General features: G+C 36.9%; 3 protein-coding genes, 2 long non-coding RNA genes and 1 pseudogene across 7 annotated transcripts in view; 3 read left to right on the top strand and 3 right to left on the bottom strand.

The window, feature by feature from the left end:
- The window catches only part of LOC147492503 (putative NADH dehydrogenase [ubiquinone] 1 alpha subcomplex subunit 5, mitochondrial pseudogene), a 7,152-nt pseudogene extending 870 nt beyond the window's left edge, over window positions 1–6,282 (top strand). Inside the window, exons 2-3 of the transcript XR_015199467.1 lie at window positions 4,425–4,692; window positions 5,807–6,282. The product of XR_015199467.1 is annotated as a putative NADH dehydrogenase [ubiquinone] 1 alpha subcomplex subunit 5, mitochondrial pseudogene (transcript). The remainder of the gene's footprint in view (window positions 1–4,424; window positions 4,693–5,806) is intronic.
- Window positions 6,283–7,765: 1,483 nt separating this feature from the next.
- On the top strand, window positions 7,766–9,031 carry LOC147492502 (uncharacterized). The gene is made up of 2 exons (XR_015199082.1): window positions 7,766–8,178; window positions 8,280–9,031. It is a non-coding gene; the product is annotated as an uncharacterized LOC147492502 (long non-coding RNA).
- A 952-nt stretch (window positions 9,032–9,983) lies between these two features.
- Window positions 9,984–10,835, bottom strand: LOC147492501 (trigger factor). The gene has a single exon (XM_086566562.1). It carries the CDS (start codon window positions 10,778–10,780, stop codon window positions 10,049–10,051), a length of 732 nt encoding a protein of 243 aa, XP_086422688.1. The 5' UTR covers window positions 10,781–10,835; the 3' UTR covers window positions 9,984–10,048.
- Window positions 10,836–16,489: 5,654 nt separating this feature from the next.
- Window positions 16,490–19,056, top strand: LOC147492500 (uncharacterized). Its single transcript, XR_015199931.1, has 2 exons — window positions 16,490–16,618; window positions 18,871–19,056. It is a non-coding gene; the product is annotated as an uncharacterized LOC147492500 (long non-coding RNA).
- A 6,163-nt stretch (window positions 19,057–25,219) lies between these two features.
- Window positions 25,220–28,523, bottom strand: LOC147492499 (transport inhibitor response 1-like protein). Its single transcript, XM_086568862.1, has 3 exons — window positions 27,494–28,523; window positions 26,745–27,249; window positions 25,220–26,661 (listed from the first exon to the last, which is right to left on the bottom strand). Exons 1-3 carry the CDS (start codon window positions 28,075–28,077, stop codon window positions 25,873–25,875), a joined length of 1,878 nt encoding a protein of 625 aa, XP_086424988.1. The 5' UTR covers window positions 28,078–28,523; the 3' UTR covers window positions 25,220–25,872.
- Window positions 28,524–34,056: 5,533 nt separating this feature from the next.
- LOC147492498 (uncharacterized) lies at window positions 34,057–43,528 on the bottom strand. 2 transcript variants are annotated; one of them, XM_086568900.1, is made up of 6 exons: window positions 43,467–43,528; window positions 36,306–36,512; window positions 36,138–36,230; window positions 35,939–36,043; window positions 35,494–35,849; window positions 34,057–34,193 (listed from the first exon to the last, which is right to left on the bottom strand). In XM_086568900.1, exons 3-6 carry the CDS (start codon window positions 36,150–36,152, stop codon window positions 34,172–34,174), a joined length of 498 nt encoding a protein of 165 aa, XP_086425026.1. In that variant the 5' UTR covers window positions 36,153–36,230; window positions 36,306–36,512; window positions 43,467–43,528; the 3' UTR covers window positions 34,057–34,171. The 2 variants fall into 2 exon arrangements, with proteins under 2 accessions (XP_086425026.1, XP_086425025.1); XM_086568899.1 differs by lacking the exon at window positions 43,467–43,528 and adding an exon at window positions 36,755–36,984.
- Between the last annotated feature and the right edge of the window lie 28,561 nt (window positions 43,529–72,089).

Below are 72,089 nucleotides of genomic sequence, written 5' to 3'. Positions count from 1 at the left end.
AACTCAAGTCGACTGGTTTGTGCTCGGGATAGTCAGCTTGTGAGGTGATAAAGGAATGAGCTTTGGGAAGAAGACAACTGAGCATAATCTTATTTGAGGTAACTAAACTGGTTAGTGTGTTTCTTCTCATCACGTTATCTTTTACAGTTGAGTCTGGTTAGTTTTTGAGCCCAGATTGATGGCGGTGCCTGCCTAAGGTGGTAGTTTATCCCAATGTTACGACCAGTCCAGAGTGATTTCGGCGAGATCTAGGTCAACTCCGACCATCTTCAGTAGAACATATCCTCCTCAATGTATTACTCTACCTGCTACAGTGAACTTTTGGTTACAGAAGCCTCCCCTCTCCAGTGATATTTTGGTTCCAATTCAGATTGCTAGTCAAATTCAGGTGGCCGAAATTCTATCAGTTGGGGATTCAAGTATTGAAGTTTGAAATAGTTTGTGCGTGTTCTCTGTGGGCGATTAAAGTGGTGCTTCTGTGGGAGTTTTTAGGTAAAGATCAGCTTTGACCAGATAAAATTCCATATCACTTCTTTGTAGTCGGTACAGGTACAGATCATCCTCTTTTTAAGCTGATCTTGGTCCTTGTTTTGTTGGAGACAACTTGGGTTTTGGATTACAGAATTTGCATTTCCAGGATTCTAGATTAGAGTTGGTGGCTGCTGTTTCTCTAAAATTTTCAGTTGTCGGTGGTAATATTGTGGTGAGGTCTGTGTGGTTGCTTTAATAGACGGATTGGTGGGGTTATTAATTTCTTCTGTTGGATAGTTTTGTATTTGGAATTTAGTATTTGTTTCTTTTTTCAAAGATTGGAGGTGTATAGTGTGAGTTTTTTTTGCTTGAAAATCTTTGTGAGTTTGTTGGGTTATATAAGTTTTTCAGAGGAAACCTTTACACTTGTAATGTTGATGTGGAATTGTCGGGGACTGGGTATCTCGACAGTGGTTCAGAATCTGAAGGACCTGGTTAGAGAACATAATCCAGACGTTATTTTTTTAGTAGAAACTAAAGCTAGCAATATTAGAATTAAGAGTTTACAGAAATCCCTGCGATATCCGAATGCTTTTGTGGTAGATGCTGAAGGTTGCAGTGGTGGGTTGGATACTTGGATGTACTGTACAAGGATAAAATTGAGCTGGAAATCTTGGGAGCTAGTAAGCATGCAGTTACAGGTAAATTTACTAACTACTTTTCTGAAGGTGATTGGTTTATTATTTTGGTTTATGGTCATCCAGTATCACATAAACGTAGTATTGTATGGGATCATTTGCGTACTGTTGCTTCTAGTTGTATGGGCCCTTGGTTGTTATGGGGTGATTTTAATGCCATTCTCAGCATGGATGAGAAAATGGGTGGTAATAAGGTTAATCTTAAAGCTCTCCAAGAGTTTCAAGACGTGGCATCTGACCTGAGTCTTGTTGACCTAGGATTTACTGGTCCTAAATTCACATGGTGTAATTATCGGAAAGGTCAAGCTAATATCAAGGAAAGATTGGATCGTGCTCTTGCTAACATTGATTGGTTCAATCTTTTTCCCCAAAAATTCACCATCTGCCTAATACAACTTCAGACCACCTCATTTTACTTCTTAACCTTTTTTTAAAAAAAAAAAAAAAAAAAACCTTTTAGATTTAAAGAGATGTGGATTAGAGAATCTTCTTGTGCTCAGGTCATTAAAGAATCCTGGAATCTCCATGTTACAGGCTCTCCCTCTTTCATACTCAATTCTAAAATATCAAACCTTCAGAAATCCCTTTCTCACTGGAACAGAGAAACATTTGGTAACATTTTTCACCAAATAAGAATAGGTGAGACTAAGCTGACTTCTCTTAATGATCTAAACCCTTTTGAGGCTAATACTTTAGCCATCATCAGTGAGTTCTATTCTACTTTGTTCACCTCTTCTGAGCCTATCGTCAATCAAAATATTCTCTCTCTCTTCAATCTTTGCATCTCAGAATCTCAAAATCAATCCATTTCTGCTATCCCTTCCGCAACTGAGATCTTTAAAGTTCTTAGAAAGATGAGCAACCTCAAGGCCCCCGGGGCCTGATGGATTTCAGCCTATCTTTTACAAAAAGTTTTGGAATGCTGTTAAAGAAGATATCATTCAAGTAGTTCAAACTTTCTTTAGAGATGACCATTTTGGCACCATCCTTAATAGAATTTTCATTTCCCTAATCCCAAAAGTATCCAATCCCATCAAACTAACAAACTTCAGACCTATCAGTTTGTGTAATGTGATCTATAAAATCATTGCTAAGATCCTTGCAAATAGGCGCACTATCTTTGTTCATATCTCCACATCAAGGCGCTTTTGCACCTAAAAGTGACATTGGTGATAATGTAGGAGTAGTTCATGAAGTCTTACACAAGATTAAATCCATGAAGAGACAAAAGAAGGGTTGGTGTGTTATCAAGCTGGATATGGCTAAGACCTATGACATGGTAGAATGGACTTTTATTGCTCAGATTTTTCATAGTTTAGGCTTCTCTCCTAAATGGATCAAGCTCGCCAGTTTCTATCTTTCCACTGTGCAATATAACATTCTTGTTAATGGTATTCCTCTAAAAACTATCATCCCCTCTAGAGGAATAAAACAGGGTGACCCTCTCTCACCCTATTTGTTTATCCTTGTGTCTGAAGCTTTGTCAAGGCTTTTTTTCAAAGCTGAACAATCAGATCTCTTAACTAGCTTAAAGATCGCTAGAGGTGCTCATGGTATTTCCCACATGTTGTACGCAGATGACCTCATAGTTTTTTGCAAGACTTGTATTAAGGATGTAGAGGTTGTCAATGATATTTTGGATGAATACTGTGAGGCTTCTGGGCAACTCATTAACTATGACAAGTTTAATGTTTCTTTTAGCCCAAATACCCACATTTATCAACAAAGACTCATCAAATCCATTCTTTGTATCAATTCTGTGAGCCTCAAAGACTTTTACTTGGGCTCTCCAATCTCTTTCTCCAAGTCTAAAGTGCAAGATTTTTATTTCCTTGCGGAAAAGTTATAAAAGCCATAAATGGTTGGCAAGCTAGTCTCTTGTCCCAGGTAGGTAGAAGTACTCTTACAAAGACAGTTGCCCAAACAATCCTAATCTATAGCATGTCATCTTTCTCAATCCCTTTTTCCATCACTGAGAGGTTAGACAAGCTGTGTAGAGATTTTTGGTGGAAAGGCTCCCCTAATTCAAAAGCTATTCACACATGCAAATGGGAAAAAATATGTCAGAAGAAAAAGGATGGTGGTCTTGGTTTACGGTTCTTTAAAGAGATTAACTTAACCATGCTAGCGAAATTGTATTGGAAAGTTTTAATTGGAGAAGAATGTTTATGGACACAACTAATGAGAGCCAAATATGGCAAGTTTCTTAACCCTGTGTCAGAAGATCCTAAAAGCCCTTCAAATCCTTTTTTCATGTTCAGAAGCATCATGAAGGCCAAGACAGTAGTGGCTCGTGGGATGGTTTGGCAAGTTGGTGATGGAAGTAAGATAAATTTTTGGAATGACCCATGGGTGTACTTCTTAGGGGTTTACAAGCCTTTGAGACATTGGGTGGAGGCACAAGACATTCCCATAGTGACGGTTCAGGATGCCCTTTTAGCTGGAGGATTCTGGAACGAACCTCTTTTACGATCTCTGCCTATGCCTATTAAGAGTGTTATTACATTTACCATTATCAGAGCTAACATCCCTGACAAGCTTGTGTGGCAATTCACTAAAAAGGTAACTTCTCTGCCAAATCAGCATCATGTTGCTGCATCTTTTAAAGCCTCCCCAAGCCTCCACCAGTTCTTTTAATCCTAAACTGTATTTGCAAATCTGGCAACTTAAAATTCCTTACAGAGTCCAAAACTTCATTTGGAAGACTTCTCACAATATTCTTCGTACTTGTGAGGTTCTTATCAAACATCACCTAAATATTGACTCCATGTGTTGTCAATGTTGTGACAACACTTTAGAGGATCTTTATCATCTTTTTTTTTCTGTGTCTGTGGTCAAGAGGAGTATGGTTCAACTCCACGTTATGCCGTAGAACAGATGAGGCCAATTTTGATGTGGCTAACTGGCTCTTTTTGCCTAAACATCCAGAAACCTATTGATATCAATGATCTGTGCTCTCCTGCTCTTTTTTGGTGCTATTATGGATGCAATATGGTAAGTTCGGAATAATAAAAAATTTCAAGGCTCTAAATCTAACAAGCAGTCAACTCTTCAACATGCATATACTATATTGTAGGATTGGAATAGAGCTTTTACTAATGATGTAGAGGTTACGGATGAACAGCTGGAGAATGATAGCACCTCAACCCCACCGGAATCCAGTTGGATTAATCCTCCTCCTGGTTGGGTAAAACTGAATTTTGATGCCAGTTTTCATCAGGGTTGTTATTATGCAAATATAGCTGTGATTGGCAGGGATAGTCGAGGAGAATTCTTGGGAGGAAAAGTTAGCAGAGTCAAAGCCACTTCACCTGGAGAAGCAGAAGCATTAGCAGCGGAACTGGCAGTAAATTATGCAGTCCAGCAACATTGGAGAGAGGTCATTGTAGAAGGAGATGCTAAATCAGTCGTCTTAGCATGTGCATACATGATTTCAGCATCTTCATGGACTTGGAACCAAGCTCTGTGCAATATTTCTATGAGATCTAGTAGTTTTAATTCCATGTTATTCAGATTCACTCTTTGAACATGCAACACGTCAGCTCACAAACTGGCAAAATGGGCAAGGTCGAGGGAGTCTTTATCTGTGCTATGTCTGTAATAATTTCTTAAACCAGTTTTTAAGTAGGAATAAATAAGGTGCGCATGATTTGTTCATGGGTCTTCACTATCAAAAAAAAAAAGTTGTCTGTGACAATTACTTTGGTTGATCATGTTTGGGAGGCTATTATAGCTAGAATTATTAGAGAGATGGTATTTAAGTCTCCATAAGTTTCAGAAGGAAGAGTGGGGGAGGGGGGATACACAGAAGTATCCCTATAAATTGCACTGTTCGAATAGATGTTTTTAAGTTGTTCTTTGGTTTGCATAGTGTCATGACCTTATTGTCTTGATCCAAAGGGAAACCTCTCTCAGTGGCGATTCACGATTTATAGAGATCTAGAGAGTGGTGGGAGGTTGACCTTAGGCGCAATACAGCTAGTATCGCGATTTTGGATATATGCAGTATCTTGATCCATGCCTCATTTTTGGAAATTTTGATCTATTGTTTTGGCCTCACTCCAGTTGCAGTGTTGTCTGAATGATCAAGATATATAAAAAGGCAGGTTTATGTTTGGGTGGGTGAAGAATCTGTGTGCATTTTGGCGTTCTCAAGAGGGCATTCTCATTTATTTATTACTTTATTTTTAGTTGTGTGGAGCATGAACCATTAGGGATTGTGTCTTGGGAGGATTAACTTCCATTAAGGTAGTAATTTTCAATCAATAGTAGGAGTTCTCTGTTTGGGTGAAGGTGGAAAAGAACTTGTTTCGACTGCTTTCAATCAATCTGTCCTCTGGCAAGAGTCAATTGTGTTTTCTAAGTGGGGGTAATTTTGTATTTTCTTGCGTACTGTGGTTAGGATGAGTTGTTGTTAGTGTTATATATGCTTTCTTTTACTATGTGTGATTGAGTGTGTGTATCTATTGTAGGGAGCTTTGACCTACCATCTTTATTTGTTTAATCTTTTTGCCTTTAGACGATCACATATCATTCTCAATGCTTTTCTTTCGTCCTCTCAATGCTTTCATGTTTAAATTTTCATCTCTATCCTATTGAAAGATGTCAAATGCCTTTACCTCTGCTTTTTTCAATAATTTGGTGCAGAGTGGGCACCTTGGGGGGTTCCCGAAGGCTATGAATGTGAAGTGATTGAGAATGATGCTCCAATTCCTAAGCATGTCCCTCAGCATCGACCAGGTCCACTGCCAGAGGAATTTTACGAGACCATGGCGGCTTTCACATCTAGCCCAGAGCCAAAAGTCACATCTGGAGAGCCTCAAATAAAGGATTAATTAAAGTCTTCCGTTTTCCTATGTTGAAAGTCATCTTGTCTTGCTTTTTATTTTTTTGAGACTTCATGGATGATTTGCATAAGAGACCTTTGTTTATGGCCAGAGCTTGAACAATTTACCTAAAGCAGCCTTGTTTCTTTGTTTTTAAGATTTGTTCAGTTGAAAGTTTTTCGCTCATGTAATTGTAGGAAGTTGTTCTGAAATGATGGTTTACGTCTTTAAGTTTGCACATGGGTTTCATAGTTGAAATTTGAAGTAAACATTGGGTGATTTTCTTAGTTAGTTTCGACATCCTCCCACCTATCTCACTATTCTTACAAGAACTCTGACATCGATCAAAAAGAGAAAATCTGAACACCATCTCAGATTACAGAATTTTAGCCTTTCCTTGTGTGGAACTAGTGAAGGCAGTATATAGTAGTTTATGCAATTTCCCATTAAGATTCTCAAAAGTCAAAACTAGTTGATATCCTCTACAATAGGACAATGTAATGGATGTGGTGCACCCAATGTGATAAGAATTCATAAATAAATCGGTGATGACATTTGCAATCCAAAGGTGCTTACACGGAAAATAGTTGTCCTTCAGAGTGCTATCACACATGACAGAATTTAAGCACCTTGCAAGTTACTCTATCAATCGAGGGCACACGTTCTGCAATTTAGGCTGCTGCTTATTGTGAAAATCCAAAACTCAAGCTAATTGATAATTTTTAGTTGTTGAAGTAGAGTCAAAGTTGTGCTCAAAAGTATTTCTGAATGTACCCGATATTGATACCTTCCGTTGGGTAGACCAAAAAAAAAAAATTATTACAAATTTGTCATTGACCTAAAAAATATATTTTGTGTTGGGCACCTCCCAAACTAAATAAAGTTAACCTGCAGGGGCTCGGCCGAGTGACGCGCTAGGCCCCCAACTTGTTGGTTAAATTTTGGGCCCCAAGTATAATTTTATACCCCACTAGACCACATGTAAATGACTCCAAGGTTATTCAATCCAAATTCAAAAAAGGCCCTAGTCGTTTAAAAATCGGTGGACCGACTAAAGCCGGGTCTAGAGACGGACCGATTAGGCCGGGTTAGGTGAGTCAATTTTTTTTTTTTTTGAATGATTAAATGTCGAAAAATAAAGGCGTGTGTAGGCTTAAGATTTGAATGAGTTTAAAAGACTTTAAATCTAATGTAAATTATATGCCACTATAACAAAGAGTATGTTTTATATGAAGTCAATATTTACCAACTATTATGCATTTTTGTAATAAGTATATTTGTATGTGTTTATTTTTTGAGTTATGGTAAATATTTTTTTTCAAAGTATATATGTATTATACTATATATATATTAACCTGTTAAGCCTTCTCCTTGCAACTTACCTTTAGCGTTTTTAACTTTTGTATAGAAGACTTTTTTTTTCTCAATAATATAGGCCCATTTTAGAAAACTCGCCTTGGGCCCCTCAAAGTTCAGGGCCGGCCCTGTTAACCTGTTGCCAACCTTTTTCTCTTTTTTAATAAAAACTTGTTTGGAGAATTAGTTTATTTCTCCGGTTATCTCCCCATTTTTGGTATACTTGGGTGAAATCAATAAGAATTGGAGGCCTTTCAAATTTCAAGTAAACGTCACGTGAAATGCAATTGGTTCAAATGAATTTTACTGAGTTGTGCACAATGTACATCGTTGGCACGTTCCACTAGTTCATCATAAACTTTCCATTACACCTGAACTTTACGTTTCGAAGAAGTTTTGAAGCAAGTAAATTGATTTGAAAATGACTATGAGCTGTTATTAAATTCGCGTGCGATCTTGAACAATTACACGACTGCCTATCAAGAGCAGTTCTCAATGCACCCAAGAACCCAATTGAAGCTTCTCTATGTTTATCGCAAAAAAAAAAAAAAAATAAGAAAAAATAACCCAAGCTTCTCTATGTTTCTCACCCACACTGGAAAAAGACTTCAGCATTTATTAAGGTCACTTCCATGAGACTGTACCGTATCTGGTGATGACCCTTGCCATAGTAGTGCCTAGCCATTCTTGTTGTCATCACAACTCGTCAATGACACCACCAAAGGTTACAGAATGCGATCAGTATCTGTCGACTTTCCTAGTTGGAGTTTTGATCTTTGGATACTCTCCAACCGAAGCCAAAAGAAATGTATATCTTGTAAAGAGAGGTATCCACTTAATTTTTCTCGAGCTATTGCTGCTATTATGTTACTAACTATTACATCAGGTTTCCCCTTACCAACTTAAACTCCAATTTGCATCTTGCCAGAGCTGTTCTTCCCTCCAAGTCGCAAAGAGATAAGCCACACTACCCCAAATAAAAACCATACTGATTGCATCTGTAAAGGAAACTGTCCCAGGAGGATCCAAAACAACCATCAGTGGCTCATCTACAAAGTTCCAAACGGGGCTTAACGTACTTCACCACCACCGAACTAAGTAACCATGGGTGGTGTACGTATTGAATACCATGGTAAAGTGTTTGATAATAGATTAAAAACTTCTACTTCAGTGTTGCTCCACGTATTAGAAGATGAAATCGGGAGTAGTATGGGAGTACAGTAGTATAAAGCGAGCGGCATCACCAAATCGTCTGGGAGTACAGTAGTATAAAGCGAGCAGCATCACCAAGTCGTCTGGGAGTAGTATAAAGCGACATCACCAAGTCGTTCAAATACGCACTTCTGGAAATTTGGCCTTGGGGTGGCACTGACGGGTCGTCTGGAAATACAGAATACGACTTCACTGAGTCGCTCAAAATAATTGAATGCTGCCCCGTACAGTCGTTTGTGATTTGAAGAATTGATCAAGCTGAGCCGTTTGGACTAAGTAATAGTATAAGCACCAACAACACTTACAACAATAATCAGTACTCTTGATTGGTTTCAATTCTTCCATGGAGATAACACTTACATGCTAAAACTAGTTCTCAGATGCACTAAATTGTAGTATCAATCATTTTTCAATGAAACTAAACCATATATATCCAAACATTTTCAATAGACTCTCTTCTATGCCCCATTTAGCGTCGCTTAATTTTTCAGTTCCATATCTATAAGCATGTGGATTTATTGTTAGACCAGCTTCCTCCTTTTACAGATTATATTCATTGTACAGTTACTCCACCAGAAGACATGCTTCGTTTATGATTTCTAAGTCAAAATAGAATCTATACAGTATATGTGCACATAGTTCTCTCGAGACGTAAAACTATGACGCACCTTGCTCAGATTGCTTGGAAATAAAAGTTATGAACTAGTTGGGGAAAGTGACAAGAAGAATGAATGAACTGGAGGTAACCGGTATTTTTTTGGTTCATTTGGTTTGGACTTTTTTGGTGGGGGTGTAATGGACCTCGTGTAGTGCCAAAATCAATTGGCAGAGTGACAGACCCCAAATTGGGCCGGGGTCTGCCCAACACAATATGGGTGGTGTCAATAGTAGGACTCTTTCTGAATAACAGATTTTATTTGGGCCTTCTAAGGTTTAGGAAGTGGAAACGACAAGAAGTGTCGTCGAAAGTCGAAACTAGCCAAATAGTTTCTACTTAACCTGGTCCCAATCTATAAAATCCCACGCCCACACTTAATTTGTTTCGGTCTTCAGTAATTTGTGTGTTCTTGTTTACATAAGATTTCAGAGTTGAGCATCCCAGCTATCTACTGTACTTGGGTAAACAGCAGCCTAAGAAGCAATCAGATACCCGAAATGTGGCATAAAAACCTGGCTTAGGCCCAAAAAATGCACCGACCTTTCATCAGGCCAAAGTCTAGAGTCAAAACTCTAAAGTGGTGCATCCTAGTTCCTACTACCTGAATTGATACTGGTCTCTAAATGTAGGCCTCCGCCGCCAATGATAATCACCATTAGAGCAAGCACTTGGGTAAAATTCAGCTCTTGTGCTTCTTCGTCGTATCCAATGAAACTATATAAATACGAAGTTGAATAAGCTTGGCAGTAATTTTCACCAAAATTTGTTCAAGAGCAAAACAAGCTGCATTCATATCATAAACTAACACACATTACATTACAACTTCACTAAGCATACAACTCATAATAATCCCTAGAATCCCTAATAATCCTCACACCCCCTTCATCCCCAAACTCCAACTCGCCCAACAAACCTTCAATCAAACCCTTAACCTTCAAAACAATCCCACGACTCGAATCCGGCCACGTAACAAACAAGCTCCCTCTAATCTTCCTAACCTGACATTGCCCCAAAACCGCCGCACCCAATCCATCAATCAAACTCCCAGACGGAAAATAATCCACACCCTTAACCATCAAATCACCCCCACTCTTCTTTTCTTCCAATGTCTCCAACTTAAACATCATTTCCTCATCAGGGGCAAGTTTTCCACGATAATTACGGCTTTGTACTGAACCCAATATCAATGCCTTCTCAGGGTTAATTTCGTCTAATATAAATTTCGCAACGGCACGTGACATTTCGGATGGGATGGTGGAGGACTGAATGGTAATTAACACAGTATTGGGGTTGTTAGGAATAGTGTAGACTGAGGATGGGGAGTTTTTTTTAGTGTCGGGGAGGGTTAAAGTGGCTAGTAAGGATTTTTGTGTGAGGGAATTGATGACGTGGATTGAAGGGGTGGAAATAGCGATTATGAGAAGAGAGGGTGAGAGTGGGGTGGGTGTGGTGAAATGGAGAGAGGGTGGTGGGAGGAGTGGTGAAGGTGGTGTGAAGTTGTTTAGATCTTCATCGAAGAAACGAGAGGGTGGTGGGTCTTCTGTTAGTGGGTCTTCCATTTTTTTTTTTTTTTTTTTTTTTCTCTTGTGTGATGAGATATTGAGAATGAAGGCTTTTTTTTTAAGGTTTTCTAGTAGTAGTTGGACTGGACTTGTAGGTAAATGTGGGTTGGGCCTGTAATAACATATTAATGGGCACTGCTGTTACAAACTTACAAAAGTGATTCTCACGTTTGAGTAGGTGGTAATGGATGTCATTTGATATTTGGAAAACAAAACTTTGAGGTATGCTAAGAGGAGGCAAGTTGCATTTCTTAATTTTGTTTGCATTTTTCAGAATGTGGATGTACGAGCTAACCAAAATACAGATTTTAGTGGTGCGCCTAACAAACGGATTACCTCTTTGGAGAGAGAATATATGATTGGTAGGCAGTAGTGGGCAAATAAATGACTCAACGTCATCTCATGAGAGCTTTAATTAATTAGGAACAATTTCGTATCCTGTCAAGACAGATTATTGTGCAAAGGTTGATATTCGACTTAAAAACTGATTGATGTAGATCCAGATTGACATCATCAAAGAATATTAGGACTAATGCGTATATCAGTATATGTCCATTACCAAATCCAATTTAGTGAGTAGGACATCAGATTACGCCTTTGAAATTTACATCCAAATCTTTGACATTCTACATTCTACCTTGCAATTTGACGCACCAAATGCACAGGTTCAAAGTTTAGTTTTATGGGTAAAGCTCATATGATAAGGATCGGTGATAGCCGTTGACCTTTATACGGAAATGGCTAATAATTCTTCTAAGAAATTGCGAGATGCGTGTGATCGTGGTATACGTTTAGTTTAACAAGATTTAACTAGGTCGTACTAGGAGTATAGTATCCAATACTTAATTCTCCATTATTATTGTGATTCTTTGTACTTGGTGTTTAACTAAGATAATAGTAATTATATGTGCACGTTAAGTGTACTTTATAATGGTTTTTTTTGCTGGATATACTTTTATAATGGTGATCAACTTTATAATGGTTGATCTGGTTGGCTTAGTTCAGCCATGAATCTGTGTTTGTTGTTAAGGACAAAAGTTGTATGCGTGCTCATCACGTGAAGCCCACCAAATTTACACCTGACTGGCTGACTGTGCTTCATAAACAAACATAAAAACCAGACAATTGCAGTTGGGGTTTTGTACTTTGTATACGTAATCAGGCCCACTTAAGCCTCTCCAATTCCTAACCGTTGTATCATTTAATCGGATTGATTTTTCAATTTTTAATATTTAGGACCACAAAGTTGCGGGGGCATGGAACCAATCCAAAGATATGAAGCATAAGGTGAGATACTCCCGAGTCCCGAGTCACCAGCTAATGCATTAGAGCATTTCCAATGCAAGCCACTCTTATTCACCTCCACGTCTATAACACCCCGTGTTTTTATACGTATTTTTCTATTTAATTAATTAAATAAATTGTTTATTTTAAAAATTCCGGATTGGACTCGGGATACGTGGAACTTGGTTTGGAAATGCCGTCGTGTTGGGGCGGGTTTTCGCACCAAATATATAAACACATTGTTACAGAAAATAGGGTTGAGAGAATAATAAAATAATGAAAATGGAAGCAGAGATGAAAATTTGGATTTACGGAGGGTGGAGCTTGACGGCTCGGACTTCGGAGAAATCGTAGAGAGTTGTTCATACCGGTGAGTAGATTTTATCTCTCACCACTACTAGAACTATGATTTTGGTGTGTTTAGAACTTATGAAATTCTTGCCCATATAAACCGTTATTGTGAGTAGATTAGTTTCTATTTCACGCATTATAAACTTTTTGTTAAAGATTTACGCTCATGTTTTCAATTCATTATTCGGTTATTATTAATCGTCTTGTCTTTTGGGTTGTTTGAACCCTTGTTGAACAGGCTTTGTATCGAGTTGTTGGACGTCGGTTGCCGAAGCTTGGAGGCGTCAATGGCGTCTCAAGCCAAGATAAAGAAAAACGTTTTTACGTTTTGTATCGAACCGTTGGACCGGTTTGGAGTTTTGGTAATGGAGACAGCGTGCGTGCCCATGGATCATCTTGCCTTATTTTTGATCTTTGTATTGGTGGGTGTTGGTGTGTTAGAGAGTTATGGGCCGTACATTTGAAGCTTGGTAAAAGCTTGAGCGACTATTAATGGAGGCTGTGGCTATCATCTTGCTTTTTTTGTGTGATTTATCTTGGATTGTTGTTTTGTTTGGATGTTGGTTATTGGGTTGTTGTTGAGAAGTGGGATAGTGTAGAATGTATGAGGCTGTCGATTGGGTGTTGGAATTGGACAATTTAAGCTTGAAGGATTAGTAATGGCCGTAGATCGCGATTTTTCCAGTATAAGGAAATCGTGATTTGTTAGTATAGATAGGTAGGGGTTTGAAAATGGAACAAAACCGCTGGGTTCTTTTTGATTATAGGTGGCCGGTGGTGGCCAGGGTGGTGTGATGGTATTTGGTGGAGTGAGGAAAGAAGATGATAGCGAAATTCATGTTTGATGTTGGGCTTGGCGACCAAATTCTAGTGTGGGTTGGAAATAACCAACTCATCTTGAGTGATGGTGGCCGGTGGTGGCTAGAGCTTTGGTGGAGGTTTTGGTGAGGAAGGAAGATGAACAAGAACCCACGATTTGGGCTTGGGCCCAATCGTGGATGGCTTTATATAGATTTTCAAATTTGGTTTTGTATTAGACTTTGGGCTTTAGTCGTGGGCTTTTGGGGTTAGATAAGTTTGGACTGGTTGACTGCTGTTGACCCTTGGCAGGTCGACTTTGACTGTTGACCAGAGTTGACTTTGACTTTGACTTTGACTTTGACCAGGGTTGACTTTGACCAGTTGACCCGAAAATTTGACTTTTTCCTAAAAATATGATTCGGTCTATTAGGATAAGTCTAGGACTATTAGCATGCTTGGCTTTAGGCTAAGACCGTTATATATACGTGTGTATGTGTATTGACTATATGTGATTTTGCAGTATTTTATGATATGCAACGTTATGACACTAAGACATCCCTGAAATTAATAACGCGTAAATAAAAAATACAGGAATCAAGATACTCATTCGTTCTTTGAAATGATACATAAAATAAAGTTCAATAATGCGTAAATAAAGTTACCGCAACCTTTTTAGATCCCTCAACGCCTCAAGTTTTGGAATTGAGTTTATGACTGATGAAGTCATATGTTAGGTGGGCATTTATTGAATGTGCCATAAATGGCCCGTTTAGCGTTATATAAGGGTATTCATTGAATGTGCCATGAATGACCAGGTATTATTCATTGAATGTGCCATGAATGACCGGATAGTTTGGATCCTGCTAAAGAGGAACTAAGGTATTAAGCCTTGGAGGGTTAGTTGTATTCCTCGAGTGTCTGAGGAATGTAAGGTTGGGTATTCCTTGAATGTGGCGGGGAAGGACCTAAGGTACATAGGTTGTGAAATGGGTGTATAAGAAAAGTAATTGATTAATTGATAAGAGAAATGGATTTGTTTATCTGAGTGTGCTTGGGCTTACCTTTGAATACATATAGAATATCTACATATGTTATATATACAAGTTCTAACTTTCTTTTGCGGGGAGGGTAGGACTTAATAACATTTTGTCTTGAGGGGGTCCTACCCTTATCTGTGGGCGGATATCGGTAAGTGTAATTCAATTATCTAGATATTAAAAAGGAGTTATTAGAATGAGTTAATAAGATGGAAGTTAATAAAATGGAAGTTTTGCTTGGGAAGAAATTATGCGGTTAAAATGGCGGAACTACACATCTTCCAATTTGTGAATGATTAAGTTATGGGATAATATAAAGTGATTGTTTGAATAATTAAAGTATGATAATGGTTTTATGTGTTTAGTCTACTCATACCAAGCAAATTCAATTTCAATGACCCATGTTTGCTTTGTTTTGTAGCGTGGGTGTGTTCTTAGGAACATAGGTGGAAGGCGATGGAACCATGGCGTGTGATTGGGATTCTTGGCCCCGAGGTCAGGAGTTTATTCTATTAGGTCCGTTCTTTTGGAAGTATGTAATAGCGAAATTTCATAATCATATGGAATGAGAATACGATGTTGAGGACCTGTTATTCTAGAGAGTTTTATATTGATGATTTTTTGAATGGAAGAGACATTTTGGAGATTTTTTTGTTGTTAAGATTATTTATGATGTGGGTTTTAGGTTTTGATATGTGTAGTATCCACCCGTCATAGCTTTGGGTTTTAGACAATTGAATATAGTGATGTTTGAGATATTTATATTTCAAATATTCATTATTTTTAATTGTTTAGAAATCGGTTTGTGACATTTAATATCGAGCTTAGGTTAGCCTAGATAGTGAAGGTCTAGGTGATCCCGGATTGTGGTGAATGGGTAGTAGGAGTGTTTCTTTGTGGTATTTGGTTTGGCTTGTTGTTTTGTGTGTACTTTTATAGTGGAATTTTGGGATATGATTAGGAAAAATAAAATCTTTGGTTGTTTTAACGGTTAATTTCTTATGAAATTTATAATCAATTTTTGCATGTTATAGTGTTGTTTTCCTAACGGAGTTTTCTATTTTAAGTAAGTATTGACTAAAGAAGAAATGGTTATTTTAAAATTTCATAGTTGAGTAAATTGGAATTATCCAAGGAATAAAGAAACCCTTTTGATAAAGGTTGGATTTGAAATATTTGATATTGTCCAAGTTATGTATATCGTTGGTGTGTGATCAATATACATAACATCTCTCTGTATGCATCGTTGGAGTTTGATCCGGTGTGTATGTACATCGTTGGAGTGTGATCCGTGTGCATACCACACATCGTTGGTGTTTGATCCAATGTGATGGTAGAGAGTAAGTATGCATCGTTGGTGTGTGAACCAGTGTATACTTGCATATCGTTGGTGTGTGAGCCAGTATGCATGCCTCACATTGTAGGTGTTTGATCCTATGTGATGGTGGACATAGTATAGGCCGTTGATAATATGAATCGGTCTATCGTTTTTTATATTTTATTTTTTGAACATGTGGTGTTTGTGAGACAACGAGAGAAATGTTGATATATGTGTAAACACCAAGATGGTGGAGGGAATTTGTGAGTTTTTTTTAGTGAAAAGATTTGACTGGGAAGATTGTTGGGAAATGAAATTATTAAATGTATATTAAATGTGGAACGCTTGGACTAGTTGGGAAATACTAAGAGAGGAACTGATTGCCTCGGTGTGAGAGGAACTACATTGCCTTCTTAGTATGACTTAACTTGAAGAATATGGGTTTTGCTAAATTGAGAAATAATGGTTTTAATTAAGTGTTGACAATTGAAGAAACTAATTACATTTATTCTTTTGAGTTGTGTATGCTAGAGGATATACGTATTTCTTGGGTTCAATACGTATATAGATACATTTTTGAAGTATGTGATTTGCATATTAGTATGTCTATCTATATGATATTATATATGTGTATTCCTTTTAAGGTGTGTATACTTGCGTATACACGTATGTCTCATTTTTATTGTTTGACGTACTGTTTGTTTGGTTAATCTACACTCTACCTTGAATCTCGGGACGAGATCCTTTTAAGGTGTGTATATTATAACACCCCGTGTTTTTATACGTATTTTTCTATTTAATTAATTAAATAAATTGTTTATTTTAAAATTCGCCGGATAAGTTTCGGGATACGTGGGCTTGGTTTTGGGCGAAGTCGTGTTGGGCTTGGGTTTCAGACCCAAGTATATAAACACATTGTTCTAGAAAATAGGGTTCAGAGAATAATAAAATAATGAAAATGGAGGCAGAGATGAAAGCTGGATTTCTGGAGGGTGGAGCGCGACGGCTCGGACTCGGAGAAATTCGTAGGAGCTGTTCATACCGGTGAGTAGATTTTATCTCTCACCACTACTAGAACTATGATTTTGGTGTGTTTAGAACTTATGAAATTACTGTCCATATAAACTGTTATTGTGAGTAGATTAGTTTCTATTTCACGTATAAACTTTACTGTTAAAGATTTCTGCTCATGTTTTCAATTCATTATTCGGTTATTATTAATCGTCTTGTCTTTTGGGTTGTTTGAACCCTTGTTGTTTTGGCTTTGTATCGAGTTGTTGACGTCGGACTGTCGAAGCTTGGAGGCGTCAATGGCGTCTCAAGCCAAGATAAAGAAAACGTTTTTTTCTGTTTTGTATCGAACTGTTGGACGGTTTGGAGTTTTGGTAATGGAGACGCTGAGCGTGCCCCATGGATCATCTTGCCTTATTTTTGATCTTTGTATTGGTGGGTGTTGGTGTGTTTAGAGAGTTATTGGTCATTTGAAGCTTGGTAAAAGCTTGAAGCGGCTATTATTAAACGGAGGCGCTCATCTTTTTTTTGTGTGATTTATCTTGGATTGTTGTTTTGTTTGGATGTTGGTTATTGGGTTGTTGTTGAGAAGTGGGATAGTGTAGAATGTATGAGGTGTCGATTGGGTGTTGGAATTGGACAATTTAAGCTTGAAGGATTAGTAATGGCCGTAGATCGCGATTTTTCCAGTATAAGGAAATCGTGATTTGTTAGTATAGATAGGTAGGGGTTTGAAAATGGAACAAACCATTTGGGTTCTTTTGATTATAGGTGGCGGTGGTGGTGGCATTGTTGTGGTGGTGATGCTTACCGGTGGAGTGAGGAAGAAGATGATAAATTCATGTTTGATGTTGGGCTTGGGCGACCAAATTCTAGTGTGGGTTGGAAATAACCAACTCATCTTGAGTGATGGCTGGCCGGTGGTGGCTAGAGCTGGTGGAGGTTTTGGTGAGGAAGGAAGATGAACAGTAACCCACGATTTGGGCTTGGGCCCAATCGTGGGTGGGCTTATGTAGATTTTCAAATTTGGTTTTTGTATTAGACTTTGGGCTTTAGGCTGTGGGCTTTTGGGGTTAGATAAGTTTGGACTGGTTGACTGCTGTTGACCCTTGGCAGGTCGACTTTGACTGTTGACCAGAGTTGACTTTGACTTTGACTTTGACTTTGACCAGGGTTGACTTTGACCAGTTGACCCGAAAATTTGACTTTTTCCTAAAAATATGATTCGGTCTATTAGGATAAGTCTAGGACTATTAGCATGCTTGGCTTTAGGCTAAGACCGTTATATATACGTGTGTATGTGTATTGACTATATGTGATTTTGCAGTATTTTATGATATGCAACGTTATGACACTAAGACATCCCTGAAATTAATAACGCGTAAATAAAAAATACAGGAATCAAGATACTCATTCGTTCTTTGAAATGATACATAAAATAAAGTTCAATAATGCGTAAATAAAGTTACCGCAACCTTTTTAGATCCCTCAACGCCTCAAGTTTTGGAATTGAGTTTATGACTGATGAAGTCATATGTTAGGTGGGCATTTATTGAATGTGCCATAAATGGCCCGTTAGCGTTATATAAGGGTATTCATTGAATGTGCCATGAATGACCCAGGTATTCATTGAATGTGCCATGAATGACCAGATAGTTTGGACTGCCCTAAAGAGGAACTAAGGTATTCGCCTTGCGGGTTAGTTGTATTCCTTGAGTGTACAGGAATGTAAGGTTGGGTATTCCTTGAATGTGGCGGGAAGGACCTAAGGTACATAGGTTGTGAAATGGGTGTATAAGAAAAGTAATTGATTAATTGATAAGAGAAATGGATTTGTTTATACGAGTGTGCTTGGGCTTACCTTTGAATACATATAGAATATCTACATATGTTATATATACAAGTTCTAACTTTCTTTTGCAGGAGGGTAGGACTTAATAACATTTTGTGCAGGGACGCGGTCCTACCCTTATACAGCGGCGGATATCGGTAAGTGTAATTCAATTATCTAGATATTAAAAGGAGTTATTAGAATGAGTTAATAAGATGGAAGTTAATAAAATGGAAGTTTTGCTTGGGAAGAAATTATGCCGGTTAAAATGACGGAACTACCTGTCTTCCAAGCTGTGAATGATTAAGTTATGGGATAATATAAAGTGATTGTTTGAATAATTAAAGTATGATAATGGTTTTATGTGTTTAGTCTACTCATACCAAAGAAATTCAATTTGTCAACCCATGTTTGCTTTGTTTTGCTTAACGTGGGTGTGTTCTTGGGAACATAGGTGGAAGGCAGTGGAACCGCGGCGTGTGATTGGGATTCGTGCCTGGAGCAGTCCGGGAGTTTATTCTATTAGGTCTGTTCTTTTGGAAGTATGTAATAGCGAAATTTCATAATCATATGGAATGAGAATACGATGTTGAGGACCTGTTATTCTTAGAGTTTTTATATTGATGATTTTTGAATGGAAGAGAGACATTTTGGAGATTTTTTTGTTGTTAAGATTATTTATGATGTGGGTTTTAGGTTTTGATATGTGTAGTATCCACCCCGTCATAGCCTGGGTTTTTAGACAATTGAATATAGTGATGTTTGAGATATTTATATTTCAAATATTCATTATTTTTAATTGTTTAGAAAATCGGGCTGTGACAACGTCGGTTCTATTTTTTTTTCTTTTCCATCATTTTGGTAAAAAGCAAGGTGAGATTGTCCAATGCAAAAGTGACTATTATTCTCAGACGGGATGTTTAATTTTATCTGAATGTAAAAACCGAAAAAACAAACGAGACGGAATGAAACATTCCTTTTGAAAAAACCCGAAAAAAATTAAAAAAATACACGAGACGGAATAAAACATCCCGTCCGAAGTTTCAAACTCAGTTACTATCTCGGTTGAAAGTTTCACTCTCGTTTTGACTTGAAAAAATAATCACCTTGATATTTACCTTTGCATTGGGCAAAGGTTTTTGACTATTTGGAAGTGAATATTGTCACATCCCCTTGATATTCATTTGCATTGGGAATGCTCTTAATGTCGATCTCGAGTTCATCTTCTATCAAAATGGACAATTTGATCCCAAGAACTAATGTAGGGGGAGATACCTACTATCACCCTAGGGGTTGTTACTTGTTGGTCCTAGAGGTGATTGGCTGAAGTTTGAGTCCAACAAACAAAGGTTTACTATGCTCACGCTCGGCTAGGCTCGTGTTTCAAGCAAACTTTATGTTCACGTTCTACTTATATAGTTACATACAATGATACAAACACCTAGCTTGAGCAAGCTAGCCGCCAATCAGGGACGGAGCTAGAATTCTAAGCTAGGGGGTGCGAGATTATGTGCACACCTCACCCAAAAAATATATATATGCATTTTTTTTTGTCAAAAAATCTAAACAGTAAAGATCAACAAAATTATGCATTTATTTCAATTAACAAAACTAGAGTGCGTTAACTACTAAGAATTTAATATAGACGGATGAAGTTAACTACTTAAGTACTTAAGTCATTAATTGATACTACTATATATATATAGCCTAGTTTTAGGTGTTTGATTTATTAAATCTTATTAATGTTTATCTATTGTTGAAACTTCCACCAATAAGATACATCATAGATATAACTCAAAAACCATCGATAGAATAGAATGGAAGCTGAACCTTGAAAAGTCAATTAGAACAGAACGAACCGAGAAACAAATAAAATAAATCAAAAATTTAACCTCGAATAGAAACGACTCCACCAATCTCTACGTTGTATCTCCATCCTTCTTGATTGAAAATGTGAATATTGCGATTGCAGTCGGGAAAAAGTGTGGCATCCATGTATACGTGTAAAATTTTATAAAATTCCTGTGGAATACACACACATTAATAATATTACATATTATACATTTTTTTTTAAAAAAAAAAGAAAAAGAAAAAGCAATATTGTATACCTTTGTATAACGGGTTGCAAATAGATAGAGTGTCATGTCGGATATTGTGATTGCATTTAGATAGGTTGGTCTTGTGCATTTCTCAACCTCTTGCATAACATCTGTAACTTTAAAGTTTCTCGACCCACAAAAAACAGAATATTCCAGAACATGGGCAATTCCATTGCTACTCTTCTTGCATTTGGAAGAATAAAATGGAATTACAAATAGTTGAGGCAAAACATAATAAATTGCTGACATGAAATACAATTCAAATTACTGACGGGGGAGTTCTGAAACCCAAAGCAAAGTTTTTTTTCCTCCTCACCACTGTTAAACACATAAATAACCTCAACTCCAGTTTTGATATGACGATAATATGATATAATCAAATTGTTCTCTATGACCTCTGACAATTTCTCAAATCCATTGACATTTTGAGAAGAAGATAATCTTCTCAAAATGCCAACTATTTTATCTAGAATCCGAGTCATCTACAAGAAAAATTACCAAATACAAACAGTAAAACTTTAACTCCAAGCTTGAAATCTTCTTTGGTGGAAAGTTTGTTCTATTCCGACCAGGGACGGAGTTAGGATTCTAAGCTAGGGGGTGCGAGATTATGTACACCACCCAAAAAAAAAATATGCAGTTTTTTTTTTTTTTTTTTTGTTAGAAGGTCTAAACAATAAAGATCAACAAAATTATGCATTTATTTCAATTCACAAAACTAGAGTGCGTTGACTACTAATTAAGAATTTAATATGGATTGATGAAGTTAACTACTTAAGCACTTAAGTCATTAATTGATATTACTATGTCTATATATATCTACATAATCTAATCCACAAGTCTACAACAATTCAACAAATTGTTAACTTTCTATAATGTTATAAGTATATATAACCCTACTATCATGTGAAGAAAACTATAAAAGATTAACATTGAATGTAAAAAATTATTTTTGTTTTGTTTTGTTTTTTTTAAGCAGAAATGTTATTGATAATGATAATGAGTTTTACAAATAATTAGGACAAGCGTGCAACAAGCTGCGCCGTAAATCCTTTCTAAATTTGTTTTTCGTTGTTAGTTTTTTTTTTATTGAGGTCTGACGTTTGAGAGACCATAACACATCCAAATCAACTGAGTTTGACCGTGATGTTTTTGGTCAAGACAAATGAAAAGACTCTAATGCCCTTTTCTAGGTATAATTACATAAATATCCTGTGACTTTGGCAAATACAAAATTGGAATTCAAATCATCTAGGACACATGTCATGATCTTGTGAACTCTATTCGATGGCTACCACCAATCCTTATCAAATGACATCCACACCCTTAACATTATGAAATTACATAATTAACCTCACGGTTGTTAAAAGCTATATGTATGCTAGGACAAAACCAACCGTGAAAGGGCAATGAAGTCTTTTTATGTGGTAGTGGTGTATGACTTGAAGAATATAATGCTACAGTGATGGTAGTGATGGTGTATGGCCGTCGAATAAAGTTCACATGATCATGACATGTGTCCTAGATGATTTGAATTCCAATTTTGTATTTACTAAAGTCACAGGATATTTATGTAATTATACCTAGAAAAGGGCATTAAAGTTTTTTCATTTGTCTTGACCAAAAACATTACGGTCAAACTCAGTTGATTTGGATGTGTTGTGGTCTTCGGGGGGGAGGGGGGTAAACCTCTAGATGAAAGAACTAGGGGGGTATAGTTAATTGGCCTAAGTTCTGGAGGGGGGGGGGGGTAAATCTCTAGATGAAAGAACTGGGGGGATAAAACTGATTGGCCTAAGTTCAAAGGGTAAAACTAGAAAATTATTAAAAAGGCAAAGGGCAATGAAGTCTTTTTACATATATTAGCCATTTTATACTATTTTTTTTGTTGATTATATTTTTACTATAATTGTGAAATTTATTTTTGGGGTGCGGTAGTGAAAGTTTGGTAAAATAATTGGGAGTGCGAGTCATTATAGTTGAAGATTTTTCTAAGCAATTAGTTATGAAGCTTTTCTAATATCAGAGATTGCGACTGCCCCATACGCACTCCCTATTTCCATCTATGCCGTCAATATCAGTCCATCCCCATTCCGAGACAATCAGCTCTTGTAGGAGATGGAAGCATAACAAGCTTCAATAATTGGAGGCTCTACTTGTTTGATAACCGAGCTATAAAATTTACTCGGGTCAACGTTTGATAATTGATATAATCGCACAAACAATTTTGAGCAAGCGAAACCAGCGGACCAGCCTGCAAGCCTAACCGTGCTTGATGAGTAAGTCCAAATATTACAAATAAAGGAAAAGAAAAAAACATGAAACAGAGTGGTGTAAAAAGAAGGTTTATATAGCGCAACCTTGTGCTTTTATCTAAAGACAGGTAAATCAGTATGTACGGTGTACCCAAGTCCTAACTCCTAAGTAAGATATTCAAAAGGTATATCCAAAATTCCAAAGTACAAACTGGAGAAGTGGGTACCTATTCCACATTTCCACGCCATAATAAACGTTATCCTCATGATGTATAGAAATATTTTTGGATACCAATCTGTTTAGTTTGTCTACCCCGAGGATATCTTCATAGGGACGACATCTGATACCGGTCTGAAAATCAAAAACAAATTCATATTCTCTCTCTTTGTTTTTGTTTTTGATTTTCGGACCGTTGGATTTCGGATCCAACAGTATCTGCACACTCATCCCTATAGAGATATTCTCGGGGTAGCCCAAATTATCTGTTTATAGTGTTATGAGCAGATAACACTCATAAAAGTAAACAAGAAGAGAGGGATATATATGAGACTGTAAAAGCAAGTACTGTACAAGTATAGGTAAAAATGTACAGTATGTGAGTATGTCTGTCATAAAGAGAAAGAAAATGTCTTCATCGATTTCACCTACAAGGATAAATACATCTCCGAAGTCCGAACCAATACTGGTGACATTCAAATAGGTAAAGTTCAACTAAATGAGTTGTCTACAGTAAGCCTTCTACTACTGGAATCATTTTTATTAGGGTGAACTAGTATTACCCCCCACTAGATGAGCCAATTAGGATTTTCCCCCACTAGATGGAAAATTAGGATCTCCCACCTAAATACACACAAAAAAATTTCGGTCAACCCACTTTGATTTTTTTTTTGTGTGTATTTAGGAGGGAGACCCTAATTTCTCATCTAGTGGGGAGTGGAGGGTAATACTAGTTAACCCTTTTTATTATTGGTATTATACTTATAAATAGAGAGAGGTTACGCGAAAACGTTTTTCTGTAATATGTATTGGGTCTATCATCTATGAAACCAGTGGAAGACCTGACCACATTGAGTTATTTAGCAAGATTAGATTCCCAGTCGTTAGGTCACTGTCATTTCTTTTAGAAGAGGAACCTAATGTTAAAAGGAAAAAGGCAGCAACCACTTAGATCCACTCATTCAGATAAATTCAACCACTAAAAAGCTAAGGTTCTTCTCCCCCCCTTAAGTCGTTAAAAGTCATCAAAGGAGACTGTTCACTGTTCCCACATAAGCAATTTGGACAGGAGAAAAAAAAATCTAGAATTGAAACCGAGTAATGAACCACCTTGATTGTTGATGCTATCTCAACCTCAAGCTCACGTATCTCCTTTCATCTACTGAATGATACTGCTGGGCCAAGAACTTTTGTAACTATGTCAATAGTTGCATTCAAGCGACCGCGACACAGAAGTTAGCTGGGAATCTAAACGTGCTCCTGGTCCATCAATCAATAATAATAATAATTTCGATCTTAATTCTTGTCTGTTGAAAATGCGAGCCTAATTCCCAAACCGTCGTATTCAAATGAAAATCGCCCCCACTCACTGTCACAGTGTCACCTAACGAAAGGCCATTGGAAGTAGTACGAATGATTAGTCTTAGGACATAGCCAACTGACCAAGGAGAGATGGATGCCTGGGGGAAGATGAAGTAGAATCAATTCAAGTTGATGTTTCAGGAGTTTATTAGGGGGAGGTGTGTCATGCATACGACTCCGAAGAAAAAAGGAAGAGTAAATTGACATTCAAATGATTGAGAACTCAGAAGACCTGCAAGATCAGCTAAACAGAATTAAGTCCTGTGTTTTAAGTCAGAACTCTGCCTAAGACGTAAAGAACACAAAACGCCACTGTAACTGATGCACCATGCATCGACAAATTCTTCTATACACACAGCTACAGACTAAGCATACAAATTTCGTTTTACCGCATGCGTCCTGTCCGTATGCTTTTCTGCCATACTTTCCAGCTATACACTTGGGACGTCAAAAGAAAGAAGACACATTAACGCATGTGCAAGCAGGACCGCCCCTCCCAAGTAGCTTTCATGGCACAGAACAATGCCCAAACAATCATGAACTCTGGATGCTTACCTTTTATCTTCTGCTTCTGAGTAAGGAGATAAAAGGGGTCAGTGATATGGATAATGTCCAGATCACTTGCGAGTCTTGGACTCATGAATGAAGCCTAATGAACACAAAGATGAAGATAACAACTTTATCCTGCAGTCTCACAAGAGCTCTTCGAATCATTAGTGGGTCTCACCATAATATATTAGCAACAGAAAGGTGGAATCCTTTTAAAAAGAACCTCATGCATGTTTCTCACCCCCTCCACCCCAAACTGCTAGCACTAAAATAACACAACCTAAAAATGAATGGCACTTTTAAGCTAAATAAAAGCAAACATTGAGAAAGGCTCAGCATTTCTTCAATTTCCTACAATAGTTCCAACAAGTTTTGCTATGACTTCAAAAAAATTAATAGATGGTACAGTTCAACAACTACAACTTCAAGAAACATAAACAAATAACTCTTCATTCTAAAGAAGATTTACTTACAAGGCATGGAAGAAAACTAAAACCGAACTTTCACTTTCCAACCAATCCTTTAAGACTACAACGAAATTTTCTTGGATAAGTCTAAGCATTCTACAGGAGCTTTAACTCACCAACTTCTACTGAACAGAACTTTTATGCGGCCCGAATCTGCATTGGCATCTTCTCTAACATGGGAATAAAGATATGCAATTGCCTACTAATACAACAATATGGGGTGAGCCAACCAATTTCATTCAAACAACCATCAGCCACATCAATTTCTTCTTTAACAAACTTTTGGAAGGCTAGATGGTAAGACATGCAGCATTCTCAACATGGTTCGCCCAAATGCCATTCCAACAGCCCTAGCCAAGAAAAATAGAAGGCTATTATGTCTGCAGGAACCAGCATCCCATGTGGGTTTTAAAAAGATACCCACCGTTCAAATCCCTCCGGAATTTGCTCCTGAGCTGTGATATAAACAAACAATCAATGTGCTCTCCCTTCTGTTAAAACGCAAGTCTACAAGATTGTCACAAAGTTTGGTGCATCACTCCGCCGTCCATCAAGAGATCGATACATGTATAACTTCTCAACTGTTTGGCCCAAATCCTCTTCAATCTTCGGTAATTCACATGTTTGCTGTCCATAAACGTCTCTAATCACTTCCACTACCACTTGGGGTCGTCTTCGAGCAACCTCCTTGCAACCTCCAACAGTCAATCTACAAGAAGACATCCACAGGAACCTCATGTTATGAAAATGGTGCAAACCGGAGAGCAGACCTGCATACCCAAAAGGGCAATCTCTAATCTCAAGCTTCTGCAATTCAGGGCATCCCTGAAGCACATAAGTCAGTGCCACGTCAGTGTCTCCTGCAAAAGCAACTGATAGTGTACGAACTAACTTCCCATACTGTCCAATGTAATAGAAGGCCTTATCGGTGAGCAAACCAGATACTGCTAACCTTCTGAGCTTCTTACAGTTCATTACAATAGCACCAAAGCCCATATCCATGGGTTCGCCTGTCAGATGGTCTGGTAGGTGTCGCCCCATTATACAAAGACGGAACACCACAAGATCTGGACAGTTCTTTGACATGGCCACAACAGCTGCATTGGTCATTTTATTGCAAAAATGTAGAATTGAACGCAACTTCTTACAGCCTTCAGAAATGGCAACAAGGCCCACTTCTGAGACTGGGGAATCACTGTCCTCCCGGGCAATAGCTGGGAAGACCCGAAGTTCACGTAGGTCACTGCATGTTGCAGCCACAGCCTGAAGCCCTTCGTCACATACCGAGTCAAGAACCTGCAGACATAACAGTAAGTAGGATTCAAGACTAGGTGAAAAGATATGACCCAACAACGAAGACTGAGAAAAATAATATATACCCAGAAGATCTGGAGCTTATGGCAGTGGCAAATGATTGGTTTAAGCTGCTCAGCATTGATGTCTGCGTAACTGAAATTTAGCGAGGTGAGGTTTGCACAAACAGGTTGGATTGAGGGCAAATAACCAGGCAGCATTTCCTTGAATCCTGAGAGGCAGGTTAAGTACTTGAGAGAAGTAAAAGCCGACCGGAGATCCATTTCCTGCTCTTCTACAAGAGCAGCTTCATCGGGGCTGAACGCTCCGGTTCCTAAATGTGTGAGCTGAGGGGCTCGACGCATCAGTTTGTACAGCTCATGAATGGACATTCTCCCATTCAACCGAAGCTTCTTCAACATAGGAGACCGTATCACCAGACTCTCCAATGCCTCAAAATTTATGGGAGAATCAATGCAGTCAAAAATAAGTGATTCAAGACAAGTTGTACCCGTCTCCGGAAAATGAGATAACCAGTCTATTTCATCATCATCAACTTCGCATTCGATCAATTCCAACACTCGAATTTGTCTGAAAAACCATAACTTAATACAATTCATAAAGCAATTACACTTCAATTCTCTTATCAAATTCACATAAGCATTCTTATATATATCCTTAAAATAAAATCATCCCCACTAGACCCAAACATTTAATTTCCTACTACACAAACAGATCTAACAAATTGAACTAAAGAACTAAAGCATACTGAACTAATTACTAGTAACAGATCTAATTGACCAAATATATAAAATCAATCAATCAATCCACAGACCTGCAAGTATCGGCTATGGTAGCAAGTCCAGCAAGTCCAAATCCTTCACAACAAACAAGAACAAGCTCCTTAAACCTCGGTAACGCCTTCCCAAGCGAAGCGAAATCCTCATCAGTAATCCACATCCTTTTCAAACAAATCTTTCCCAAGCAAGGATAAGCTGAACTCATTGAATTCACCCAAGGACTAAAAAGTGCACCCCAATTGACAGGCACCAAATTAAAATCAGCAAATCTTGGTTTCCCTTTAAGTACTAAAGACTGTACTTTACGGAACCTTTGAATTACCCTTTGAGGTGAAACAGCATAACAGTTTCCAATAAACAGATCAGAACGTGTTAATGCTTCAGCTATGTACCATGACTTACATACTAGTGATGCTGAGTTACGGTCACGGCGTGATGTTAGAAAGATTAGTACGTTTTCAAGAACGTTTTCTAATACTTGATCTGGATTTTGTGCAAAACAATCTCCCACAACACCACTACTACTACTCCTAGTTTTATTACTAGAAGACCCAGACCCACCAAGATCTAATGGCTTTTCATCATCTTCAAACATTTCAGCTTGATTTTCATCACCCATCTTGTTTTAAAGATGATCTTTTTATAGATATAAATAAACTAAGACTACCTCTCTCTTTTTTGGATCAAGGGATCATTATTTTCTGTGATGAAAGATTTGATGAGATGAAATGAAATGAAAGGAGGAGGTATGGGGAAGAGTTTTACTTTACTTTATTTGGTCATACCTGCAAACACTCCATGTCTGTTTGCATTGGGATTCTCCATGCCCCTCTCTCTCTCTCTCTGGTACAAGAAACCAAAGAGCAATGTCTATCTATCTATCAATCTCTCTCTCTCTCTCTTGCCCACCCCATACACCATCCCTCTCCATTATTTTGGTTTTCTTTATTCATACTTAACACCTCATTCTTTCTATTTTATTTTGTCTTTTCAACTTCGATTCCGTACTACTAATCTTTTTAGATCCAATCTTACCCCCTCTCTATAGCAAAATTATGATTAGATGAGATAAATTAATTAGCTTTTATTTGACTTTATAGAATATCACAAAAATCAGTATTATCGTATTGATTCATAAAATTGATTCATTTGAATTAAGATGAAGTGAAATGCAACCACTGGTTGATGAGTAAATAACTTTGAAGTAAGACATGACAAAAGATAGAATTAAAATATTGGAATAGGATTCATGTTGCCCACCCACTAGTTGGAATATGATATTATGATCATGATGCAGCTTGAATTAATGATATTATGTCATTAGGATAAAATATAGTGTGCACCATGTGGTTTGGTTCTGAATGCCCAAAAAAAAATTTGGTCGTTTGATAACTACTTAACTTCTGGAGTAGAAAAAATGTATTTGTTATTTTATCGATTTACAAATTTATTTAATTTATCTTTTCTGAACTTTCTCACTACTACCCCATCTCTTTCCATACTTGTTGTTGTGTAGTGAAGAAAGTAAAGAGTGGAAAATGCAATTGGAAACAACCATTGGGTGTTGCTGAGTTAGCATCATTTGTCATTTCTGGCTCAAAAATCTAATCTTCTACTGGGCGTATTGGCCCCCCCCCCATCTTCCAGCTCTCTTCATGTACCTTCTTTCTCTCTCTAGCAGTAGCTATCTTATTTATCTTGTTTTCTTTCCTTTATTTTTTTTGTTATGAAAATACCTTTACGAAAGGATGTGTTTAATTCAATGTTTCAAACTACTTTTTTCTCTTTAGCTACTGTATCTCCAGACTCGAGTCACTCGACCCATCATAGAGAGCTGGTTTCTTTTTAGGTATCTTGGCAGCTCTTTTTTGCCATCATAAGTTGGTTTACTGTTTCGATGAATCATATATATGTTAGTGGTGGACCTTTGGACTATTGTAGTTGTAATAATGTCTCAAATTCTCAATTCCTATATTGTTTGTGTCTGTACTTTGTACAGGAAATTAGTTATAAAAGTTAATTCCCATAGTTAGCAAGTAGCAACCCTTTTCAGAATTCCGAGTGCTCCCGTTGTTCACATTAATATTGTACCATACATTTAATAAATTAAACCATTAATTTGTTTCTTCTTCGGAATAAAAACGGAGACATTTGATCTATCTAACAAGGTGACAATATTTTCCAACACACCACACTCCTGACCAAGTAGCCCGTATCGTTTACACTTGGATTTTAGCTATGGGCCTAGAGCTCTAGTAGCAGAATATTGAGATTGGGTGCCTTTGCTGCAGGCATAGTCCAGCACCCCTACTAGATCTTGAATTACAAAAATGAAAGAAGGTCAAAAGATGAATAGCAATAGCTGCTAGATCTTGAGTGATTTTTCAAGCAACAATGCAATGTGAATTAGGATAAAAAAATGAATAGCAATACTACTTGCTAGATCTCGAGTGATTTTTTTAAGCAACAATGCAATGTGAATTAGGATTGGACGATAAAATATTTGTATGACGCTAAAAAATATAAATAAAAGTATACATCTGCAAATTATGAAAAAGTTTCCTCTAAATGAATAAATTATCGTGTATATGTTTAGTTCAATGTTCCACCAACCATTATGTCGCGAGAATCAGATATTATATTTCGTTAGCATCTAAACAACTGGTTTGCTAAATTTTATGTGTGATTAACCTTAATAAGATTACAAATCTGATATTCAAGAATACATCTTGGGAAGTTGGATATTTTTCATTCAAAAACATAGAAATCTTGACTCTGTGCCTTTCAAAGAATTTGTGAACTCTTTCTTTTTTGTATATCTTTCCTTGTCACAACACTGAATAATAATTACACGAGTTTTTTTTATGTTAGTTACGTCTAAATCAAACATGATTAGTCATAATGATGCATATATTGAAAGAAAACATGATCCCTAATCACTGAAACTACAACTTCTAGTATCTTCCCAAACAACTTTTTTTCTCTTTTTTCAAACTCCTACAGAATGTCTTCCATTTATACTTGGTAAGAATGAATTATATTATGGTTTTCTTTTACAGTTTTACTGAGATAGTATGATACATTGATACCAAGATAATACTGGTGGAAATACTGGTCTTGCAAATTGCAATACGAGTTTCGAGTAGAACAGGTCGGTTGGGGTTAGGCCCTTGCATTTAGTGATTTTAGAAGAGCACCTTGTCTACTTTTTACACTCCCGTAGGCCGTAGTCCCATACTCCCATCTAAATTATGCAGTTTTAAAGCCTTAAAAAAAGAGTAATCAACTTTTTGGTAGGGGCCAAGGTTGTGAACGTCACAAGATCCTTTTCCACAGGATCCACAACTTTTCCAAGTTTGGATCTCCTTATTTATGATATTTGGAATTCAAAGGATATGCTTCAAGTTGTTGGGTTACCCTTAGGGCACGATGTATCCATTTATATAGGCTGTACATGTGATTTAAGTTTGCTTTTTGAGACCTTTGTTCTTTTGTGACTATTCTATTTTCTAGTTTTCTTTTGATTCCTTTGTTAGGCATCTCATCCGTTATAAAGGGCCTTTATTTCCTAGTCCAGATATAATCAAATAGGGTTTATAGCCATTACTAGGAAGTTAATTGAACCTAAAAAGTGTTTTTAAGTTTGTGCACATTTTTTTTTGTGTGGTAAAAGCCACGAAGAAATTTTGACATCACATCGAAACACCAATAAAAGGATTAAAATGGTTGTAATTGTACCTCACTAAGTTACTACTTACTAGCAAACAAAATTATTCTCGAAAAAAAAAAAGCAAACAAAAGAAATGTCTTGGACTCGTGATGTGATATGCACACACGGGCTATGTGTTATTGGGCTTACTTGTAAGCGCACCGTTAGCTTTAGTAGAAGCACTGATTTTTAATCGGTAGGCGGTCTTTAGGCGCTAGGCGGTGCCCAACAGACTCGCCTAGGCCCTAGTCGTTTAAAAAATCGGTGGACCAACTAGGCGGGTCTAGGCGGACCGATTAGGCGGGCTAGGTGTGTCTACGTGGCTTCTAGGCGGTCCAGTCAAGTTTTTTTTTTTTTGAATGATTAAATATCGAAAAATAAAGGCCCGTGTAGGCTTAAGATTTGAATGAATTTAAAAGACTTAAGTCTAATGTAAATTATATGTCACTGTAACAAAGAATATGTTTTTATATGAAGTTAATATTTCTTAACTATTACACATTTTTGTAATAAGTATTTTTGTTTGTATTTATTTTTTGAGTTATGGTAAATGATTTTCTTCATTTCTTGTAGTATATGTGTATATTACTATATATATTAGGAAAAAAAAACCACCTAGCGCCTAGCCCGTCTAGGCACTGCCTAGAAGGCCTAGGCGCTCTCTCACCGCCCGACTACCGCCTAGCGTTTTTTAGAACACTGAGTAGAAGCATAAAAGTAGTTGACAATTCTTCACAATGTATCCTGTAAGCCATAACCATGTGTTAAGAAAATTGAGTCGAATGCTCTCTGCCTCTCTCTCCAGTCTCCATCACCACTCGAAAATACAACCACACTTCTCCCGGACAACTTATAATTGTGATAATGAAGTAATGATCATTGAAATTGTTGTTGCTAATGCTCCTTCATTGGCCCAAAGACTATCTATCCTTTTGATTGATATTCATCAGCCCGAGATGTGGAGTTCCTATTGGTAAGAGGACTCGTCAAACAAACCTATGAATAGCAGAGATGTGAATATACAAGTAATAAGACAAACTGTCTTAAGTTATCCACACTGAAACCTTGTACAGTGGCCCATCTATTAGGCCCAGAAAACTAGGCCCAAAACTATGGAAATCACAATTATCGACTTGGCATCCAGCATTCTTTGGAGGAAAAACAAAGAACACCATTCAATTGAGATACCTCTAAAACTAATTTGAAAATATGTAAGACACAGCTTTTGGCAAGGTCAAAGATATCATCATATCAAAGAAAATATTCTTACAAAGTTACAAGAGTAGAATCAAGAGACGAGTGAACAATTGACTACTGGCAAATAATATCAGTAACAATGAAATCTTGCATAGTAGTCCATCTATTTGGCCCTTAAGATCAGGCCCAAGTTCTGAGTGCAAGAAACTTGTAACATGTTCCTTCTTCCTTAATTCCAATCACTTGCCCATAATGCCATGCATGCATCAAGCCACCAACCTTAGAGCAAGTGTAACGGGGGTTTTAAATAGGGTCGCGGTGGTATTGACACCCAACTAATGGGATTGGTAACCTTTGACCAATTCAAAAGTATTGGCACCCCTCCATTAATCATATAAAAAATCACTCACGTTAAGAAGTTGTCGCGAAAATGTAATGTCCACAATAAGGAGTTGCCGCGAGTTGGCAAATCCACAGAAGATTGTTGCCGTGAGTTTTTTTTTGTTTAATTTTTTTTTTATAACCACCGTAAAAAAAAATTAGTTGTCGCGAGATGGTTGTGTTCACCAAAATAGAGTTTTTGCTTATTAATGATCAAAACTCTTTTTCATTAATTTGATCACAAAATTTTCTTATAGTGTATAAAAAAATTTGCCGCGAGATAGCAAAACTATACCTCGATTGTATTTTTTTCCCCTCTATGGTTTTGGTGTTGTTCTTGGAGTGTATAAAGAAGTTCTAAAAAAATAAAATGAGGTATCCGCATGCCGTGTGTGTTCAAAATTTAAAGAAAAAAAAAAAGAAAAAAAAAATCCTCCGCAGCAGCAACTCCCTGCCGTGAGATATGAGATCTCGCGGCAACCCAATGTTGTGGATTGTGCGATCTCGTGGTAACTCGATGTTATAGAATTATCGGGCATGTAGGGTGTAAAAGGACATATAAGAAATAACTATTATTGTTCTACCTTTTGCCAAAAGAGTGTCAATCCCATAAAATGGGGTGTCAATATTGCTCTCATTTAAATATACACTACCAAAAATAAGACTTTTTGCCGCGGCCGCCGGCCGTGGCCAAAAGTACCCAAAACCGCCACCAAATGTTTTTTGCCGCGGCAAAACTTCTTGTCACGCCCGAGGCACTATTTGGTGTCACAAAATATCTTTTGCCACGGCTAAAAGTAATCTCTTGCCACGGGAGTTACCGCAGCAAAATGTTGTTTGAATTATAAAAAAATAAAAAAGACAAGAAAATCAAAATATATGTTGCCACGGCTTGGCCGCGACAAAAAGTTTGAAAATTTTGAATTTGCCGCAACTTTTAAAATATCTTTAGCTGCGGGGGTGGCTACCACAAAAAGTTTGAAAATTTTGAATTTGCCAAAACTTTTCAAATATCTTTTTATCTGCGGGGGTGGTTGCCACAAAAAGTGGTTTTTTTAAGGGCACATATTTTCAATTTTGCACCTGTTCAAATCACTTCAATTTGAACCTATATCTCAACAAGTTTCATAAATAAATAATAAGAAACATACTTAATTAACCAAATATCGACCAAAACAAACAAATAACATTTAACGTCAAATTCATTACATCACGTTAAACTTGGCGAATACCATAATCCAAAAACCTTCACAAGTTTCCAATCTACAAAAGAATTTATAAGTTTCCAATCTACAAAAGAATTTATAACTAGTCCTATATAATGCCTGTTTCCAATCCACAAAAACAAAAAACTTTAACATTGCTCCAATGATGCATATCCAACCAAATTCAAGTATGCAAAAAATGCGGGTCGTCAAGTCCAATACTAGTATTCATCTTGTTCATCTCTACAAAAAAGAAAAAAAGAATGTTAAACCCTAAAAATAGAGTTTATATAAAAGCAGCCATGTGAATGTGGACAACACCAAAAGTAGATGAGATCTAAAGGAATGTAAATAAAGTGCATATATATGTAGCCTTCATACAAGGCCACAAGGCCAGTCACACATTGTCAAAACTGTAGTATGAACTTAATTGACATATAACATATGAACTGATAACTGCAAATAGCAAAAAATTACAAGGCAAAATTAAGTAGTGTTATTATATTGTCAACAACGAACGGAACTTTCCAACATCAGTTCTACTGGTGTTTCAAGTCCTAGGTATTAACACACAATTACTTCTATATCCCAATGAAGAAATTGAAGATCAAAGAGTCTAAATGGCAGCAACATTAACATGGCTTGTCTCTATCTATTGAAATAGGAACAAAATCGTATATGACAGAAGTCAAGCTAACTTTTGGTACTATTGTATCCAAGTCAAAAGAACAATTTGCAGGGCACGCAGACTATCTAAAGGCCACATTGAGAATTCAGTGCATGAGTTATCTATATTACATGGGCTAAGACTGCAAGGGAAGCACATAAGATCTCCAAAAATACTAGAGTGTTGCTCCCCCTAGTATAATTATAGTTTCTACTAATGGATCTTCGTGAGGGAACCCAGGGCCAATTGGTTAGGGCTGTGACTCCCCAAATCTCATGCAATAACATACCTAAGATACATGACTTTTATAGTAAAAATTTCGACAGAGTCTCCTCTGTATTATCGACATTTCATAAATATAAAACTTGTCATAACTTGAAAATTTAATAAAAATACATCCAAACCAAATATAAAACATCATACATCAGTCGTAAATTCAACTACTAAAGGATATACTGATTCGTAGAACCAGCTACTTAACCATCTCGACCAATGCCAGTTAAGTCAAGTAACCAATCCTCGAATAAGAAGAAAACTATAAATATACAAACACTATTCCAGAAACCCTAATACACAACTTATACAATGCAACTAACATACATCTCCACGTTACCATAACAATCTCAACAAAACCATCAACCCTGATGTGTCGGTTTTATCATCTAGTGAGGTTGTTTTGGTAATCCAAATCCGACACAACAAAGTCACTTGATGTGTCTGTTTTTGTTAAACTTGTTGTGTCAGCGGTACTTGTGTAATTCATTCCAAAACTAACACAATTGACTTGTGTCACTTTTAAAATGATACGACAAGCTTTTTTTTTTAGTAGTGGACACAAAGAATTAGAGGCAGCAAGACATAAGAAGTTTAACTTACAACATTCTAGAGAGGGAAGTTCTCTGCATTAGTGTTTCCATAAATCGAGCTTCCATCGCTTCATATCGTGCATCGAACCCTCTCTTTATCTCATCAAGCTCACGTTGCTTTTCCTCCTCTTTTTCTTGTGCTACCCTTCGCATTTTAGCCATCTCATTTTCCAATTCAGCAACACGATCATAAGTTGTACCATGGGATGATGCTTGAGAGCCAAAATAACTAGTCGGTGTCACACCACGACCCATCAGCCTCACACGCCCATGTCGCTCACGCGGCATAACTTGCCTGTAGATTTCATCGGAAAGGGGTTGTTGATTTCCATTTTCATCTCTTTCAGCTAACTCTTTCATTTTTTCCTATATTGCAAACCGAATTAATATATATAAGAAGAAAACCATTTATTATATTCACTTAACATCATTATTAGATTTGAATTTTCACTTACTATATACTCTCTTGATTGTCTATCAAGTGCATCATTTGTCTTCCGACTTGTATGGGATAGCACAAAGAAGTCTCCTTGAGATGGGGGTGCACCTTCCTCCCGAATCTGTCCAGACACAAACAAATTGTTATTTGACTTATTTCTTATAAGCCAATATGAAAATGTAAGTTCACAACAAAGACAACAATAAATATCATACAATTTGTGCTCTCATTTATGGAAAACCTTTTCGACCACTAGTATGCTTTGCTATTTGCTTAGAACGATTACGCTTGTTCCTCTCAGAAATTACCTAGATACACAGAAAACAAAAATAATATATAAGTTGTGAAAACTATTTCAAATGGAACACTAAAGTTCTTCATACTTGATGCTCAGGACTATCCCAGAATTGCACAAGATTGACCCATTCTTGTTGTGATAGCTGCTCTGGTTTGTGCGCTATACGCTCCTCATATGTCGTGTAGCGTGAATAGAAATTCTTTTTCCATTTAGTCTTCTTATTCTTGAATTCATGTGAGGCAATTCGACCCAAAGTAGTTTCTTTCTTGCTCTCATCAAGCTCCCACGAATCCTAAAACATGATGCAAATATGTATAATATATCATGGTATATATAAACAACCAAACCTAGAACCTTGATACCCTAGAACAAAATCACAATGGTGGCATACATGGATACTGACTACAAGTTGCAATCAAACTTTAAATAAAACCAAGTCAGGTGGTGGCACTTTAGTCTCAGGTAAATTCAGGGTCATTACATTTATTGCCATTCCAAATTAGTCTCAGGTAAATTCAGGGTCATTACGTTTACCTTAAGCGTGTTCCATAGCCATAATTTATCATCTCCACCTTGCTGCTCCCAATATTTAGTCCAATCAAATCGATGCGATGATGTCATCAATACTCCCATAGATTCTGCAAACAAGCTTGGATGTGTATCTGGTCCATCAGGTTGATTATTGCCATTCCAAGTCAGTTTCAACTTCGAACTAGATGGGTTATTAAAAACCTTAGGAAGGGTAGAAGTGCCTCTAACCCATTTCCCACCTATTTAGAATGTTAAATATAGATATCAGCACAACAAATAATATGAGTTAGATATTATTCAATAGTTAAAAACCTAAGAATTCAAAAATCAGTTGCAAATCTTACCATTCTCACCGCCATTTGGATCCTCTCATCGTCATTTTACCATTGCGTGCACTTATCTATGTTATACAAGAAAATTAAAGGAATGCCGAACATGACTAATAAACGCACTCATAAGAAAAGAAACATCAATCAAATTAATAAACTATCAAGAGAGAGCATTCATAACAAATTGAATACGCCGGTCTTAATAAAGATGCATTCACCCAATGTCATACTTAGCAACACTAAAACTAAATTAAACCACACTCCACACATCAATAATCTGGATCACTATCATTAATGAAGTCCTCATCACAATCACTATCCTCACTTAAGTCTTCATCACATTCATTATCATCAATGAAGTCTTGCTCTCTTTCAACAGTATTGGCAACAACTTCAATTCCTTTAACCTCATTCCTAGTCCAGCTTTCAATGGTATCTGTGTTCTCAACTGGATTACTTGCATCTTGGTGTGTGCATGATGAGTTATCTTGGATTGGCTCAACCTCTGACCCCATATCATATAAGTCCCTTAGTTGTGTCTTCAACACAACTCGCCAATTTTCATCCAAATTATCTCTAAGATAAAAAACTTGTTGTGCTTGCGATGCAAGAATAAAAGGTTCATTGGTAGCTAAGGTTCATGTGAAATTCACAGTGGTGAAACCATATTCATCTTGTTTCACTCCATCACGGCTCAAGCCATCAAACCAATCACATTTAAACATAAACACTCGATTCCCACTGCCATAACGAAGCTCCACTATATCATTTAGGATACCATAATAACCGACACTCCCGATAACAGGATTCATATCTCTAGCACTTGCAAAGCTTGAGATTTCTGCAGATACAAAAACTCCATGATTTTGCGTTTTTCTTCGCATCTCGAGATCTTTTGTGTGAAACCTATATCCATTTGCAATGCACCCTTTAAAACAGGTGGCAAATCGGGTAGGACCAAAGGATAACATATCGAGTTGCTCACTGACCAACTCACCATCTTTTTTCATTTGTTGAACCTATTTAGAAAAGAAGAACAAATTAACATGTCTAAATGAAACCAATAAATATGATTATACTTAATAAAACATACTACGACTAGTCGACTACCACATACATGGTTTTCAAACCAGCTACCAAATCTCTCATTATGAATACGGTCCAAGTTCCTAGCACTTATGCGGCACCCATGGTCATCCTTAATCATTTGTTTGTGTTTCCTGTACAATAGACCATTTTTATTATAATGAACATATATGTGATTCAAACATAGAAAATTTCTTTTAAATAGAAAAGAGAAGTTTGTCGTACTCAACAAACGGCCTCACTTCTTCGCAGTTCATTAGCACATACAAATGAGCTTGTTCCCACTCTTCGTTAGTTAGATTCCTCAAGGTTCCTTTCCCTAAAGGATGAGTGCTTCCAGCAAATATTGAAAACTTTCCATCTGATTCTACATCTTCACAATCATCATTCCTCCCTTGTCGATTAAACCTTGTCTCTACCCCACCATCTAAGTACATCAAGCAAAATGTCAAACACTCATCAGCAAGATACCCTTCCGCAATTAAACCCTCCGGCGACTTTTGTTGCGCACATACTTTTTAAGCTTATACAAATACCTATATATATATACATATAAAAAGAAACATAAATATAAGTATATATGTTACCTAGGAAGAAAACAAATTGATCTTGCATATTGTCTTCACTTACCTTTCAATTGCATACATCCATCGATAAAACACTGGTCCAGCAGGCTTGGCTTCACCAGCTAAATGCATTGGTAGGTGAACCATAACATCAAAAAATGCTGGAGGAAAAATCATTTCCATTTTGCAAAGAGTCACAACAATACTATACTCTAGACGCTCCAACTCTTCAACCCATAACACTTTAGAACACAATTGCTTGTAGAAATTGGACAACTCAACCAAAACCATTGTTAGTTCCTTGGGTAGAATTCCACGTCCGCGAATTGGAAGTAGTTGTTGCATTAGAACATGCCAATCATGAGTTTTCAGGCCATGTATCTTGGCTTCTTTAACCTGAACACGGCGTGAAATATTGGATGAATAATTATCGGGAACCTTTACATCTTTCAAAAATTGACAAAGCTTCCTCTTCTCTTGCAAAGACAATGTGTACTGGGCAGGGGGTAGGTAGTATTTGTTGCCAGCTCTTGGTATAGGGTGAAGTGATTTTCGTATTCCTATCAACACCAAATCTTGTCGGGCCTTCAAGCTGTCCTTTGTTTTCTTCTCTAAATTTAACAATGTCCCAAGCCAACTCTCACTATTGTTCTTTTCAATGTGCATAACATCAAGATTGTGGGGCAAATGAAGGTCTTTCCAATAAGGGAGTTCAAAAAATATACTGATTTTCTTCCAGTTATGCGGCAAATTATCTTCTCGTTTTCTCTTTTGACCGGACTTATCGAGTTAGCGGCTTGCGAATGTGACTTGCTCATACCCACTGAATTGCTCAAGAACCTCAGTTCCACTTAGTGGTTTTGGGGCAGTCCTCAGTTCAATAGTGTTATCAAAGGAACTTTTGTTCCTTCGATATCGATGATTAAGTGGTAGGAACTGGCGACTTCCCATATAACAAAACTTTATACCGTGCTGCAATCTTTTTGAACAAGTCTTCTCGTGGCAAGAAGGACATGCAAGTTGGCCTTTGGTGCTCCATCCTGACAAGTTGGCAAAGGCTGGAAAGTCATTAATTGTCCATAAAACAGCTGCATGCATCTGAAAATTCTACTTGGAATATGCATCATATGTCTCGACTCCTTTCGTCCACAACTCTTTCAACTCATCGACCAAATGTCGCAAGTACACATCAATGTTATTCCCAGGACTGCTAGGGCCAGGAATAAGCAGTGACAAGCTAAAATAAAGGTGCTTCATGCACATCCATGGTGGCAGATTATATGGAACAAGAACCACAGGCCATGTGCTATTCATAGTGCTAAGATTACCAAAGGGACTAAAACCATCACTAGCCAAACCAAGCCTGACATTGCGAGGTTCCAAACTGAAAGAAGGATATCTTTCGTCCAAGTGTTTCCATGCCTCAAAATCAGCTGGATGTCTTAATGCTCCATCCTTGCTACGACAATCTGCATGCCACCTCATGTCCTTTGATGTTTTTGAGCACATAAATAATCTCTGAAGCCTCGGTCTTTAACGGAAAATATCTCAAGACTTTTGTAGTTTTTTTCTTATGTTTCACAGTAGAATTACTTCCTTCCCCATCAATCACAGATGGAGTAAGTTCCCACCTTGACTGACCACATATATCGTATTCATCCTTGTCCTCGATTGGCTTATTATCCTTCCAATACAGCATACAATCATTTAGACAAGCGTCTATCTTAATGCACTCCAAACCAAGGTCCCGAAGTTACTTTTTTGATTCATAATGATTCTTTGGCATATTGATTTCATCAGGAAGTGACTCGTTTAACACTTGAAGTAACATGTCAAATAAATGGTTACTCCAGCCATTTAGACACTTTACATGAAGCAAGCAAACAAGGAAAGACAATTTTGAAGCTTTAGTAGAACCAGGATATAGTGGTGTCTCAGCCTCCTTCAATAATTTATAAAACTTTTGTGCCTCCTCATTTGGCTCATCCATACAAGGCTCACTCGAACTAGCCTCATTAGAAACAGGAATAGTTGGTGTGTCATTACCTGTTCCAACTAGGTCTGGAAACCCTAATGCATCTTGCAACATTGGGTGCATATCATCACCATCATTGGAGTCATGGCGAGCATCCACTTCATCTCCTTCCCCGTGTTTGGTCCAACAGATATATGACCGTACTATACCCTTATTTAATATGTGATCCCGAACTACATCTTTGGGCCTCAACACTTTATTAATGCATCGAACACATGGACAATAAATCTCATCACCAAACTCTTCAGGTCGATTATCCCATGCCCAGTTCACAAACTCCTCACAACCTAGAATATACTTGCGATTGGACCTTCCAAATGGGTGCATCCAACTTTTATCCATCGAGGTGCTAACTAATACACAACAAATACATAACCAAACATATAAGAGAATCTTCCTTAATACATAAGAAGCCTAATTAACATTGAAATCTATCAAGGTTGAAAAGTCACTAAAATAAAATAAAATAGGAAAAAGGCATCCGTTCATGGAAGACCTACCTATGCTAATCGTACTTAACGGGGAGTATGCTTACAACAACAGAACACAAGCATTTAATATATTTTACTATCTCAGCCCAAGCATGTTAAACTTAATAACAAGTAAAAAGAATGAGGAAATACAACATGATATGGAAACAAATTAAATATTAAGAGTTCAAACCAAGTACATACAAATCTAGCATTGCAACTTCTTAGTAAATATAAGGAACTAATCACCCTAAAATGGTTTAGTAGTAGTTAGCAAATAAAATGAGATGACACATATGTTGAATATCACATTAGAGCAAGCTAGACATCCCTACCAAAGGAAGCAAGCATGCTGATATCTAGTTTAGAAAATGACATGTTGAGTTTTAATACAGTACATGTCCACGCGTTATACAACTAATCTAATGAAACAAGCAATATAATAAAATAAAAAAATAAGGCCAAAAAGATATTGAAAAACTGAAAGTGCGGTTCGAAAAATTGATAGCGCGGTTTTAGAAATTTCAAAGCGTGGATTTTAGGAGCTTTCGGTCGAAATTCGCCAAACCGTGGTTTTAGATTGGGAGTGATAGACCTTGTACATGGTTTGTGTGACTAAGGTTACATATCCTCACTGAGAAATTTTTCTCAAGGCAACTGTGTTTGCACTTTGCAACGAAAGGACTTGAGAAATTAGCAAAACTGGGAATTTTACCCGAGAACTAAATGGGAATTTTTCTTTATCGTTATCCGTGCTTTCTAGCCGACACGCGACAAGACACGACACGACACAGATACGCGGACACGACATTTTTCAAAAATATAGGATACAAATATGTCATGGACACGTTTGAATAATATATATATATATATTTCGCCATCACAGAAGGGGCACGGAGCCGACTATATTGTAAACCGACTATTTTCCTATATAAGAAAAGTGTGAGGAGGGGCTGAAACCTAACTAAGTCGTTCTCTTTTCTCTCTAAAAAATCGGATACTCCGAATCACGTATCCGACACGTATCGGGGCGTATCCGTGTTGGACACGTATCGGACACCAATACTTCACCCTTAGAGACGTATCAATGCTTCATAGCGGGTCGGTATCCGTGTTTCCTAGGATAACATACATGACTGAGTACTATTTCTTGGTCATAGTTCTTCTCTGTCTCTATCAACTTCAGACTTTCCCGAATGCAAGCAAAATTCTATATATTTTACTGATGACCACTATGAAGGATACTTTGGGCAAGAAGAGTATGGAATTAGCCCTCATGATATGGGAATTTTCAACCTTAAAGATTGTATGGTTGAGCCACATTACCAAACTGGCGAATTGACTCCAAAAATATCAGCCCGGTATCTGGGTGGAACCTAGCAGTGCTCTGCATGGGGTTCTGCTTTGTTTCAGAGTACAATATACTTTGTTGGAGTTTAACTTATTTGTTATTTGAGTATGTTTTGCTCTTTTCTTTTTGGGTTGGTAAGTTGCTCTCGTATTTTGTCAAAACTTTCATATAACCATAATTATTAATCTTATGTTTACACTTTACATTATTGAGTTTGGAGTAAATTAATTCTTTAGTTTTTATTTTCTGAATAAGTTATGCATTAAGGCAGACCCCTACCAAGTACTATTAAAATCAAGCATGAAGCTTAACTAAGGTTGTCACAGCCATACCTACTGATCCGCAGTCCACAAACCTTAAACAAATGATATAAGCTATACACTGGGAAGTTTCTAGAACTAAGTAACTGACATCAACTGGTATGGCATAGAAAATCCGCCAGCAAACCCAGTTCTGACAACAACATTTCAAGGTCGGTTCTTTTCCGAGGCATTATATTGCAAGGATTAGATTTCGCTTTCATATCCACTACATGAAAACTACATCTCCATCTAGCAAATTCATGAGAAACTTCCTTTTTCCCATCTAGTATCCACTACATAAAAAACTATATCTCCGTCCAGCAAATTCATGACAAGCTACCACTTGATGCTTTGTCATTAGTACTTTACAACATTGAGCGCAGATGCATTTGATAGGGTTAAAAGGGTCTATGTCTACATCACCACATGCTGAAGCATATGATTGAACATTCAAGGAACGTAATGGCTCTATATCCCAACCTTCAGTGTTCTTTGGAAGACAAAACATATAAAAGAGAATTTGGACTGTCGTACCATGAACTTGACAAAATCAACACAATGAATAAATCCAATTACCTTCTCTATTTCTTCCTAGTCCTTTTTGGTAAATCCAAGCTCCTTGTCTAAGAAACTCAATTCACGATTTTTCTAATTGAACACACAAAGAAACAAAAATAATTCAAGAAGGCTTTACCGAAATTAAATGAATTTGGTGAAGGGAAAAGAATTGAACTGAAGCTTACCTGGTTCACTTTCGATAAAAACGGATGAATGGGAGAAGATATGAAAATGAGTTTTGTATCTAATGGAAATTTCAGTAATAGATTAGCCGCCCATGGTTTAGTTCATATTTGGGAGAGAGATAAAACCCTAAACATGCTCTTTCTTAATTGTTTTCCTTTTTTTCGATTTTTAGGCGCGAGATAATGAAAACATGGGCGGGATAGATGGAAATAAAAAGCTGGTCGAATTTTCAGTTCTTTCTATATTAAAATTTACGAGTTTAATTGTTTAACCAATTTAAAAGACCATTTGGCAACGGCCAACCACACCACGCCACAAAATGTGCAACCTTTAGCTGCGGCCTAACTCCACCCGAGGCTAGAAGTATCCTTTAGCCGCGAGATGTCTACAGTTGTGGCGAGAACATATGATATAGCCGCGGGATGGTGACAAGCCGAGGCTAAAAACTATGTGTTGCCTCAAGTAAAGATGACCGCTGCAAAAGGGGGCTTTTAGCCTCAAAATCAATGGCCGTGACAAAAACCTTGCCGCAAAAAGCCCTTTTTTTGGTAGTGATAGCCTGCCAACTACGTGCCAAATAGGTGTCACATCACTATATTAGCACTTATACAACTTGGTGTCACAAGTGATTGGGATTCCTATGCAAGTTTTAATTTCGAACTGCTAATGTGGTACAAACAACACAATTTCTACCGTCTATTGGTAATTTAATGTTCAAATGATACAAAGTCTATCGTCCATACATCACTTAAATTATAGAAGTTGCTACACAAATCCTCAAATTTAATGAAATTTATCACACCCACCAAATTTAGAGTTTGTATAGCAGCCTATTGGAAACCTTTTTTGTGGTTTGCAATGTTATATAGGGGTGGTAGTTTTGTAAACGCCCTGCGACCCGACACGAAATTAGCGAGTTCGTATTGGGAAAAAATGTTTATGGGTTATTTAAGTAAGGGTTGGCCTACCGAATTGAACCCGTCAAATAAATGAGTTGGGTTAGGGTAACCCATGAGTAGACCTAACTAGTTATCGGGTCTAATGGGTCGGGTCACGGTTGGTGACCCGTATGACCTGTGTTTAAGAGATGTTTTCTAATTTTCTAGATATTATCATCTCAACTACCTAAAACAAAAGAGAAATGATCAGTAGCAGTATTATATTGTGTAACAATAAAACATGTATTTTTAATAAATCCAAACCTAATCCATTGTTGTTTATCAGTTTATGTTTGCAAAAGTTAAAATTTACTAACGTGCAGTGTTATATGTTAACCTGATCAGAGTTTGACCCGCTAGTTTAATTGGTCATGAGTCGGGTAATCTGTTAATTTGGCGGGTTGGGTTTGGGTTGAGTGTTGAACAATCTTCACCTGACTATTAAATGGGTTGGTTTGGGTTTGCTCCCTTAACCCATGATCCGATTTCAACTCGGCACGAACACGATACAACACGACTAGGGTTGGACTTACTCTTAAAGCATTTTCATTTGATAAATTGTGCAACTTCATCTTCCCATCTAAATTTCAGCAACAAATAAAGCGCCGCAACAAGAACCACATGACCAAAGACCATGGGCTACTTGGGCCTAAGTAAAAATCCCACACACCACTTTAAGTGTAGCTTGGTACACTTCATTCCTTTCACACTTAATAAAAAGGAGAATTTTGACTTAACTCTCCAAAACTGTGTAGCGTTTTAACTAAACCTCCATTTTAAAAATCATTTGAGTCCCCCCCCCCTCCCTCTCCATCAAATTTGTGTATAACAGACGTTGGTATTTTACATATTGGGCATTTTGCCCTTATGAAATAGCCGTTAGTTTTTTTTGGTTTTTTTCATTTGCATAAATAAACTTATAGGGAATTTTGACTTAACCCCCAAAACTATGTAGTGTTTTGACTAAACCTCCCATTTTAAAAATCATGTGAGTTTCCTCCCTACTCCGTCAAATTTGTGTATAATAGACGTTGGTATTTTACATATTGCCCATTTTGCTCTTATGAAATAGTCATTGTTTTTTTTTTTTTTTTTTTTTTTTTTTTTTAAGTGGAAATTTTATTGATACTGATGAGGAATTTTATAAATAATTAGGACAAGCGTGCAACAAGCTGCGCCGTAAGTCCTTTCTGAATAGCAAATCCTATTATTCTAAAAACAAACTCGTTAGAACCAGCTGTCATAATGTTACTGTCCATAACTTTCTGAAGTCTCTTGAGAAGCTCAACAACCTGTTGTTCCAAGAAACCGAAAGTGTCAAAACTAAACGGAATGAAACAATCTTTGGTTAGCCGTCTGCAAGCTTCCTCATGCTTTTCATCTTCCCCCGTCACGCTTCTCTTCTTTGTTTTTTCTCCCACCTCAAAGACTCCATTCCTTTTTTTTTTTTTTCATTTGCATAAATAAAATTATCTTTACATGGTTCATCTTTACACCAACTTTTCATCCTCCTCCTCGACCTTTTGTCTGAAATCTTTTTTATGTTGATTTATGTTGCGCACTAACCTCGCAAGTACCACCGCCCATAAAAAGATTTCAGACAAAAGGTCGAGGAGGAGGATGAAAAGTTGGTGTAAAGATGAATCGTGTAAAGATAAGTTTATTTATGCAAATGAAAAAAAAAAAAAAAAACCCAATGACTATTTCATAAGGGCAAAATGGTCAATATGTAAAATACTAACGTCTGTTACACACAAATTTGATAAAGTGAAGGGGAAACTCAAATGATTTTTAAAATGTTGGGTTTAGTCAAAATACTACCTAGTTTTGGGTGGTTAAGTCAAAATTCCCCATAAGTTTATTTATGCAAATGAAAAAAAAAAAAAAATCCTAACAACTATTTTATAAGGGAAAAATGACCAATATGTAAAATACCAACGTCTGTTACACACAAATTTGATTGAGCTGGGGTGGAGAGAACTCAAATGATTTTTAAAATAGAGGGTTTAGTCAAAATGCTATATAGTTTTGGAGGATAAAGTCAAAATTCCCCTAATAAAAACCCAACCCACATGACACTTAAAAAACCGCATGGGCCAGAGTCTAAAGCTCAAACGCCATTTCAAGTGTAGCTTGGTACTGTAGAAAAAGTCAAGCAACACTTCTTTTACCGTGCTACATAGGGCGGCTTTGAGATTGCGGTGGTGGCTGATCAGAGCCCAAAACTGTAGTTTTAACCCCCTAACAATAATACTTTTAGACCAATTATACGAGTAATAAATAAGAGTTAATGCTAATTACGTGCTTTTATGTATTTCAGGCATTGGAGTCGATTATGTGTAGAAATATGTCAACTTTTACGAGATAAAGAAGCAAGGGTTGGTTGCTAAGGAGTTCTGTGATTAAAGACCAAGATTCAAGGAGAAAAAGCCTTTAAAAAGCCTGGTCAAAGCTGAAAAGTCAAAGTCAACGCGGGCAGAAATAACGCACAAAAGTCAGTAGAACTTCCGAAGACCGTATCTTTGGACTCAGACCTCGGAATTGGGCTTACCTTATGTCAAAACGACCGTCTTGAAAAGAGCTTTCCAATGGTCCAAATCTTAACCCAATCAGAGGAGCAGAAGTGGACAAAAAGTCTGTTGAAGTCAAATCCAACTGAAAAGGCCTCTGTGGACTAAAGAATTTGGGTTTTGGGCTCGATTTTCTTGCCTAAAACATGGCTCCTCAGCCCATGCACGAAAATGTGGATCTGGTCTCCTCCATTGGAAGACATAAGACTTAACTCTTAAGCATTCTAGTTTGTAGGCAGCCATTAGCCAATAATTTTAGATATAGAAATTAGTTCAATAGCTTGTTTTAGATCTAGATTTATTTCATTCAGTTAATTAGTTTTTCAATTCCAATAGATTAGTTAGAACAAGTAGATTGTTATTTTAGAATCGAATTTAGTTTACAATAAAGTATTAGTTTTTCTATTCAATTTAGTTTCATTAGATCAATAAAGTTAGTTGTTACTCGTAATCTAGTTTTAAGTATTAATTCATTTAGATTGAATTTCAATCATTTAGTTACAAATCATTTCTTAGTTGTTAATTTAGTTTTAAATTCTTGATTAGTTTGTCATTAGTAAATTTACAATCTTTATATCATGTCTTACTTAATTTCGTATAGAAATGATAGTTTAATGACTCAAGACTAAACCTCCATTAGAAGGGTTTGATGAAGCCTTGATGAAAACTTGATTTTTGCTAGCTTAGAAATCATCGTGATAATCTATTCAATTCTAGAAAGTAATTAGTTTACCATGAGAATGAGTTTGATTGCTTCATATGCTAGTTATTATTTGGTAGAGATTGCCATAAATAATTGGGGATTAGAAATACCATTTTGTTATGCAAAAGCATTGAAATTTGGATCACAACGAATCTTCGCTAGTTAATTAAGTCGAGTTAAGGTGGAATCAATCCCTCATAATTCCTTAGCATATAGTCAAGTTTAGTATTCCGTAGTCGAATTATCATATCTTGTTAGTATAATTTCCATCGTAGTATAATTTTCTCCATACTCTCATTAACTTTGGATAGACTGATAATCTTAGTAAACGCTAATTCTAAAGAACTAGGAGTGGAACGAATCTTCTACTCCACTCAGTGCAATAGCATCGAGAGTGTAGAAAACTTTGATAAACCATAAGCATAAAATAGTTTTAGTTTTACTTGCGTTTGAGTTTCGTAACTTATTCGTAGGTAAAACTATTATTTTACTTTTATCAAATGGCGCCGCTGCCATCTTAGTTCCCTTTTGTATTGTTTTCTTTAGTATTGTTAGTCTTCCCGTAATCCCATTAAACCCACCCACCCTTGTTTGTTTCTTTAGTATTGCATATTGGCTTGCGTTGTGTTTATAGTATTTGTGAAGATGTACGGGATAGGCATATTATAATTCAAAATAAACAAAAGAACCTTCAGACGAGTTTTGAAATGCCTGACAAGGGTCAGGAGGATCTCTTGTGTAACATGGAGACTCTCGTTCAGCGTCATGATGCATTATCTGAGAGATGAAGGCAGAGATGGAAGCACTGGCCTTTGTTTAAGTAGAGATTCTACGATGCATGCCACCCCCAGGGGGTTTCATTTTAGATAAGTCTGAGAGGCATGTGCGTCGTCGCCGAAGGACGGATGGCTCGGGCCCTTCTTCATCTCAGGCCCCATCTTCATCCCAGGCCCAATCTTCATCTCAGGGTCCATCTTCAACACGTGGCTAGTTGTTAGAAAAATTTGTTGTTTTGATGTTATTTAGTTGTTTTATTGTTTTTATTAGTTTGGATGTTAAGATTTTGAATTCAGTAGTTAAATTTGAATTCGGTAGTTAATTGTATTTGAATTTGAATTTGAATATAATTTGGTTCTTTTCAAATTATGCGTTGATTTTAGTGTTAATCCCATATTCCTGAATTGTTTGGGGGTGGTATTATTTCTTTTAGCATGGGTTTTTATATGATCCAAAATTTATTATGTAATTTTGCGATGATTGTTGGGAATGTTGCCGATATTGGCATGCCTATGATTAGATTTTGTGGTAGGATGAAATTTCAATGAGTTAGGAAGTTACTATCCTAAATTCAACCTAAAAGATATTAGGTTTGTTTTGGAATAAAGAATATGGGTTGTTTCCGTTTTCGGTTTTGAAAATATTTTTGTTTCCAGCAATTGCCTTAAAGTTTTTTTGCAACTTGCCGATTCATTTTGGAAACTCAAAACCTATATAAACTTCCTTCATCCTCCACACAAACCCACATATCTCACTTTCATCTCTTACCTTTCACTACCAAATTTTTCCTCTTTTATTCTTCACTTCAGCACTCAGACTACCCGGAGCGTGACCTGCGCCTTAGTTGAGCGCCACCTGCGCTTGAACCACCTGTAACTTGATTCAGTGAGGAGCGCGACCTGCGCCCTACCCAGACCAAATCTGAGTGTGCCCCATGCCCAAAACACTGTAACTCGAAATTCACGAAAGCCGACTGCGCCCTACCTAGACAAATCTGAAGCGCCTACCTAGACCAAATCTGAAGGCCCTCGACATCCGACATCCAGGCGAAAAATTCTGATTTTTTGTGGGTTGTTCCAGGATCGTTTGCAGCTGTTCTAGAGAGTAGTTTGGTGATGACATCCCCTCGTATCATACCGGAACAGTCTTTTGAAGACTTGTTCCAAAGTGACACCTATGGTGCATGGTTCTGCGAAGTAATTATACAAGCATGATGGCAATTTTTAATGGTAAGTTCTGATGAACTTTACTCTTCTGTACTTACCTCATATTTTTATGACCATTGTAAATTCTTTTATCGGATGGGCGGAGAATACGTGTTCTCCATCAATATTGATGACGAAACAATGGAAATAACCAAGTTCTTGTTGGCTTTTGTTGTTGACCTTCCTATGCCTGCTGAGATTCAAGACCCATGGGCCTACATAGTTGATAATTTCTCTGCCTACAACTATAAGCTTTTGCATGAGAATTATGGGGTCGGCATTTTCCATGTAGAGGACCAAGGCACATATAACGTAGCCTTTGGTAGCTTGTCCCTTAAGGTGGGCATGGTCATGTTCTTTATCATGCTAAACATATTAGGGGAGTGACGTTTTTCTCCTGCGAATGACGCCACTTGCGACGTTTTCCTTGCTCTAGCTGAGGGACGCCTGCTCTATGACCTTCCCAAGACATTAATGTCTAGTTTAGCACAAGCTCAGCATATGAGGCATAAGTACCTTCTTATGCCTGTTTTAGTTTGCCATATTATGCTATGTTTCTTCCCTATTTTTTGTGCCTATTTCACGGATTGGGTTGGGGTTGACATTGTGAGACCCACCAATTGTATTATTCAATCTTTCCGTGCAATGACTTAGCAAGGGTGGAGGATACAACCTCATCAGGTTGCATCTTACACCCCATACAACCAAGTGGCGCTTGACAGGTTAGCTATAGTAGATGATAAGTGGCGTGAAGCCTGGCAAATTATCATGGCGTGGCAGGATGCGAAGGAACCTCATTTCTTTATAAAAGAGGATGAGAATGACGCTTAAGGGGGAGATAAGGTAAGTTTTTAGTTTCAGTTAGTGTCTGCTTATGTACCAAGCAATTTACTTCTTGGTACATAACGGGTGGAACTCCTATAAAGTTGCATCTATTTTTCTTTTTCTATATTAGTATGTTTTAACCTTGTTTTGCAGATGTTCCAGAATTCATGTGTTTCCATGGTATTTTTCTACCCTTTTTATTTCAATACTTTGAGGACAAAGCATGCTTCTTGTTTGGGGGTGGCATAGAAACACGTGTAATTAAGGCATATGTTAGGATATTGTTATGTATAATATGTATAATATGCACTTGTTTTCTAGTAAAACATCAAAAATTTCAAAAATATAAATAAAAAGTTTATGTTATACACTTAAGAATACTGGTATTGTTTTATTTCTCTATGCTCTCAATAATCTAGAAGTCTCATACAACGTTTGTATTAGAATAATTTTTAGAAACTTAGGTTAATATGTAGGTAATAATCTTTGCATCTATCTATAAATATATTGCATGAGTATCTATGATTGTTTGGCAGTAAGTTTTTGAAATATAGGCTAGAGTACTTATTCTACAAATCTTGTGAGAATATAGCCTAAAGCCTTATATGAGTGAAACGTTTGAGAAATGACACGAGGGAAAAGTAAAATCAGGATAGAGAAATCACACGTTCACTTGCTTGATTAATATACCATATCCTAAGCGAGAATTTAGGCCTTTTTTGGATCGATATAGCAAAAAATTTAAACCTTATGAAATTATTTTTTGCTAGTCGCCCCTCTGAGCCTTTTTTTAGCATTTCATAAACCGCAAATCCTTTAACCTTTTACAAAACAAAATAAAATAAAATAAAAATCAGCCTACCCATTTTTTGAATGAGTCTGAGAATAGAGATTAAGAATAGAAAAGAGAAAGACCTTTGAAATCAAGAATTTGTTAGTCGCTTCAAATAAGAAAAGAAAGTTTCCATCTAAATAAAAATAAATAAATAAATAAATAAATAAAAGAAAATAAAGAGTTAGAACTCCAAAAATAGAATCAAAGGAGTCAAAAGCCAAAGAAAAAGAAAAAAAATATGGCTAAGGATGGAAACAAAGTATAAAAGCAAAAGAACAAGGGTTTCTCTAGTTACGTAATATGAAGACCCTATTATCTCAGACTTGTCCTTTTTGAATATCCATTTCCTTCCTTCTTAAACCATCTCCTAATCCCCGCAACACCTAATAAAGACCTCTAGCTCAATTAGGAATAGGTTAGTGTGATAGTAAGTGGTTGATGTGTTTGATCGAATCCGACTTTCTTGTGTGTCATTGAGATTGTAAGGTAAAGTGTGCCCACTGCGCACTGGAGTAGTGAAACTTGAGCGGAAAAATCAGAGTGGTTTTTGTCTTGACATTTATGTGAGGACTTACTTAAGGACGTTATTCCGAGTTTTCAGAAACGGACCTGCTAGTGCATTTTATAGTATTACTCATTATATATATGTTTATTTGTAGATGATTGATTATTATGCATATATTAGCTTAGGTTTCGACTTGATTATTCTGTATTCATTGCTAAGTGAGATGTATAGACAGTTGAGGCATAAATAAGGAAACAATAGTTTTATTTCTTAGTCGTTGTATTATAGATGAAGTTTGTGAGTACTTTCACTAGAAAACTCTTACGAGGCTATAACTCGTCCACTAGGGAATTCCTAGTGGTTTAAGGCCTTGTTGCATATGGTTAATGCAATCGCACTCGGCGAAACGAGAGTAGTTAGAACTCTATTTTTGGTCACTAATTCTAATTTCTCATATTTGCTTAAGGACAAGCAAAATGCTGTTTGGGGGTGGTTTGATAAGAACCCAAAACTGTAGTTTTAACCCCCTAACAATAATACTTTTAGACTAATTATGCGAGTAATAAATAAGAGTTAATGCTGATTACGTGCTTTTATGTATTTTAGGCATTGGAGTCGATTATGTGCAGAAATGTGTCACTTTTGCGAGATAAAGGAGCAAGGGTTGGTTGCTAAGGAGTTCTGTGATTAAATGCTAAAATTCAAGGAGAAAAAGCCTTTAAAAAGCCCGATCAAAGCTGAAAAGTCAAAGTCAACACGGGCAGAAACAGTGCACAAAAGTCAGCAGAACCTTTGAAGACCGTATCTTTGGACTCAGACCTCGGAATTGGGCCTACCTTATGTCAAAACAACCGTCTTGGAAAGATCTTTCCAATAGTCCAAACCTTGACCAAATCAGAGGAGCAGAAGTGGATGAAAAGTCTATTGAAGTAAAATCCAGCTGAAAAGGCCTCTGTAGACTGAAGAATTTGGGTTTTGGGCTCGATTTTCCGGCCCAAAACATGACTCCTTAGCTCATGCACGAAAATGTGGATATGTTCTCCTCCATTGGAAGACATAAGACTTAACTCTTAAGCATTCTAGTTTGTAGGTAGCCATTAGCCAATAATTTTAGATCTAGTTTTTAGACTCCATTAATTAGTTCAATAACTTGTTTTAGATCTAGATTTATTTCATTCAGTTAATTAGTTTTTCAATTCCAATAGATTAGTTAGAACAAGTAGATTGTTATTTTAGAATCAAATTTAGTTTACAATAAAGTATTAGTTTTTCTATTCAATTTAGTTTCATTAGATCAATAAAGTTAGTTGTTACTCGTAATCTAGTTTTAAATATTAATTCATTTAGATCTAATTTCAATCATTTAGTTACAAATCATTTCTTAGTTGTTAATTTAGTTTTGAATTCCTGATTTTTGCTAGCTTAGAAATCGTTGTGATAATCTATTTAATTCTAGAAAGTAATTAGTTCACCATGAGAATGGGTTTGATTGCTTCACATGCTAGTTATTATTTGGTAGAGATTTCTATGAATAATTAGGGATTAGAAATACCATTTTGTTATGCGAAAATATTGAAATTTGGATCACGACAAATCTTTGCTAGTTAATTAAGTCGAGTTAAGGTGGAATCAATCCCCCCTAATTCCTTAGCATATAGTCAAGTTTAGTATTATGTAGTCGAATTATCATATCTTGTTAGTATAATTTCCATCGTAGTGTAATTTCCCCCATACTCTTATTGCCTTTGGATAGACTGATAATCTTAGTAAACATTAATTCTAAAGAACTACGAGTGGAACGAATCTTGTACTCTACTTATTGCAATAACATCGAGAGTGTAGAAAACTTTGATAAACCCTAAGCATAAAATAGTTTTAGTTTTACTTGCGTTTGAGTCTCGTAACTTATTCGTATGTAAAACAATCATTTTACTTTTATCAGTGGCCCTAAGCGAACTTCGAAAATACGCAATTGTTTGTGATAGTCATATCATATTTAAAGCAAATTCATATTCAAAAGTGAAATTATTGTAAGTGGCAGATAGGCTAATGTATATATACAGTTATTATGACATGCAGGGGCGGACCAAATTAAGAACGGAAAATGCCTGGATCGAACGTTGATTGAGAAATGAGGATAGAATAACCCGTTAAATCTGCCAGACAAGTTTTATTCCACTGCCGGACGTGGCCCCCACTAGAATATAGTGTGTAGTATAGTACCCAAAATACCCTTCCCTATATTAGTTATTTTTAATAGAAAGAAATGAAATTAATATAATAGGAATTTACATATAAACTCTTGAACATCTCCCACCCTCTAGTCACATCTCTTACATCAGAAGTTTTTTTCTCTCTCCTATTCCTACCCAAACTGGACATCTCTTATTCTCTCTCAACAATATTCACTCCTGAGTACACAGTCTTCAATGAAAACTTCATTTCTTCCCGCCCAATTTCCTTCCCCCCACTTTTTTCCCTCAATTTCTACTCTGATAAGATACATTATCCTTCAGTCTAGAGTTCTTCATCTAAGAAAATCATTTGGAGAAGCACTGCAGGTAACCGTGTGCTTGATAATAGGCTAAAATTAATTGTCTACATTTAAGTTGAGTATGCTTATAAATGTTTCTGTTACATTCGAGTTAAATGTTAGTTTAATAGCACCATCTTAAATGTCCCAAGTCACTTTGATCATTGGATTCTTTCCACATGTTCTAAAAGTAAAGCAAAATAGGGATGAAAACCGTATTAACCGTGTATTTTCAGGTTATCCAAATATGAATTTTATAGCACTACATATTGTTGTACATTTGAGATAAGATGTCGTACTATGATCATATTCATTTCAGTTAAACTGTAGTACACTCTCTAAAGTGAACTTATATAGTGGAGTACATATGAGATAATATGTCTTAATATGATCATGCTTAGTTTAGGTAAACTGTAGTAAACTCTCAAAAGTGAACTGATATAGTGTTGTACTTGGGATATAAGATGTCATAATATGATTATGGTTAGTTCGGGTAAACAATAGTATGTTATCTAAAGAGGACTAATATAGTGTGGTACTTGGGAGGTGAGATGTCATAATATGATCAAGTTCAGTTCAGGTAAACAGTAGTACACTGTCTAATGTGGACTAATATAGTGTTGTAATAGGGAGATAAGATGTCTTGATAAGATCAAGTTCAGTTTAGGTAAACAACAGTACGCTTTCCGAAGTGGACTAATATAGTGTCATACCTGGGAGCTAAGATGTCGTAATATGATCTTGTTCGGGCGGGTAAACCTGTGAAGTACGGTGTCTAAAGTGATCTTATATAGTGTTTTAGGTGAGAGATAAGATGTGTTAATATGATCACGTTTAGTTCATTTAAACTGTAGTACGCTCTCTAAAGTGAACTAATATAGAAGTGTTTCGTGTTTTTGTTTCAGCCATGGTCACTAAAGCATATCAAAGTCCCGTGGAATTATACCATGATGGTGATTCTGAAAAGACTATAAAGAGGAAGTACTATATAATGAAATCCCACTATTGGTGGAAAAGTCATGTCGAGATGGGCACATTTGACGAGTACTGGATTATTGGCAAGAGACCAGAAGTAGTTGTGGCTATATGTAACAATAATGGATACCTTCATTTTCGTAGTTACCATCCCCAGACCCCTCACTGTCCGGATCTAGAGACTCTGGCCCATTTGATGGAGATCTTCGTGGTGACAATTAACAAGTTGTACAACTTCGAGCTCAATATGGAGGCGGTGGTGAAACGAGAATTTCACAAGTTAGTTTCGGACATAGACTTGCTTAGGAATTGGCGTTTCGATGTAAATTTCATGGCTAGGTATCTGTATGAGATGGGATGCGACTGTAAAACATGCATGTTTTACAGCAATGCAAAAAAGGCCAAAGAAATGAGGTTTATTTTATACCCAAGCGTGGTTTATGCGCTTAAGTTCCTGGGAGAATTCGAAAGTACAAAAGACTATGATGTTTTTGAAAGACCACCATGCCCGGAAGCACTGCCATTTCCACTACCATGCCAAGTATCAGTGGATAGCCAAGGAAAAAAGGTAATAAAGGAAAAGTTATTGTTGCCTGTTTATGTAGTATGTTATGTGCAGTAAATCTGAGTTCAAATCTTGTGTAGTTGAAAAGAAAATATGACGAGGCTATGACAGATTCTGAGGACATTGAATGGAAGGCGTATCTACTCTCAAAACGACCATGACTAGGAATGGGTGGAAGTGGTCGTAAGTGCTATGTGCCTGCAAAGCCAAAGGACCCATGCATCACATATACGCTGCCATGTGTATCTCTTGAAATTGACTTCTATGATGAAGACGAAAATGGTGATTTGGAGTAATTTGTATGAGGAAAGTTTTGGAGTTTCAAACTTGTTTTATATGACCCTTTTGTTGTGATGAAAGTGAATACTAGTATTGATAAGTTTTAGTAAATTATATGGTAGAAGTTGATAGTTTGAATCTGTCGAAAGGGAAAACCCAAAACAGAACAAAATACGACACTTTCCATATTTAAAGTACACGAAAATAAACAAACAAATCCACGACGCACCACATGAACAAATTCAATAAATGTCACTGAAATATGTATTTTTTGCAATGCGAATATAATCAATCCGTATAATCAAAGTCATCAGAGATCTACTATTATCTAATAACAATTACGATGTTGCAAAGCGAGTTTACATTGTTATAGTATGGATATCTTTGTCTCCAGGGCAACAGAGATCTATCAATATTTCAAAGAATGCGCATAAGGTCTCAGTAGGAACATAAACTGTCTTGGTGGAGGGGATGTTTGGACTGAAAGCAAAAGTAATTAAATACAGTCTAGCAGCAATGAAAAACAAAACCCAAGAGCACATAATTAGTTTGTCCATTCCGTCAATGAACCACTAAGCCTTTTTATTGTTTTTTCACAGCTCACCAGGTATGGAAGTCATCCCGCAGTCTAGAAGGTCTTCGGCTATAATATTTTTGATGAAGTGGATGCCCAGGTGGCTAAATTGTAAGAGATAGCAAATACGTTGCCTCGATAGAGGAACATAATTACTCACAATAATTGGTATATGATATACGAGACACTTTAACTTATTTTTAAAGATAAAAGGAAGACTTCCAAATCTAGGAAGGATAAGGCACAACTATTACTGATTGAGTAATAATCAGACAAGCATCCTGCGTAAAAATTGTGAAGAACTCAGCAGGTAACTATGTTATCATACAATAGTCACACAATGTTCTACTGATGTAGCAGAGTTTTAATCCACAATTAGAGTATAAATCAGTGTTTGGAACATATTTAAACAACCATCTCCACCTCAGCAGCAGCAGCAGTTGGTGCATATTCAACTTCAGATATACCCTTGACTGTTAGAGTTTTTTCTCCCGCATCAAAGTCCAAAGACCGAGCAGCTTTTCTCATACAGTACTTTTCGTCAGTCATGCCACACTCCAACAAGTCCTTTGCTATTCTTTTCCTGATATATGTTCGCCTCTTTGATTGAAAGACGGGTGGCAAATTTCTAAGTAGGCAGTCAGCAAAGGCAAGTGTGTAAACACCACAGCTGGTGTCGTCATCCTGTTTGGCGCATTTGGCAAACTACAATTTCCATTGGCGACCCAGATTTGCCATGTCTATACACTCACTATCTGAGCTCAGAAGTGCGTAAGGGAGCACCGTCAACAACTTTGTCAAACGTGGTGAGGGGTCCAAAGCCCACATGGCACCATCTTTTGGCTTCTCCAATGAGTTGTAGATTTGAACAATCCACGTGACAAAGTTAATGACGATGAGGATCCAATGCACTCCTTCAACATTCACCGTCATCATCAACCCACGACAGTTTCTCAAGTCTAGCCTCGAACTGTCACGCTGAACCAGTTTGACGATACGGGTCTTTAAATTACACACAATTTGTAGTCCAACTGCCCAAACCTTATCTTCTACGGGCATCTGCTGGTCTTCTAAAATAGTGGCCAATCCATTGTACAAATCACACAAATAATGCTGTCATTACAATAATTAAATTAAATTACATAAATCATTATACTGAATAAAATAAGGAAAGAATAAATCCTATAAATCATTATAGAGTTCTGTAGAATAAAAGACACGAAATGTGTGTGACAATTACTGAGAACCACGACTCCGCAACTATGATGTACAAATTCTCCATTCCACAGGGCTGTGCTATGGAAGTGTACCACTGGCCTAGTAAGCACATGTACAAGTCCAGTACCTTGAACCTAAAAACAATAATAATAATCAACATCAAGTATATGTAGAAGAAGTACTTTAATAGATAGAGACATACCACATCATTAAGCCATCCTGCCCCGGATAGTCCATAGAAGCTGCTGATGTCAATTTGAAACCCACTCCCATACCATCTAACAATGTTAGAGCGACTGGTTTCATCATTGTCGTGCTTATTCCAGTAATACGACACTTGTACATTCGAGGTATGCAATTCAGTCATGTCATCTCCAACACTTTTCCAACTAGCAACACCAGGAGCTCTATCTAGCAATCCCACTCCCTTATTGAAAACACCAAGAAACAGATCATGGAAAATGTCAGCCACTTTCACCTCGAGTTCACTCCTTATATATTGAGTAAATATTTGTTGTCGTGATCCCTGTGCCATATCTACTTGCATCACAGAAGTACGCACAAAATATTCTTCCTCTCCTCCATCAACAATTAGGAGGCAACCTTCCACCCCATTCTTAGAAAGTCCATCACCATTATCATCCACAATGGATGTCTCACAAGCATCTTGTGTTAGAAAGGAATGAAGTCAGAAGGCATCTATGATGTCACACATCTGGAACTTAATGTCCCACTAAAATAACAACCTTTTAATCCATATATAGAATATAACTTAAGAGTAATCCGGGAGGTAATTAAAATAAAATAAGAAAAATAATGTACCTTGATTGCATTTTCCCCTTTTACAGGAGCAGTTGGTGCAATATGAATTTCAACAATAGCGCTCCCACAAACATATTTATGTACTGAAATAGCACCTTCTACCACATTAGCGCCACCACCCTGAACACTCACAACAGGCATAGGGCATATTTTTGCGGCTTGCATCCCTAAGTCTTTGAAAATAGAAACCTAAAAAAACATAATAATAACCTATAGACACGACAATATTTAAAAAAAAAGTAATTAATAATGAAGCACAAGCATCGATATTACCATATCAAGTACAAAATCATCAGTGTATTGATCATTAGGATCAAATTCTAGTTCTCCATCTTCTAAGTTGTCCTCAAAGAAAGGAACTAATTCAACTTCACCATCACGTGGAGTCACACAGACTACCTAAATAAACAAACTTTATATAAGCTCAGAAAGTAGATATGATGTCTCAAAGAAGCCACATAAAGTCCCACTCATATACAAAGCATTTAATCTCCACTAAGAAAATAAATAAGTCATAGGGACACATTTAAATTTCACTTACCTCGGACGCACTTAAGACATCCACAGCCGAAATTGATGCAGTTTCATTACTAGGATATTCCTCTTGATGGGCTTGTTCCCCATCGATACCCGCCATCTCAATCTCAGGAAGAGACTTCTCATTACCCACTGCGTCTATTTGCAATTGCCGATTCCTTGACACATATGATTGGTACACTTCCATGTCACTCATGCTCCCCCTCAGGTGTTCACCAGCCCTAACAGCCAGCTCAGGTTGACTCTGCTTAGTATAACACTTGTTAAATTCTTCAGCCGAAACGTCTTTCAACAAGTCTTCTCCTCCCCTATTAATAACATCAGGCTGACTCCCAGACAACTGCACGCTTAGATACTTGTTGAACAACCCATCCATTTGTTTAGGGGGGATAGGGTTAATATATTGCGCAGTCTCCATAACAAATAGGTGGGGCTCACTAACACTGGGGTTGGGAGTCTCTTGAAGGACCTGCACATCACAACACGAGAGGGAGAGGGAGATATAGTTGCGAATTTGTATCCTAACAATTTAGCAATAACTGTTGCCATAACAAATGAAAAAATACATACCACTTCGGTAGGTACTTGGTTGTCGGTGCTATGACCCGCTTCAGACTCCTTCGAAAAGTCATACAAATCCTGATTTAGATCAAACCCACAAAGTGAGGAGGTTATTTTTTCATATTCAGCCACTGAGGCATCTAAGAACGGTGCAAATAAACCCAAATAACGATCTCCTTTTTTCATTGCAGCCACTAAGACTCGACTCACCACACGTGCTGACGATGACATTCTCTTCTTTGCAACAACGTCCTCCTCCAATTGTTGATTGTTGATCAGTCTTGCCAAGATAAGCGGCCCTTCTGCGTATTCAATAGGGTACTGTTCATCTTCCTTTGTGACTGATAAAGGCCCCGCTTCATTCCCCCTAACATGCTGGGGAATAACTCCAGTTTCTCCAGCCTGGGATTTAGTGCTATGTTTGTGTTTGAGGTACTTAGAAAGAGGCAAGCTGTCGGACACGGTATAGTTTGACGAATCCCGGAGTTGTTCAGACACATCTTTTCTCTTCCTCCCATAAGTTGAGGGGAGCACAACACTTACTCCAAGGGGGGCCGATGATCGAGTTGCCCTTCTAACGGCTCCGGTAACAGGCTCAGTCTGTACTTCTTGTGTTATGGTAGTAGGATTATTTCCTGGAGGGGTACGTTCTTTCATCTTTGGAAGTTGGGGTGGTTTCCTAGTGGAAGGTCAGGGTGTTTTTTTTTTAACAACGACAGCTTGTTTCTCTTTAACAAGGGTTCGTTATTTCTTCCTGACAGCTTCTACTTTGACAACCTTTCTTTGGGGAACAGACTCACGTCTTGTACGTTTCCTGGTAGGCACTTTTTTGGACTCACCTTCACTACTAACAACTTCTTCTCCCTCTTCATCTTCTTCCTCGTCACTATCTAGTTCGTCTTCCACCGGAGTCAGTTCTCTTCTCACATACCTTTTCGCTCGGCCGTGGGCAAGAGCGAGGATCTCCTCCGTAGTCTTCTTAATCACCTAAAATGAAACAACTTAGATGTCAAAATAGTAGACCAAAATGTCTAATATCAGTGTTAAGTAACGAGTAGAATATAATAACCCATCATAGTTATACCAATAACGTATCCATCTATGAATTTCTTCTTTGCACCAGAAGATCGTAATCCCTAGACATATCGAGCCGCTCTCGCTGTCATAACAAAACATGAAAATCATAAAACAAGATGCTCGAAAATGGTAAACATAACACAGTATAACACCGTGAATGGTTAGGCAATGAGATACAAACCTCCAAAGCATATCTGACCACTTCCTTATTCCTAATGTCCTCTGGAATATATAGGCAATCGAGAACCACAACATCCACTCTTCCCTTCCGAGTTAGCTTTGATTCCCATCCAATGGCCCGAGAACTCTGCCCAGGAATTTTCACCACCCTTTAAACCACGAGAAGTCGAGATGATCCAACCGTCTTGCCCCTAGCGACGGAATGTGGAGGAATACCTAGAGGTTGAACGCTAGGACACAACCGTGGAGGGTCCCAGTATAAGGGTGGGTAGGAAACGCCGAGAAGTGGGCATTCATCTTCTCATACAGTGACTCAACTTCCTTGTATACCAGTTCGTAGGTAAGATAACCCCAAGGAAAAGAATCAAATTGAGCCAAATCAGCAACAATGTCAACCCACTGGACTCTGACCCCTTGCGACCCAGTCGGCATCAGGAAGGCACCAAGACAGAAAAGCCTGTTAAGGCGGTGGATATCATCAGCCGTGTTTGGATAAGTTAGGGCATTATCCTTGGCTGTCTCTCTAGCCTTGAGAATCTCTTCACATTTAATTTGACCACGTAGTGAAGCACGAGCTTCTGTTGAGGGAAAATACCTCGTTTGGAAATCACTTGACGCGTTCTCGTTCATTTCATAATACCAGCTAGGTGGACGTTGGGTGGAAAGCCCGGTTAGTAGTGCCATATCCGACGACTTGAATGAGATGTACTTGCCACCAACACGGAAAGTTCCTTGAGCGATTCTCATTTTCAACAACTTTGAAACCAATTTGGGGTGGCTAAAATGATTGTACGCGGTTCTTGAAGGATCCTGAGAGTCCACAGTCCCATCAACCATCAAAAGAAAACCAAACGGAGAAGTCTGAAAATGTTCTCTCTCATTATTATCAAATACATCAAACAGCTGTGAACGAAGCTTTCTAGGACAGCAGCGGGAAGTAATCCTTACTTCAGGTCCCGCTGGATGTTCAACTTTCTTGCCCTTCCTCTTCGAACTACTGCTTGTTTCATGACATTTTGTTAGCAAATTAAGACAACATCACTAATAAGTAGACAACAAAAAACTTAGAAACATCCTAGAGAGCACAGACGATTAATTCTACATTTACTGCTAAAACATACATCAGAACAAAGGAATTCCTCATCAACTGGTTACATTATCAAACGCATATCCCTTATTACAATATGGCTAACTGAAACAGTATGAAATCCTGGAAAAGGAAACCAAATATTACCCTTATTTTAAAGTATTTTAATCTTAGAAATTGTGCAATTTTCACTGTGCAATAGTTCAACTCAACAGTGTGAATCATACTAAACCGATTAATTTCTTTCCGTATATAAAAAACACACCTTTTAGGGTTTCGCATTGTAGTAGCGGGGATCCTAAAAAAAAAGTGTGACAAAATAATGGAGCAAAGTTATGGCAATAACAGATAGATTGCTCAAACCCTCGCTTAAATTAGGGGAAGGATTAAGGAAGGGTAAGTAAAGAAAAGGTTGATTATTTCGTCTTAATTTGGGTTTGAGAACTTGGATGTCAGAGTTTATAGGGTCCAAAGTTTATAAGGTGAGAAGTCAGAGGTGAGAAGTTGAACTTGAGCTTAATGTCTCCAATGCAAATTCAGGTTCACAAAACTTTCCCCCCATAATTAAGTGCTCTGTTACACCAGACAGACTATAAGAGAAGTGGTGGGCAGTTACCAGTTGACCATGTGTCCGAGTGAAATTTGATTTCCAGAAGTGCCATAGAGGTGCATTGAAATTGGGGATGTATACAAAAGAGTACACGTGTCTAATTAATTATAGATGATAAAATCAGAATTAAAACTCCATCGAACGAGTGGCAGTTAAATATTAGGTGACAAGTGAAATATATACACTTTAAAATCAATAGAAAATAAATAAATAAGGGTTAAAAATAAAAATAATAACCTAAGACATAACTAACTAGGCATCTTTGACCAAAGCAAACCACACCATGATGCTTACTTTCTTGATGCCATCTTCACCGCATCACGAAGCCATTGAAATCCTTGACAGCTCTTGCCTTTCAAATACTTTTCTCCAACATACTTGGTAGCCTTAACAGTCCTCCTCCCCTTACAGTCTTAAGTATTGCATTCACAATTAAGCCACTAGATGTAGCATACTACTATTAAACTACTAGATGTAGCATGCTCCTATTAAACCACTATTTGTACCATACTCCCATTAAATCACTATATTGGAACAACATAAGTTTTGCGAGCAATGGCAAAGTGGTAGAGCTAAATTGGAATAAGAGTCTTTTAGAGATGTACAAAGCGTACATTATAATGAAATATGTTGATGATAATGTGAACGCAAAAACGTAGCCGTTACTTCAATGTGAACACTCAAGTACCACATATACCTGTAATTTGAATGTGAACACTTAAGTACCAAATATAGTCGTAATTTCATTTAAAAACATAGCCGTGATTCAAAAACCAACCCACAATGTTTAGGCATTGAAACACAAACTTAAACACGTAAGTGCAACCCAAGAGTGAAACACCAAACTATGTTACAACCAATCAACCACGATTCTCATATGCTATTTATTGTATCATAGACACATGCTATTATGATCGAAAGAAGACAAGGGGTTCAAACATTTAGTTTTTCTGCATTTTGATTTACATTTCTTTGCATACTTATTTGTCCTACTTTCTACTATAATAGGCCTTAGTATATAAGCTATTATTTGAGGTAGGGGACTTTCTATGATGAACAGTAATGCATTAGACTTGGTCAAAATCCAATGTCAAATTCATTTGACATCGGAAATGGAATTAGTGGTCATGAACTTGGACTGGCAAAATGCAATGTATTGCAATTTTACGCTCTATGTCACATATTTAATAATATTATACTCCAAGTTATGTATTTAACCAAGGAACGTTGTTTCTAAATATGAAGTAGGGTTAACTAGTATTACCCCCCTACAAAATGAGCAAATTAGGATCCCCCCTCCCCACTAGATGGGGAAATTAGGGTCTCCTCCCCGAATACACACAAAAAAAACACGGTCAACCCATGTGAATTTGTACTTAGAGTAATATACTAGGACTACCAAATGACATTGCTTGTAGTAGCCTATTTACAATTCAATAGAAAGTCCATTATCTTTTCTCTTATTTTATGGCCGCCTCCATCAAATGAAGTCCATGTTAATTACCAATAAGAAAAGAAAACAACACAAATTTACAATTTGATATTATGAAGGTTAGCTATACAATACAAAATTATTTACGGTTAATGCCAGAATTGGGCGGTGAATAAAAGATTAGGACACACTAGCCCGTTGAATGTGGCAGGCAAATTTTATTCCAACTGCGGATGTGGCCCCACAAAAAGCAAATGGTTTGTTACTTTTATACCCTTTCATTATTTTCTCCTTTTCCCTTGCCAATACTCTCTCTCACCTCTCTTTCTCTCTCTCTTTCTCACCAATACTCTCTCCCACCTCTATAATCTTTGAATAAAAAAAATAACTACAAACAACAATTTAGTTTAATCCTCTCACTCTAACGCTTCTCTTACGCAGATCGTCGAAAATTAATGTCATTCAAATGATATGATGAGAATAGGAAAGTTGCTCTTGTGAGTTACGAGAATGATTATGGACGCCTCATTATTATCGGTGACGTTATCGATCATAATCGGGTATGTTTTCGATTGATTCATTGTTCAAAGAGATGAGACTAATACCCGATTGGCAAATATTTATAGGAGTAGCTTTAGTGGAGTACATTATGTTTTGATGAGGTCATGAAATTTATCAAAAGGAGCACTCAAATAGCTAGAATGAGACGAATTTAACAGCACCACATAATATCGTACAAGTGAGATACAATGTCTTACTATGATCATATTAGTTCAGTTAAACGTGTCATATAATAATACCACATAATGTCGTACATGTGAGATACAATGTGTTACTATGATCATATTTAGTTAAGTTAAACGTATATTTTCAGGTTATCCAAATACGAATTATTCAATAATTAAAGCTAACTTTTGGTGGAAAACTCATGTAGATATGGGAACATTTGATGAGTACTAGATTATTAGAAAGAGTCCTGAAATAGTAGTGACAATAGGGATGAAAACCATATTAAGCGTGTATTTTCAGGTTATCCAAATACAAATTTAACAACACCACATAATGTTGTACAAGGGAGTTACAATGTCTTACTATGATCATATTTAGTTCACTTAAACGTGTGATATAATAACACCACATAATGTCGTACATGTGAGATATAATGTGTTACTATGACCATATTTAGTTAAGTTAAACGTGTATTTTCAGGCGATCCAAATACGAATATTACAGCACTACATAATGTTGTACATATGAGATATAATGTCTTCATATATAAATGTTGTGGAAGGGTATTACGGGTATTTCACACTATCATCAAGTGGGGGCCATGTCCAGAAGTGGAATAAATCTTGTCTGCCATATTCAACGGGCTACTCTGTCCTAATCATTAAGCCAACGTCCGATTATGCTTTAATTTTCTTTTCATGTGTATAGTACTTATGATGTACCTAATATAAATTTCGGACCCTATAACTTTAGTAGCCATCTAACTTCTTTAAAAAAATAAAGTTAATCACAATAAAAAACAAAGGCTCAATAAACACGCCCCAAATCTTATACAATTATATACCTAAGATACGAGACTTTGCTGGAAAAATTTCGGCAGAGTCTCCTCTGTATATTCTACATTTCATAAATATAAAGACCTGTCATAACCTGAAAATTAAAACAATATACTTCTCAGTCATTAACCCAACTACTTAACCATCTCGATGAATGCCAGAGCAGTTAAATAACCGGTTGACAAAAATGAGATCACTACAACAGTAGGACTTAGTATGCCAAAGAACTTGAATGTCTCGACTAATTACAGATCATCCAAGCACCTCGTACAAAGCCTTTACCGATTACACAAATTAAATATATAGTTTTGAGTCTGATAGCTATCAAAAGGTTTACATCATTAACAAATGGTACATACTATTCAACTTTATAAAAGAGAAACAAAAGAGGTCCAAAGATAAAACCTAGGCACCTTCTGAGTTATGATGGTACTTACAATCAGAACCCTCGAATTGGTTTGTATAACACACAAGTTCTGGATACTAAAAACATACTCCATCTAAGAACTTATACATGATAACCAACCTGCGACATTACAACTGATATGTTGAAAGTAACCTCTAACTGTGTACTGTCAATAGTGTTTCCATCCCAAGCAACGATGCTGTAATGAAACACATGCATTACGTACAGCAGTTAATACAATAACATATACATCTCGATAATGGAAAATTTAATTGTCATTGCAAATACATACGACTACGCATTCTTTATAGTCAACTGAATAGTAGGTATCATAAAAGGTTTTCAGAGTGACTTACATCTTACATACTTTACATGTGCAGACTTGAAAAACCTCCCAACCACTAGTTGCTTTTGAGAATCAAGACATTGAAAAGTTGCTGAATATTCTACTGAAAGTAGCTTTTTACCAAGCTTTGCAGTAGTCAGACAGTCGTCAACACATATTACCATAACCACTTAGACTATTTTCCCTCTCTCTTATTCTTCTTGTTCACTCTTTGGGTAAGCCGGCTTCCTCATCCGTTTCCCACATTATTTTCGGAACACTTAACCTTTGTGTATGTGATGTAGTACTAAGACATTGCTTATCCATGTCTATGGAACAATTCTTAACCTAAAATACAAGTAAATATTTGAGAAACCGGGCATGATAGAGTTACCTACCCCAGGAGGCTGTCAAGTTATAATGATCTATCATCTCAAATTGAAAGTTTTTTTCAATTTGGGAAGATAGATCATTATAACTTAACAGCCACCGCAATAGCCAACTCTATCATAACCTTCTTTTTTTATATGAGGTTCCTATATTTCCATGTCTATTAGCCCGTGCTTTGAAAGTGATTTCAAATAATAGGGAATTGGCATAGTGAAACCCCCATACATTTAGGTTAATTGTTCAGTAATAGAAAAGTCGGTAAATGCCAGAATCGGACGTTGACTTTAAGATTATGACAAAATAGCCCGTTGAAAATGACAGAAAAGTTTTATTCCAATTGAGGACGTGGTTCCCACGAAAAGCAAACGGTTTATTACGTTTATACCCTTTCATTCTTTTTTTTCTTTTCTTTAACAGCACCACATAATGTCGTACAAGTGAGGTATAATGTCTTAACAACACCAGATAATGTCGTACAAGTGAGATACAATGTCTTACTATGATCATATTTAGTTTCATGCCTTTTCTTCTTTTCTTTAACAACACCACATAATGTCGTACAAGTGAGATACAATGTCTTAACAATAACATATAATGTCGTATATGTGAGATACAATGTCTTACTATGATCATATTTAGTTCAGTTAAATGTGTATTTTCAGGTTATCAAAATACAAATAACAACACCACATAATGTCGTACAAGTGAGATACAATGTCTTAAGAGCACCACATAATGTCGTACAAGTGAGATACAATATCTTACTATATAATGTAGTACATATGAGATATAATGTCTTCATATATAAATATTGTGGAAGGATATTAGGGGTATTTCATGTAGGGACCACGTCCGAAAGTGGAATAAATCATCTCTGCCACATTCAACGGGCTATTCTGTCCTAATCTTAAAGTCAACGTCCGATATGATTCGGGAATTTACCCAAAAGTCAAGAGATAAAATTGTCATAGAGTATTACATCACATAAACGAGTTGAGGTTAATGACACACCACTAGCAGTACCCAAATCCCCCATGTCATAGCTCCAATCTAGTAGATGATGATTACCGTAACCACTTTCCGTGAATCCCTCTCTCTCATTCAGAGTGTTCACTCGTTGGGTAAGCCGACTTCCTCGTCCTTTTCCCACATTATTTTCGGAACACTTAACTTTTGTGTATGTGATATAGTACTATGACTTTGTTTATCCATGTTTATGGAACAACTCTTAACCTAAAATACAAGTAAATATTTGAGAAGCCGGACATGATATAGTTAGCTACCCCAGAAGGCTGTCAAGTTATAATGATCTATCCTCTCAAATTGAAAGTTTTTTTCAATTTGGGAAGATAGATCATTATAACTTAACAGCCACCGCGATAGCCAACTCTATCATAACCTTATTTTCTTATATGAGGTTCTTATATTTCCATGTCTATTATCCCGTGCTTTGAAAGTGATTTCAAATAATAGGGAAATGACATAGTGAAACCCTCATACATTTAGGTTAATTGTTCAGTAATAGAAAAGTCGATAAATGCCAGAATCGGATGTTGACTTTAAGATTATGACAGAATAGCCCGTTGAAAATGACGGAAAAGTTTTATTCCAACTGAGGACGTGGTCCCCACAAAAAGCAAACGGTTTGTTACGTTTACACCCTTTCATTCTTTTTCTTTTTCTTCTTTTCTTTAACAGCACCACATAATGTCGTACAAGTGAGGTACAATGTCTTAACAACACTACATAATATCGTACAAGTGAGATACAATATCTTACTATGATCATATTTAGTTTCATGTTTTTTCTTATTTTCTTTAACAACACCACATAATGTCGTACAAGTGAGATACAATGTCTTAACAATACCACATAATGTCGTAGATGTGAGATACAATGTCTTACTATGATCATATTTAGTTAAGTTAAATGTGTATTTTTAGGTTATCAAAATACAAATAACAACACCACATAATGTTGTACAAGTGAGATACAATGTCTTAACAGCACCACATAATGTCGTACAAGTAAGATACAATGTCTTACTATATAATATCGTACATATGAGATATAATGTCTTCATATATAAATATTGTGGAAGGGTATTAGGGGTATTTCATGTAGGGACCACATTCGGAAGTGGAATAAATCATCTCTGCCACATTCAATGGGCTACTCTGTCCTAATCTTAAAGTCAACGTCTGATTCGGGAATTTACCCAAAAGTCAAGAGATAAAATTGTCATAGAGTATTACATCACATAAATGAGTTAAGGTTAATGACACACCACTAGCAGTACCCAAATCCCCCATGTCATAGGCTCTAATCCAATGCTGAGATAAGAAAGCTGGTACCAGAACATCACATTTTGCTTGTGACTACAACCTTATTTCCATTGTTATTACCAAGGTGGAAGTATTAATTATATTTATGGTTCCTTTAAAAACTCCAAGAGTCGAATCATAGTCGGTACAAACAAGATATCCGTAAAATAAGGAAGCTCCATTGGCAACAAAGATATGAAAAGAAAAACTGTAGAAGATACAAACAGTGTCCCCTTACCATGTATGAGGCATCAATGAATTGATCATTGACAACTACAACATCGATATCATCTCTGCTTGTTGCAATACATAAGACCAACCTTCGAATCTGGGCAAACCCTGCATGATAGTAATCTCCAGATAGACTGGAAGACCAGATGCATTCTATGCTCTAAAACGCTATTGCGGCATTGCTAGTCTAGACGGAACCTAAAAGATGTAAATAAGCTAATAATAAACAAGATTTCAAGAAAAATCTTTTAGGTCACCATTGATCCCAATCTTTGTCTTCCCACCACTCCGTGACTCTATACATGACCAAAAAGGACACCAAATCAAGACAACTGGGGCAGAATTAAAAACTAATCACCTTAAAAGTCCACACACTACAACTCTTACTAGGTAGGTGTTTGGGGTGTCTCTGTGGCCGTGGCTTTGATAAGTTGAATACTTCTCCTACTACATTTCCTATACAGTTTAGATAGAGAATCATGAAATTTACTGTGAAATTAAAGCAAAACTCACTACAATGTCATAGAAACCACACTGTTTGATTACTCAACTGTAACGATCATGAGTCAACTAGAACTGAGTTACCGAAAACGTTAGTCTGGACCTTAGCCGACTTCAGACTGTGATTGCCACTAAATGATTGCTGTGAAAGACAAAAAGTAACTAAAAGCATTGTAAATATGACAAACAAACAAGCAACAATAAAATATAAATATAACTTATTCTGAGCATTTGAGACCATTTAATTCAAACATGCCCATATGATATTGTTCTATCCTCCTCTAGATGTAAAACTCACAAACATTGTAATGGATGATTGACAGTGGAGGGTGTACTATTCACTATCACATTAAGAATCAATAAAAGCTGGCTTTGCAACTTAAGCAGTTACGACAAACAACACCAGCAACAAGAAAGGTCATAGTATCGAAACTTCACCCAAACTTCTTTTATATCTCCACTCATAACGCAAAATACTACCTTTAACCAAATAATAACCAATCCTCATGTCCATTCTCAAAAAATTCAATCATTCATTGACAAATTATTTCCATAGTTCAGCTCATCATACCAAAACAAGCAAGTAATCATGACTACATATATAGAAAAATGATATAATATTAATATTTATATATATATCACCTTGGGAGGTTCAATGAGAGAAAGAGGTGATGTTGCTACAGTAGATCTAATCATAGTAGAGAAAGCCAATACTTCTTCTTCTTCTTTCACATCCATAAGCCCTACTACGGGGATCTACTCATAGTAGAGAAAGCCATGTCTTCTTCTTCTTCTCTCAGATCTATAAACCCTACTACGAGATACACTAAGAAGACTGAAACAAGAAGGCAAACAGAGGAAAAAAATGTTTTTGTTCGGCCTTATCTCTTTTGTTTTGGACATAAAAGAGTTTCTGGGGAGAGTTTGCAGTGAGAGAGAGAGTTTAGGGAAGAGGGAGCATTTACATTTTTACCCTCACTGTTGCTATTTGCTAAAACAAAAACACCATGTCACAAATGAGTGGTTCAGGTTACAATTGGAGGAATAACCAATAAAAGTATGATATGCCAATATAACTAGGCTATATGACATTACTAGTTCTCCTCTGAGGTCAATAAAGTAAGCGGTTTGTTTGAAATCAGAGTTGGATGAAATGTACATGGCCGTTCTAAGACAACATAATAATATTATAAGACATAATAGTTAGCCTTAATAGGTTTAATTAGAAAATATTTTTTTGTGTTCATTAAGTGGTTAGATTTAAGAGATTTAAATTTCAAATATAACAATTTGTTTTTTATTTCGCTAAACCGGTATATTCAAGTTCAAATGCAGTTATCCAACTTATTTGGTTTGTTCAAACCTTCTCATGGAGACACCATTCAACAGTTATAAAACCTGAAACTTAGTAAAGGATGTCATGAAAACTTCCTTGGAAACTGATTAAATATTCCCATCATTTGTCAGTAGCTGTAATCCTATTATATCTATTGAATAAATGAAGGGCGGTTGTTATTGACAAAAAAAAAAGGAAATTGATTAAATACCAGCTGAAACCAGAAACATACAAAGGAGGCATCCTCTTCAACAACGAAGGAAATGACATTCCCTCGGAAATATATGAAGGGATTGTCAAACGTACTCCACTTCATAAATAAGCAAGGGTTGAAAACAAGTTCATTTCTCGGTTCCCTCTTTTATAATACGGAAAATAAATGGGAATCCATGATAACTGTTGCATCCAGCATTGCAAACAATGCACCAATTCCAGGAAATACTATGCACTTCCAACAGTATGGCACGTCGGTCACGGCGTGGTCAAAATCCGTAGATCTACTCTCAACAGACATTGGCATTATTTTCAGTTGGAACAACAGAATCATATGGTATGATTGTCTGTTATTT

This window comes from Coptis chinensis, chromosome 6 (genome assembly GCF_015680905.1).
Source record: "Coptis chinensis isolate HL-2020 chromosome 6, ASM1568090v1, whole genome shotgun sequence".
In the NCBI taxonomy this organism is placed as follows: Eukaryota; Viridiplantae; Streptophyta; class Magnoliopsida; order Ranunculales; family Ranunculaceae; genus Coptis; species Coptis chinensis.
Note: the sequence above shows the minus strand (reverse complement) of the source record. Positions and strands in the feature narration are given on the sequence as shown.

What these genes read in the sequence shown, in the direction of transcription:
- LOC147492501 (XM_086566562.1), bottom strand. Translation starts at nt 10,780, where the DNA reads ATGGAAGACCCACTAACAGAAGACCCACCACCCTCTCGTTTCTTCGAT.
- LOC147492499 (XM_086568862.1), bottom strand. Translation starts at nt 28,077, where the DNA reads ATGGGTGATGAAAATCAAGCTGAAATGTTTGAAGATGATGAAAAGCCA. An exon ending in ACCATAGCCGATACTTGCAG is followed by an intron (nt 27,250 to 27,493) that starts GTCTGTGGATTG and finishes ATGGTTTTTCAG; the next exon opens with ACAAATTCGAGTGTTGGAAT. An exon ending in ATAAGCTCCAGATCTTCTGG is followed by an intron (nt 26,662 to 26,744) that starts GTATATATTATT and finishes TTATGTCTGCAG; the next exon opens with GTTCTTGACTCGGTATGTGA.
- LOC147492498 (XM_086568900.1), bottom strand. An exon ending in GACAATCAAGAGAGTATATA is followed by an intron (nt 35,850 to 35,938) that starts GTAAGTGAAAAT and finishes TTTGCAATATAG; the next exon opens with GAAAAAATGAAAGAGTTAGC. An exon ending in ACTTCCCTCTCTAGAATGTT is followed by an intron (nt 34,194 to 35,493) that starts GTAAGTTAAACT and finishes TCTTTTTTGTAG; the next exon opens with AGATGAACAAGATGAATACT.